General features: G+C 43.3%; 1 protein-coding gene across 2 annotated transcripts; it reads left to right on the forward strand.

The window, feature by feature from the left end:
• The first annotated feature begins 8,243 nt into the window (after positions 1-8,243).
• On the forward strand, positions 8,244-41,832 carry LOC137383054 (uncharacterized). Of its 2 annotated transcripts, none has more exons than XR_010977348.1 (2): positions 8,244-8,398; positions 39,837-41,832. XR_010977348.1 is itself a non-coding variant. In XM_068055649.1 (2 exons), exons 1-2 carry the CDS (start codon positions 8,321-8,323, stop codon positions 40,547-40,549), a joined length of 741 nt encoding a protein of 246 aa, XP_067911750.1. In that variant the 5' UTR covers positions 8,244-8,320; the 3' UTR covers positions 40,550-41,832. The 2 variants fall into 2 exon arrangements, 1 of the variants encoding a protein (XP_067911750.1); XM_068055649.1 differs by having other exon boundaries at positions 39,887-41,832.
• Positions 41,833-72,089: the final 30,257 nt, after the last annotated feature.

Below are 72,089 nucleotides of genomic sequence, written 5' to 3' on the forward strand. Positions count from 1 at the left end.
TCATTTAAAACCTCACCTATGTCCTCCGCACACAGATTGCCACTTTGGTCCCTAATGGGCCCTACTCTTTTCCTAGTTATCCTCTTGCCTTTAATATACGTCTAAAATGCCTTGGGTTTTTCCATTATCGTGCCCACCAGTGTTTTTTCATGCCCCCTCTTCGCTCTCCTAATTACTTTATTAAGTACCCCCCTATAGTTTCTATACTCCTCTAGTGCCTCCGCTGTTTTCAGCGCTTTGAAACTGCCATAAGCCCCTTTTTTTCCTTATCCAATCCTCCATATCCCTTGACATCCAGGGCTCCCTGGACTTTTTGGGCCTACCCTTCACTTTTACGGGAAAATAATGGCCCTGAACTTTCACTATTTCCTTTTTGAATGACTCCCACTGGTCTGATGTAGACTTTCCTACAAGTAGCTGCTCCCAGTCCACTTTGGCCAGTTCTAGATTCCCCCACGAGGGGAAACATCCTCTCAGAATTTACCCTATCAAGACCCCTCAGAAACTTATATGTTTCAATAACATCACCTCTCATTCTTCTAAACTCCAATGAGTATAGGCCCAACCTGCTCAACCTTTCCTCATAAGACAACCCCTTCTGCACAGGAATCAGCCTAGTGAACCGTCCCTGAACTGCTTCCAATGCAAGTATATCCCTTAAGTAAGGAGACCACATGGAGCTCCATACTAGGAGTGGACTGAAGGACGTGATGGAATACATAGTATCCTCTATTTACTCTTTTCTCTCCTGTAGATCAAAGAGAACTGCAGGCAGCTCAAGAGTCTGGGGACAGCCGTCCACCTCTGAGGAGGAGGAGGGAGCCTGAGAGCTTGCACCCTCACAACGTTTCCCCTCACCTTGCACCCAGTGTAGATACTCTTATGTCAGTGGGTACGCGTTGTGATTGGATTTGGGGTCATAATCTGTTGAGCACAGCACAGACACGCCCAAGCAGGTGATGGAGGCTGTGACACATAATCTGTTGAGCACAGCACAGACACGCCCAAGCAGGTGATGGAGGCTGTGACAACTGAGGCCACTGACACCCTGAGGACTGCTGGAGGGCCCGGCAATGCTGAATCTCAGGCTGATGACAATCCTCTGGAGTCATCAGTAAGGTGGCAGATGCTGGGGCTGCAGCATGAGCTGCGGGAACATCTGGCAGATGTCCAGAGGTTCTGCACAACCTGGCACGGATGATGGAGGAGTCCATCCAGGCCATGAATGAAGCCATGTCTCTGGCGTGTGTACGCTTGACTTCCTTCATTGAGAGATTCGTGACCCTCTTGGAGAGCCACATCCAGCATACCACCCAGTGGATTCTGGAGATGCATGCTGACCTGCATGCCATTGCTAACTCCATGAATGTCAAGCAGCAATGGCTGGGCAAGGGGACATGGTGGAGGGGGAGGGTGAAACTCTTGGAGTTACTGCCAGGTCCTCGCACTCCTCAGGTGATCAGCGAAGGACAAGTCATTCAAAGAGGAAATAGTGAGAGTTCAGAGCCAACATGTACCCGTTAAGGTGAAGGGTAGGACTAACAGGCCCAGGGAACCCTGGATGTCAAGGGATATCGAGGATTGGATCAAGAAAAAAAAGGAGGCTTACAGCAGATCCCAAGCGTTGAAAACAGCGGAGGCACGAGAGGAGTATAGAAAGTGTAGGGTGACACTTAAAAGAATAATTAGGAGAGCGAAGAGGGGACATGAAAAAACACTGGCGGGCAAGATAAAGGAAAATCCCAAGGCGTTTTATGAGTATATTAAGGGTAAGAGGATAACCAGGGAAAGAGTAGGGCCCATTAGGGACCAACGTGGCAATCTTTGTGTGGAGCCGGAGGACATAGGTGTGGTTTTAAATTAAATACTTTTCATCGGTGTTCACTATGGAGAAGGACGATGTAGGTGTAGAGATCAGGGAGGGGGATTGTGATATACTTGAACATATTAGCATTGAAAGGGAGGAAATATTAGCTGTTTTAGCGGGCTTGATAGTGGATAAATCCCCAGGCCCAGATGAGCCCAGGCTGTTATGTGAAGCAAGGGAGGAGATTGCAGGGGCTCTGACACAAATTTTCAAATCCTCTCTGGCCACAGGAGAAGTGCCAGAGGACTGGAGGACAGCGAATGTGGTACCATTATTCAAGAAGGGTAGTAGCGATAAACCAGGTAATTACAGGCCAATGAATCAAACATCAGTGGTAGGCAAATTATTGGAAAAAATTCTGAGGGACAGGATTAATCTCCACTTGGAGAGGCAGGGATTAATCAGGGAGAGTCAGCATGGCGTTGTCAGGGAGATATCGTGTTTAACTAACTTGATTGAATTTTTCGATGAGGTGACTAGATGTGTCGATGAGGGTAAAGCAGTTGATGTAGTCTACATGTATTTCAGTCAGGCTTTTGATAAGGTCCCGCATGGGAGATTGGTTAAGAAGGTAAGAGCCCATGGGATCTCGGGCAATTTGGCAACTTGGATCCAAAATTGGCTGAGTGGCAGGAGGCAGAGGGTAATGGTCGATGGCTATTTTTGCGATTGGAAGCATGTGACCAGTGGTGTACTGCAGGGATCGGTGCTGGGACCCTTGCTGTTTGTAGTGTACATTAATGATTTAGACATGAATATAGGCGGTATGATCAGTAAGTTCGCAGATGACACGAAAACTGGTGGGGTTGTAAATAGTGAGGAGGAAATCCATAGATTACAGGGAGATATAGATGGGCTGGTAAGATGGGCGGAGCAATGGCAAATGGAATTTAATCCTGAAAAGTGTGATGTAATGCATCTTGGGCGGACTAACGAGGCACGGGAATACACAATGGATGGTAGGACCCTAGGAAGTACAGAAAGCCAGAAGGACCTTGGTGTACTTGTCCATAGATCACTGAAGGCAGCAGCACAGGTAGATAAGGTGGTTAGGAAGGCATATGGGATACTTGTCTTTATTAGCCGTGGCATAGAATATAAGCAGGGAGGTTATGATGGAGCTGTATAAAATGCTAGTTAGGCCACAGCTGGAGTACTGTGTACAGTTCTGGTCACCACACTTTAGGAAGGATGTGATTGCACTGGAGAGGGTGCAGAGGAGATTCACCAGGATGTTGCCTGGGCTGGAGCATTTCAGCTATGAAGAGAGACTGAAAAGGCTAGGGTTGTTTTCCTTGGAGCAGAAAAGGTTGAGGGGGGACATGATTGAGGTGTACAAGATTTTGAGGGGCATTGATAAGTTAGATAGCAGGAAACTTTTTCCCTTAGCGGAGGGGTCAAGAACCAGGGGGTATAGATTTAGGGTAAAAGGGGCAGGAGTTTTAGGGGAGATTTGAGGAAACATTTTTTCACCCAGAGGGTGGTTGGAATCTGGAATGCACTGCCTGAAGAGGTGGTGGAGGCAGGTACCCTCATAACATTTAAGATGTATTTAGATGAGCACTTGAAACGGCATAGCATACAAGGCTACGGGCCAAGTGCAGGCATATGGGATTAGAATAGTTGGGTACTGTATGGCCGGCACAGACACAATGGGCCGAAGGGCCTGTTTCTGTTCTGTATAACTCTATGACTCTAAGTGTGCCTTGAAAGGGCAGATGAGTGGCTACCTAATACATCCGGGGGCTCCTCTTAGGGCACACCAGGCGTGCATAGCTGCCCCTTGGCCCCTCAGTCAGCAACACCAGCACATCATTTAGCCACAAAACCTGTGTTGGAGGCTTTCAATATGCCAGGACCCTCCAGGCCTCAGACAGCCAAAGGATGATGGCCAACATCATCTCAAGGCAATGGGGGAGCATGTTTAGCAGCCTGCCTCCACCTCAGCTGGCAGCATAGGGGGAGCACCATGTAGGAGCACACGCAAGAGATTTAAGAAGAGCACGGGTTACCTTTTTGGAACCATGGAGCTTTGCAAATATTTGCTCTGCCATTAAATTAATTATATGATTTTGCAAGGCTTGAGTTCACCTTGCAGTTCTTGGGAATCACTTGTACATCAGGAGACGGTGGCATAGTGGTAATGTTACTGAGCTAGTAATTCAGAGGCCTGGGTGAATACTCTGGGGACACAGCTTCAAATCCCCCCATAGCAGCTGGTGGAAATTAGTTAATAAATTAAAATCTGGAATTAAAAGGTAGTCTTAGTAATTGTATCAAAAACATATCATCAATTATTGTTAAAACCCATCTGGTCTACTAATGTCCTTTAGGGAAGGAAATCTGCTGCCCTTATCTGGTTTGGCCTGCATGTGACTCCAGACACACAGCAATGTGGTTGACATTTAACTGCCCTCTGAAATGGCCTAGCAAGTCACTCCGTTGTCAAAGGTAATTAGGGATGGGAAACAACTGCTGGCCTTGCCAGTGACACCCACATCGCATGAAAGAACAATAAAAAAAGGAGCACTCTGGCTCCATCAAAGTCTGTGATGGGTGAGACCACATCATGTGAGGTTGAGGCATTCCCCATGCTGCAGTGATCTGTCTAACTGGGGAGCAGGTGAATAGTAAGGTCAATGAAGGAGGCAGCACCAGGTCTGCAGAGTGCTGAAGTTTTATTGCATTGCATACATCTGTCAGGAAGGATCATACGTACCATGCCTGTATTAGCTCATCCTGAGCCTCCCGTGCGCGTATCTCAAAACATCTTGCCTGGGGTTCTTCAGCATCCTGCAACTAGTAATCATCTTCCTCCATCGCATTATCGTCAGAGGAGCCATTGTGCTCCATGATATCCTCACTGTTCAACTGCTGTCTCCGTTGTTGTGCCAGGTTGTTCAGAACACAGCACACCACACTACAATGATATGGGAGCCCCTTACTGGGGCATACTGTAGGGCTCCACCTGATCTGCCTAAGCATCTGAATTGCTTCATCAGATGCCCTTTGTTCTGCTCGATGGTCGCAGGTGTTGTATCTCTCCTTTGCAGCAGTGCTTGGGTTCCTCACAGGCATCAGTAGCGACTTCTTCAATGAGTAGTCCTTGTCAGACAGTATCCATTGTTGTAGGTGCATATGGGGTCTGAAAAGCTGTGGCACCTAGGACTGCCTTAATATGTAGGTGTCGTGGTTTCTTCATGGGAACCGTGCACACACCTGCATGTGCTGTTTGCAGTGGTCACAGGTTAGTTGTGCATTGAGCGAGTGGAAACCCTTCCTGTTGCTGAAAGCTGCAGGCTGGTTAATAGGAGCCTTGACAACCACATGCATGCAGTTTATCACACCCTGCACTTAGGGGAACATAAAAAATAGGAGCAGGAGTAGGCCATTCGGTTATGGTGGTATATTCTTTCCCTGCATATAGCTCTTTTTTATTCGTTTCATGGGATGTGGGCAACGCAGACCAGGCCAGCATTTATTGCCCCACCCTAATTCCCTAATAAGGTGGTGATGAGCTGCCTTCTTGAACCACTGCAGTCTATGTGGGGTAGGTACACCCACACTGCTATTAGGAAGGGAGTTCCAGGATTTTGACCCAGCGACAGTGAAGGAACGGCGATATAGTTCCAACTTGCAGATGGTGGTGTTTCCAAACACCTGCTGCCTTTGTCCATTTTGGTGGTAGAGGTCGCTGGTTTGGAAGTTGCTCCCTGAGTAGCCTTTGTGTGTTGCTGCAGTGCATCTTGTAGATGGTACACACTGCTGCCACTGTGCGTCGGTGGTGGAGGGAGTGAATGTTTGTGGACAGGGTGCTAATCAAGCGGGCTGCTTTGTCCTGGATGGTGTTGAGCTTCTTGAGTGTTGTTGGAGCTGCACCCATCCAGGCAAGTGGAGAATATTCCATCACACTCCAGACTTGTGTCTTGTAGATAGTGGGCAGGCTTTGGGGAGTCAGGAGGTGAGTTATTTGCTGCAGGATTCCTAGCCTCAGACTTTGTCTTGTAGCCATTGTATTTATATGGCTACTCCAGTTCAGTTTCTGGTCAATGGTAACCCCCAGTATGTTGAAAGTGGGGGATGCAGCGATCGTAATGCTGTTGAATGTCAAGGGGAGATGGTTAAATTCTCTCTTCTTGGAGATGGTCATTGCCTGGCACTTGTGTGGCGTGAATGTTACTTGCCACTTGTCAGCCCAAGCCTGCATATTGTCCAGGTCTTAATGCATTTCTACACGGACTGCTTCAGTATCTGAGGAGTCGCGAATGGTGCTGAACATTGTGCAATCACCAGCGAACATCCCCACTTCTGACCTTATGATTGAAGGAAGATCATTGATGAAGCAGCTGAAGATGGTTGGGCCTAGGACACTACCCTGAGGAACTCCTGCAGTGATGTCTTGGAGCTGAGATGATTGACCTCCAACAACCACAACCATCTTCCTTTACGCTAGGTATGACTTCAACCAGTGGAGAGTTTTCCCCTGATTCCCATTGACTCCAGTTTTGCTAGGGTTCCTTGACGTCATACTTGGTCAAATGCTGTCTTGATGTCAAGGCCAGTCACTCTTACCTCATCTCTTGAGTTCAGCTCTTTTGTCCATGGTTGAACCAAGGCTGTAATGAGGTCAGGAGCTGAGTGGCTCTGGTGGAACCCAAACTGAGGGTCACTGAGCAGGTTATTGCGAAGCAAGTGCTGCTTGATAGCACTGTCAATGACACCTTCCATCACTTTACTGATGATCGAGAATAGACTGATGGGGCGGTAATTGGCCGGGGTGAATTTGTCCTGCTTTTTGTGTACAGGACACACCTTAGCAATTATCCACATTGCCGGGTAGATGCCAGTGTTGTAGCTGTACTGGAACAGCTTGGCTAGGGGCACGGCAAGTTCTGGAGCACAGGTCTTCTGTACTATTGCTGGAATGTTGTCAGGGCCTATAGCCTTTGCAGCATCCAGTGCCTTCAGTCGTTTCTTGATATCATGTGCAGTAAATCAAATTGGTTGAAGTCTGGCATCTGCAATGCTGGGGACTTCAGGAGGAGGCCGAGATGGATCATCCACTCAGCACATCTGGCTGAAGATTGTTGCAAATGCTTCAGCCTTATCTTTTACACTAACGTGCTGAACTGGAGCCATTTTGTGGCTCAAAGTCAAAGTGTAGCTATGACACTAAGTTTCCAGTGAGAGTTGGGGTTGACCGAGCAAAGGACAAAAATACATCAAGGACATCTGCAGTTGCTGCTCTATATAATTTTCTCTCACACCAGCAACAGAAACCAATTTATATGTTCATGCTATTAAAGGAGGACAAAATATAACCTCTTGTTTTTTTCCCCTCTCATTTATAGGGCAGATGCTCATTCTCTTCAGTGCTTTCTCATTACTTCAATTATGTGTTTGAGTATCGATGGAATGATGCCTGAGGCCTGTGTTAGAGTCAACAGTATATTACAGGCTATATATAAGGGCTCATGTTTAGCAAGATAAAGTAATTAGCCTTCAACATTAATCACTGATTAACTCGATAACTTTCTAGCTTGCCTTGTTAAAAATAATCTGCTTGTATTGGTATGACTTGCTGCTGGGATATATTTTAGTTAATGAGTATAACATGCAATGAAATAAAGCTGCCAATTGTTTCTGTGTATGGCATTGGAAGTTGTGAGTTTTCAGCTTAGTAATCGAAACATTGACCTGGAAACTTCCCAGAATTACCCAGTACAACCTTTACTATCTGCAAAACATTGTTTTATTTGCTCATTTGCAACTATATTCACGCACATATTACAGTTTTAGTGAAACATGTTGCAGAAACATATTAATTATGGGGTAGGGAATTTAAAATAATACTTTTGCATAAATATACATTAATCATTAGTGTGACACTTCAGTGAAAATGCATAATACCATACTGGAAATATCTGCTGCAGCTCCCTAAAGGAGGCACTGTTTTACTTTTATCAATATCAGTGATAGATTATCTTTCTTTCTTGGTTACAGCTACTTGTTGATCTGTTTACCAAAGTATTATGCTATCCCCATTTGGATTCTAGGTTAGGGTAAGTGAATGGGTTCTGAGTGAGCTAAAATCAGGCCCTCTACACTTAGATTTCCAAAAGGAAGCTCTGGAGATTCAATGTAAATCAGGAAATGGATACAAAATTGTCTGAACAGTAGAAGGGTGTATTGGTTAGTGTAGTGTATTCCTATATTCCCATGTTGTGAACATGCTCAATGCGTGATGACTTCATTAAACATGTGATCTGGCCATCTATTTACTAGTTCCTCCAATATATAACAGATTTTGGTGACTAAATGGGATTAAAGTGCAGAAATTTTTGCAGCAAACAGCATTAGAGACCATGATGAACCAAATAAGCTAGCTCGCAGTGACCTGTCTGCTAGGATGGTTTTGATCATATTGTGTTGAGTCTCATTGTTTCTGAAAACATGAAACTGCACTCAGTTGAATGGGTTCTGCAGGGTCCTAGTGTTCGTCTGATTCAACTACCGACTACACTTGTTTTGGTGAGTTTGTTCTGATTAGGCTGGCTTAGATTTAGATTTTAGATTTAGAGATACAGCACTGAAACAGGCCCTTCGTCCCACCGAGTCTGTGCCGACCATTAACCACCCATTTATACTAATCCGACACTAATCCCATATTCCTACCACATCCTCACCTGTCCCTATATTCCCCTACCACCTACCTATACTAGGGGCAATCTATAGTGGCCAATTTACCTATCAACCTGCAAGTCTTTTGGCTGTGGGAGGAAACCGGAGCACCCGGAGGAAACCCACGCAGACACAGGGAGAACTTGCAAACTCCACACAGACAGTACCCAGAATTGAACCCGGGTCGCTGGAGCTGTGAGGCTGCGGTGCTAACCACTGCGCCACTGTGCCGCCCTAAGCTTCTGTATCACTATTAGATACAGCCACAGTAAAGTGTTTACTGGATCACTGTTACATTTGAAAATAGGACAAAATGGCTGCATGCACTGGGTACATCGAAAGGCTAGGAATATATGATAGAGCTTGAGAACCATTCAGCTCACACATTGAAAGAATGGACTTGTTCTTCAGAACTAATAGTATATTAGAATGCGAAGGTGAAAGTCGAGGCCCAGAATCAGAATAAGGCAATTCTTGAGCACAAGAAAGCAATGCTCTCGGGATATGGGTTCAAATCCCACCATGGCAGCTGGTAGAATTTAAAATTCAATTCATTAATAAATTCAATTAATTAATTTTAAAAATCTGGTATTGAAAGCTAGTCTCTGTAATGCTGCCATGAAACTATCATTGATTGTCGTAAAAACCCATCTGGTTCAGTTGTCCTTTAGGGAAGAAAATCTGCCGTCCTTACCTGGTCTGGCCTCCATGTGACTCCAGACCTACAGCAATGTAGTTGACTCTTAATTGCCCTCTGAAATGGCCTAGCTAGCCACTCAGTTGTCAAGGGCAATTAGGGCTGGGAAACAAATGGTGGCCTTGTTAATAACAGCCACATTCCATGAAAGAATAAAGAAAATTTTGCTAATGCAGTTTGACCTGGAAGTGTATGACATGCTAACAAACCTTTTTGCTCCCAACAAAGCAAAATATGTGCCATTCAAAATAATTCACACCAAGTTGAAGGAACCTTTTAATCCTAAGCCACAAGAGATAACAGAAAGCTACATATTTGCAACCAAAGAAGTAGCAAAACAGTTGGCGAGCACATTGCGGCACTGAAGAGTTTATCACTACATTGCAACTTTGGACTGTGCATTACGAGACAGATTCATGTTTGGATTGGTGGATTAAAGAATCCAGTCAAAGTTACTAAACACACAAAATCTTGTGTTTAAGCTAGTGTGTAAGATTGCTTCTACCTTGGAGATGGCATCAAAGAATGCTTGGGAATTTTGACCAGCTTCTGTCACTGTCAGAAGGCTTCTGCCAAGTCTAAAGTGGGGAGACCTGATCAGAAGAGTGCTGATGATAAAAGTTTAGTGTCTTGTTATCGCTGTAATGGAAACTACACGGCAAAGCCATGTCAGTACAGAAACTCCAAGTGCTTTAATTGCCAAAAGAAAGGTCGTATTGCAACTGCTTGCTGAACAAAGGCCAAAGCAGGAAAAGGAACTCATTCCAAAAACAACAGCATAACAAGGGTGGAGTTCACAATCTTGAAGTAAATCCAGCCTAAGTGTAGAGGAGTGAGGGTTGTACAAAATTTATGCACTAATAATCATTCAAATGACAGACGTTTATAAAAAGGTGTTGGTAAATCATCAACATGTGCATTGATATGGCTGCAGATTGCTCCATTATGAGTAAACCAGTATAACAGCAAATTCAGCAACATACCTCTAACAGTTCAGTTGAAAACCTCCTCTGGTGAGATGTTAGAAACGTGCAGACAAATGCAGTGCAATGTCCAACATAAAGGCAAATTCCTCAAGTTACCCATTGTTGTAGAAAGATATGTCAACAAACCAACGTTAATGGGCAAAGACTGGCTTTGTAAGCTGATGTTAGACTGGAAGCATGGTTTTCCAAGTTAAGATAACCAAGAAGCTTGATCAGCTATGGCATAATTATATTTTTGAGGTCAGCTATGAAGGTATAATTGATGTGAAAGTAGACATCCGAATTAGTCCTGATGCAAGTCTAGGCCTGTTCCTTACACTCTCAAAACCCAGGTTGAAGAGGACCTAATGAATCTAGAGAAGAATGGTGTGCTAGTGAAAACTGACCACAGTAACTGGGCAACCCAAATTGTAGTAGTGCCCAAGACAGACATGTGGGGACTACAAACTCACAATCAACCAGGATGATGAGCAGTATCCACTACCAACAGCTCAAGATTTGGATGCGGAGTTAGCGGGATCCAAGCTATTTACAAAGTTGGATTTGTCCCATGCTTATGCACAATTCAATGTGGATTGAGAGAGTCAGCAGTATTTCCTGATAAACATGGAATTATATTCCTACATGAAGCTGTGCTATGAAGGCTTCTCCAAAAATCTTCCAAGCTTCAATGATTTTGCAAGGAGTACCATATTGCTTGTGTAATTGGGATGATGTGTTGATCGCGACCGCAACATAGGAAGAGAATCTTCAAGTATTGGGATGAAGTGTTCAAAAGGCTCAATGATCACAATGTGAAGTTGAAAAGGAACAAATATGCTTTTGTGCAATCTGAGGTAGTGTACTTTGGCTTGAAAATCATTGAGAAAGGACTACAGCCACTGAAAGAGAAGACAGAGGCTATAATTCAATTCCCCAAAGCCAAAAGATGTGTCTGAGCTTAGATCTTTTCTAGGTATGATCCAACACTACTCGGATTTCTGTCTGAGTGTGCAATAGTGTCAGCTCCACTACATGAGTTGTTGAGGAAAGGTGTGAAAAGAGAATGGTCTAAAGCACAAGATTCTTATGATGCATGTAAAAGAAGTTTGACCAGTGATGCACCACTCATTCATTATGACACAAATCATGACATAAAGCTAGCATGTGAAACTTCAAACTATGGAGTTGGAGTAGTGATGAGTCATGTCATGGATGATGGTCAAGAGAAGCCCACAGCATTCAAATCAGTTAACCTGACTAAGAGTGAATGTAACTATGCATTGATAGAAAAGGAGGTGCTTGGAATCATCTTTGGAATCAAAAGGTTTCATCAGTTTTTGTTGGGTATAAACTTTATGCTAGTTATAGATCACAAACCACTAGTAGCTATACTGGGACCAAGGTCTGCAATACTGATGATGGCAGTGTCAAGGATGTAGCAGTATCGTGTTTGCAGCATGAAGATTCAAAGCAGGCTGTGAAGGTAAAATCTTCACAATAGAAGATGTGGATGGGGACTTTCCAATCACTGCAACTGAAATTGCAGCTGAAACTCAAAGACCGAGATTTAAAAAGAGTCTACGAGCAGAATTTGAATAGCTGAACAGAGTTTGACTGGTGCCCAGACTAATACAACCAAGGCGGGAGCAATGCACTGTCAATTCAGTCCCAATACTCCACAGGTCGCAGCATATACTTAAAGTTTTCCCACCTACCGGAAATTAGCCAAATTAAACACTTTAGTAACCCCAGAATAAAACAGACCAAACCAGGTATCTTTAAACAACTACAAATTAATTATTCATGAATAAACTAAATCTTACTACACTATTAAGATAAATTTATGTCTAAAGACTTTATAACTTCTTATTTTCTCTTAACCCTAATGCACACACACATACATTCAAAAGTCGGTTTTAAAAATAGTGTTTTAAAAATTAGCTGTTTCTTAAGAATAAAATAAATAACTGGGTTGTAAGTCTTTGTGAGTTACGTTCCTGGTTGATGAGGTGTCCAGATTAGAACAATCAAATGCCACTCGAAGTCTCCAGGTGAATTCAGTGAAACAGTCTTTTAATAGATAGGCATTCAAAGTACTTTGGTTGCAGCAGATGCCACATAGTTCTATCAACATGGAGTATAATGACAGGTATATATTTGGATTTTAAAATTGGTAGCCTTTCAGTCGAAACTTTACTGTGAATTCCAGAAAACACAATCTGTCAAGAGAGAGTCAATCTTGAAGCAAAGACTTCTTAGATTGGAAGTAAAGAAAAGGAATAAAAACAAGAAATGCTGGAAATACTCAGCAGGTCTGGCAGCATCTGTGGAGAGAGAAGCAGAGTTAATGTTTCAGGTCAGTGACCCTTCTTTGGAACTGTTCCGAAGAAGGGTCACTGACCCAAAACGTTAACTCTGCTTCTCTCTCCACAGATGCTGCCAGACCTGCTGAGTATTTCCAGCATTTCTTGTTTTTATTTCAGATTTCCAGCATCCGCAGTATTTTGCTTTTATTTTAGTAAAGAAAAGGAATTTTGCTACCTCCAGCTATACAAATGTTCCCTTCAAAGGGTTTATTTTTCTCCTTAGGCAATTAACACAGCCTGTAGCTCATTGTAGAATTTCTGCTGAGAGAAATAGACAGCTCCTTCCTCCAGTAAGCATGCTTTGCTGGTGTCTAGTTCAAACCAGTTCAAGCTGGTTTTTACACACAGTCAAAAGTTACAGTATACCATGTGACCTCCCTCTCCTGCTGTGGCCTAGCAAACAGGTGCAGCTGGCAGACTGTGTCTCTTAGTTTTTAAAAGCACACTGTTTTTAAACAGAGTCTTAAAGGCACACCATTTTAATCAGAGGAGGAAAAAAAAGTTCTGTGATACCTCTGCCCTTGGTGAAATGAAACACCCTTCTTAAAATGCATTTCATTACAATGCAAAAAACAGAAACTGGAAATAAAAATACTAAGATTTTTTCACATTCGTGCCCCCATTCACTCTTACTGATAATTTACACAATTTTTCTTTGTACCATCACCATCCATGTAACTTAACAAGGTTAAATTCGGGGCAACGCGTCAGTGATAACATTGTTTTTCTTCGAAATATGTACAATTTTCAAATGATAAGGCTGTAATGACGAACTCCATCTAAATATTCTAGCATTTTGGTTTTTAAGTTTTTCCACAAATGTTAAAGGGTTATGGTCAGTGTATATTAGTGTTCCTTTATAGTCTTGGCAGACATACACTTCGAAACGTTTGAGAGCCAGCAAAAGTCCTAATGTTTCTTTTTCTACAGTGGAATACCTTTTTTGAAGCCAATTTAGTTTTCTTGAAAAGTACCCTGCTGGCTTCTCTATGCCCATTTCGTCATCCTGTAATAGGACTGCACCAACCCTCAGGTTGCTAGCATCGATCATTATTTTAAAGGGTTTAGCAAAATTTGGAGCAGCCAACACTGGTTCATTAGTTATGATTGCCTTTAGCTTTTCAAAAGCTGCCTGGCATTCATCTGACCAGACTACTTTATTTTTATTTTTCTGTAGCAAATCAGTTAATGGAGCAGCCACAGTACCCTAAAGTTCCATATAAATTTCTGTAAAAACTGCACATCCCCAAAAACCTCATTATCTCATGTTTAGATTTAGGGATAGGGAACTCCATTAAGACTTGTGCCTTTGCCATTTTTGGCAATGCCTGCCCTTGCCCAACTACGTATCCGAGGTAAGTTACTCTTGCTTTTCCGAATTTGCTTTTTTCCAGATTTATCACCAAGTCCATAGCTTGTAGTTCTTTGAACAGAATTTTTAGCTGATTTAAGTGTTCTTGCCAAGTGTTACTGTATATTAGTATATCATCGAGATATACTACACAGTTGGGAACACTGGCTACCACCTGATTCATTAATCTTTGAAAAGTGGCTGGGGCATTTTTAGTCAAATGGCATCACCCGGCATTGATAAAGACCGTCAGGTGTTACAAAAGCTGATATCTCTTTGGCTCGAGGAGTCGAAGGAACTTTCCAGTATCCCTTTAACAAGTTGATCTTGGTAAGAAACCCCTAGCACTGCCCACTCTGTCGATACAGTCTTCAAAACATGGAATTGGGTAGGAGTCTGCCATCGTTACTTCATTGACTTTTCTGTAGTCTATACAAAATCGGGTTGACCTGTCACGTTTAAGTACTGGAACTATTGGTAAACTCCAGCTGCTTTGACTAGGTTTGATCAAGTTGTTTTCCAGGATTTCTGCTTTTACTTGGACCTGTTTGTCTGGACTTACGCGTTAAGGATGTTGGCTTTCAAGGAAAGGTTCCCCCTATATCCACATCATGTGTGGCTAAGGTTGTACATCCCGGCTTATCCCGACAGACTCTTTTAAATGTTTTGAAAAGCCTGGTTAGGTCTTCATGCTGTGTTGGCTCTAAGTGCAAAAACATGTTGTCCAATTTTCCTAACCATTCTGTATTCGCCAATCTGATAGTTGGAGGTTCAATCTGAGAATTTTCTAGGCCTCCTTCTGCCTCATCCTCACTATCCTTTTCCTTCTGAACAGTCCAGATTACCTGACATACCTGTACTAGCTTATCCTGCTCCCTGCGATAATATTGCTTTAACATATTGATGTGACACAACCGGTTCTTCTTCTGGCAATCAGGGGCATCAATCAAGTAATTTACCTTACCCACTCTTTTGATCACTCTATATAGGCCTCTGAACTGTGCTTTTAATGGTTCTCCCTGTAACGGTAACAACACCAATACTTCATCCTCTGGTTGAAAATTGCGGGTCTTTGCATTCTTGTCTGTCCATTTTTTCATATTGGCTTGGGGTGCTTTTAGGTGTTCCTGAGCCAAACCACAAACTTTCATGAGCCTTTCTCGGAAGACAGATACATAATCTAGTATTGAAGATTCATTCCTTTGTTCTAAGAATCTGTCTTTGACGAGTTTTAGAGGATCTCTTATTTCATGTCCGTAAACCAGTTCGAAAGGTCTGAAGCCTATAGACTCATTCGGTCTCTGGTGGCAAATAAAAGAAAGTCTAGTGCTTGATCCCAGTCATGCGGATATTCATGTTCTAATCATTGTTTTCAGAGTTTGGCGGTACCTCTCTAAAGCTCTCAGTGACTGTGGGTGATATGCTGAAGATTTCAACTGTCTGGTACCCAAATTGCCCATGATTTCTTGAAATATCTTAAACATGAAATTCGAACCTTGATCTGATTGAACTTCAAGTGGTAATCCATATCTCCTAAAGAATTGGGTTAACTTTTCTACAACCATTTTAGCAGTAATTGTCCTCAAAGGAATGGCCTCTAGAAATCGAGTAGCCATATCCATGATAGTATGAAATAAAAACAGAAAGTGTTGGAAAAACTCAGCAGGTCTGGCAGCATCTGTGGAGAGAGAAGCAGAGTTAACGTTTCAGGTCAGTGACCCTTCTTCAGAACTGGCAGAAATAAGAAATGTAAAAGATTTTAAGAAAGTAAAGCAGGGGTGGGGCAAGAGATAACAAAAGAGAAGGTATTGATAGGACAAAATTACAGAATAGCTGACCAGAAGGTCCATGATTGTAAGTATGTATTGATGTCCCGCTTTTGTTTTTGGAAAGGGTCCTACACAATCTAGCAATACCCTGCTAAATGGTTCCTCAATGGGAACAAGTGGTGCTGATTTAATGGTAGGTTGTGGTTTTCCTACCATTTGGCATGTATGGCATGTCCTACAACATTGTCTCACATCCTTTGTAAGACCTGGCTGGTAATAATGTTGGCTTATACGTGATTTCGTCTTCCAAATTCCCCTATGTCCTGCAAAAGGAATGTCATGTGCTAACCTTAATAATCCCTGGCGATATTTAGGTGGTCCCACTATCTGTTCAACAATTGTCCAATCTTCATCCGCAGGTCTATGAGGCTCTCTCCATTTCCTCCTCAAAACCCCGTTTGCCATATAATAGACTTCCGGAACTCTTTCGCCTCAGCTTCTGTCAGAGCCATCTGTGCTATTCTATATATCTCTGGATCAGCTTGCTACAATTATAGAAGATCCATTAAACATCTCATTTGGATTATCTAAATCCCCATATAAAGTTTCAGACACTTGACTTTCTGTTTGTGGTGCCACTTTTACCTCTGACAATGGAACCTGTTTAGCCATTGCTTAGGTGACTACACATTCAGGAAATATTCTTGGAACTTGTTCCTGTAATTGTTCCATTTCCCTAACTTCACTAGGTTCCTCTGTTTGATCCGGCCAAATCAATTGTAAATCAATTCCTTCGACTGGCAAACTGTGGACAACGCCTACAGTTACCATCCCAGATATTAAGTCATTCTCTAAGTACACTTTATATAAACGCACGGGTATATATGCCCTGCCAATTCCATTAACTTTAAAACTTTAGCATTCAAGGCGCCCTCTGATGGAAATGTTATATATCTTTCCCCAGCAAGAGTGTTTGGGTTGCTCATGTGTCCCTGAGTATAATGATAGGTTTTCCTGCCTCACTTAAAGGATATGGAGTTATTTTCCCCTTTAACAAAAATTCATTATAACTTTTGGGTATCTTATTCTTCACCTCTACAATCATTTTAGTTTTTGTATCTGGTTTTACAGTCGCCGTTAAAGCTATAGCTTGGTCTGTTGTACTTTCAGTCAGAGCTACTTTCTCTGCATTAGCTTTGTGTACCCCAACAAGTCCTATGGGTTTACCTTGTAATTTCCAGTATTCTGAACGAAGATGACCCATTCTGTGGCAATGATAACACTTCGCTTGTGAACCTCACTCCTACCCTCAGCACCTTCCTTTCTGGCCTGAGGAGGGGATCCTGGGGCATTCCCAGCTGCTCCTTGTTGTCCCCGGCTACTTGATTTCCTTTCACTCTCCCACTTTCTATCTTTCTCGGGTTTATGGGGTGATGGACAAAAGGTTTTGGCTTATTCACAAGCTTGAAATCATCAGCAATTTCACTGCTTGCCTAGCTTTCAAAATTTTTCAGGTTATCTACATGAGTTCTCACTACTGAAGGAATGGAATTTTTAAACTCTTCCAAGAGAATCAATTCTCAATGCTTTTCTTATGTTGTTTCCATCTTTAATGCTCGTATCCAACAGTCAAAATTAATTTTTTTCACCCTCTCAAATTCTACGTCTGTCTGTCCAGCCAATTTCCGTAAGTTCTGAAACTTCTGACAGTAAGCTTTAGGGACTAACTCATGCGCAATGAGAATAGCCTTTTTTGCCATCTCATAATCTGCAGAAGCCTCTTCAGGAAGCATGGCATAAACTTCATGAGCTCTACCTATCAACCTGCTTTGCATAAGCAGTGTCCAAATTTCCTTCGGCCATTTCATTAGTTTGGTTATTTTTTCAAAAGATACGAAAAATGCTTCTAAGTCCCTTTCCTCAAACTTAGGAAGAGCTTGTAAGAATTTAAACAGCTTTTCGCTGGATCCTGGGCTAAATTAAGATTCTTCCTGACCAGAACTTTCCCTGGATTCAAGACTTCCCCTTTGTCTTAGTTCCATCTCTTTTAACCTAAATTCCCTCTCTTCTCTATCTTACTGGAATTCAAGCATAAGTCTTTCCATTGCCAAAGCTGTTACTTTTTCTTGTTGAAGTTTTCTTAATGCTTTTTCAGTCTCAACATTTTTTGTTTCTAACTGAATCTGAGCCAATACCACTGTATCACTTTCTGACTTACTACCTTATTGTTCCTCGTCTTCTTCTTCTAATTTTAAATGTTGGGTTATTATGTCAATTATCTCTGCTTTTTTAGCACCGGATTTCAATTCTAACCCCAGTTGTGCTGCAGATCTTTTAGTTTATTCTTAGTTAAAGTTATTAAGCCATTGAGAAACACTTTCTCCTTTCCTGGAAAAAACTGCTGCAACTGCTAATGCCATTTGGATGATGTAGCCTTTACCCTTATATACAGGAAACCTGGTTCCTTTTATTTTTCTCTTTCAAATTATTACTCCTCTTATAAATACTGTAATTGGCATTAGATTTGGATCCTGACAATTGCATCGCCAATGATCCCAGACACGAGAGCAATTAGTATGATCCCAGAGACAAGAGCAATCAATGTGATCCCCAACGCAAGACTCCAATTTATATATTATCCCAGCGATGACCCCCCAATTAATATGTTATGACCAAGGTAGGAGCAATGCACTGTCAATTCAGTCCCAATACTTCACAGGTCGCAGATTATTATTACAGTTTTCCCACCTACCGGAAATTAGCCAAATTAAACACTTCAGTAACCCCCAGAATAAAACAGACCAAACCAGGTATCTTTAAACAACTACAAATTAACTATTTATGAATAAATTAAATCTTAAACACTATTAAGATAAATTTATGTCCAAAGACTTTATAACTTCTTATTTTCTCTTAACCCGAATGCACACACACATACATTCAAAAATCGGTTTTAAAAAGTGTTTTAAAAATTAGCTGTTTCTTAAGAATAAAATAAATAACTGGGTTGTAAGTCTTTGTGAGTTATGTTCCTGGCTGATGAGGTGCCCAGATTAGAACAATCAAATGCCACTCGAAGTCTCCAGACGAACGCGATGAAACAGTCTTTTAATAGATAGGCATTCAAAGCACTTTGGTTGCAGCAAGCATCACACAGTTCTTTCAACGTGGAGTATAACGACATGTATGTATTTGGATTTTAAAATTGGTAGTCTTTCAGTCGAAACTTTACTGTGAATTCCAGAGAACACAATCAGTCAAGAGAGAGTCAATCTTGAAGCAAAGACTTCTTAGATTGGAAGTAAAGAAAAGGAATTTTGCTACCTGCAGCTATACAAATGTCCTCTTCAAAGCATTTTTGTTCTCCTTAGGCAATTAACACAGCCTGTAGCTCATTGTAGAATTTCTGCTGAGAGAAATAGACAGCTCCTTCCTCCAGTAAGCATGCTTTGCTGGTGTTTAGTTCAAACCAGTTCAAGCTGGTTTTTACACACAGTCAAAAGTTACAGTACACCATGTGACCCCCCCCCTCTCCTGCTGTGGTCTAGCAAACAGGTGCACCTGGCACACTGTGCCTCTTAGTTTTTGAAGGCATACTGTTTTAATCAGAGGAGGAAAAAAAATAGTTCCATGACAAGATGAGGTACTGAAACTGTTCCACAATTGATATAACATGGGATGCTTTAAGTGGGGTTACCGAGTGGTAAAACCGTGTTCTTTAAGAGACAAAACTCTAGCAGAACACATGGGTATAGTTAGCATGAACTCCAAAGATAGAAGTTTTGTTTATTGGCCTGATCTAGACGGTGATCTAGAATCATTGGTTAGCAAATGTACCATTTGCCAAAACTGCAGGAATAAGCCGCCAATACCGCTTTACAACTGCGATCATGGGCAACCCTACCATTTCAAAATGTCCATGTGGATTACATGATCCTAGCGAGGGATGATCCAAAACTTGAGCATGACCTACTGTAGTGAGCTTTTGCCATATTGTGAACCATGAGTCCAGATTCGGTGTCTGAAGTACCAGTTTCAGAAAAAGAAACAAGACTTTCTGAAAGTCCTGAACTGAAACAAGACAATCCAAAATCTGACTCTACACCAAAACCTGTGAGAAGATCAGGAAGACTTAGTAAACCAGTTGTTAGACTTGATTTATAAATATTGTTTCAAGAAAAAGAGCTGTTATTTTGTCAAGTGTGCATATTCTCAAAGATCTGTTTGTTTTTGAAGTTGTATAGTTAGTGTACCTGTAAATAGTTTATTAAATTATTTTAATAGGGGGAAGCAGTCTAGTTATGAACATGCCCAATATGTGATTATGTCATTAAACATGTGATCTGGCTGTCTTTGTGTCTGTCTTTCTTTACAAGTTCCTCCCAATATATAAGCACTGAGTGGGGTGGTCATAATCAGTGTTCGGGCTTTTAGGGTTTATCCCGCCACCGGGAGCAGTGGTGGTTGTGCTGGTGACATCAGCAGCAGGCAGCCATTTAGCATAATGGAGACGGCCATCACCACCGCCCCCCCCCCCCCCCCCCCCACAATCACGTGGCGGGGGCAGCAGTGGAGAAGCTATTCATGGCGTCACCTGATTTTGGAGCAGGTTCTGTCACTATATTTAAAGGGCTGACAGCCTTGCGCATGCCATCTCTATTTTCCTTGGACCTTTGGCTTCCTTCAAAAGCTAAAGTCAACCTGTCTGGGCAAAGAAGTATGTAGATTTTGGTTCTGCGGGATTCGTGCAGTAGCTCTATAGTATAGATTAATGTTGGTCTGACAACTTTTCAATAAGTGTGCGCCATCATTACCATACCAATACCATTTAAACTATCCTGTAATGCCCCCCACCCTGACAAACATAATCTATACATTCTCAGAATTCCCCCCTTCAAACACAATACACTTGCAGAGTACCCCCACCACTTTAACAAACAATCCCCTTGCAGAGTCAGCATAGTGGCAATGTCTGCTGCAAACCCCACTTCTCCTACATAATTCCAATGAACTTACTTTCCCTCTCGAGGCACTGAGGATTCTCGCCTCAGTGGCGCCAGCTGTTGAAAGGTGCAAAACTGAAAGCATGTGAGTGCCACATGTCAAAAATTGAGAATGCCTCATTAAATCGCAGTGAATGACATTCAAATGCATGTAAAACAGTATGTAAAACATTTAAATGATGATGCTGTCACGTCAGGGCAGCAGTGCTGTCACAGTACATCACCACCTCTGACAAAATCAGAAACAAGGATTACAGCGGAGGGTTCTGTGGTGTACGCTCTGCAGGGATTCTCCAGCCCCCCCTCCCCACCAAGGATCCCATCTTCAACAACAGCATAAAATCCGGCCCTTACTGTTTTCAGAAACTCACTTTGAAGTGGTCAAAAGTGATAAAAAGTTCTAATAATACAAAATTAATAGGGGTTGTAGAATCAAAGGATGCAGCTCAGGAGTTGCAAAAGGAGTCAAACAAAACAAGTGAATTTGCAGGACAGCAACAGATGAAATGTAATACAGGTTAAGTGTATATTGCTGCACATAGGAAGAAAATAATAGGTGACATACATGCTCCATGAATGGTGTTAAAGTTGAAATACATCACTTGACTCAATGCTTAAGCTGTCCAATCAGTGTACAGCAGCAATCAACAAAACTAATAGAATGTTGAATAATATTGTCAGAATAGAATACATGTCAGAGAACTTACTGATCAAACTGTATCATGTAATGGTCAGAATAATGTGTGCCAATCAGGTTGCAAAGCAAGAAGGGAAATATTCAGGTGCAGGTACTAGTGCAAAGAAGAGCTATGAGGCTGATCCCTAGTTCAGGGGTCTTGTGGAAAAGACTGTCCCACTTGGGGTTTTCAGTCTAGAAAGATGGCATCTCTAAGAAAGGATCCGAGAGGTATGCAGAATTGTTAATAGAATTGTAAAGGAACATCTAGATTGAAATTATACTGTGAGAGTCGAACAAGAGGACAAGTGGTCAAACTAATAAAAGGCAAATCTTGGACTGGTATTAGGAAGTTGGTTATCTGATTAACACTTGGAAGGGACTTCCTGATAAGGGTAGTGGAGGAAGGCACACGGGAACTATTGAAGAAACAAATTGATGCAGTAGTGAGGACACTAGGATTGTTCTGGATGAATGGCTTAAGATCGGAGCGCCTTGTCATTCACATCTTGTGATCTTGTGATATGTGATGAGGCACAGAGTTATAGAGTCGAACAGCATAGAAACAGGCCTTGCTAATTCAAGTACCTGTCCAGATGCCTGTTAAATGTTGCTATTGTTCCTGCCTCCACCACCTCCTCAGGCAGCTCATTCCAGATACCCACTATTCTTTGTGTGAAAAATTTACCCCTTTGATCCCCTTTAAACCTCCTCCCTCTCACCTTAAATCTATGCCCTCTAGTTTCAGTCACCCCTACCATGGGAAACAGACTCTGGCTATCTACGCTATCTATGCCTCTCATAATTTTATATACCTCTATCATGTCCCCTCTCAGCCTCCTTCGCTCCAGGGAAAACAGACCCAGCCTATCCAATCTCTCTTTATAACTCAAGCCCTCCAAACCAGGCAACATCCTTGTGAATCTTTTCTGCACCCTCTCCAGCTTAATCACAGTACTCCAAATGTGGCCTAACCAATGTTATGTACAACTGTAACATGACGTACCAACTCTTGTACTCAATGCCTCGGCCGATGAAGGCAAGCATGTCATACGCCTTCTTCACCACCCTGTCTACCTGCGTTGCCACTTTCAGGAAACTATGTACTTGCACCCCAAGGTCTCTCTGCTCAACAACAGTCGCCAGGGCCCTGCCATTCACTGTATATGTCCTGCCCTGGTTTAACTTCCCAAAATGCATCACTTCACTCTTGTCTGTGTTAAATTCCATTTGCCACTCCCTTTCCCACTTTCCCAGTTGATCTATATCCTGTTGTAACCTTAGACAACCTTCTTCATTGTCCACTATACCACCAATTTTGGTGTCATCTGCAAACTTACTAATCATGCCCCTTACATTCACATCCAAGTCATTAATATATATGACAAACAACAGAGGGCCCAGCACAATTCCCTGCGGCACACCACTGGTCACCGGCCTCCAATCTGAAAAACAACCCTCCACTACCACCCTCTGCCTCTTATCACCAAGCCAATTTTGTATCCAATCACCAAGCCAATTTTGTATCCTGCAAGACCATCTGCAATCTCCCCCAGTGAAAGTCAGCAGCCTTCCACCAGCCATGCTGCAGCACTGGGGTAACACTGCGTAGGAGCACTAGGCCTGGCAAAGGCACCCACAAGACAGGCACTAAAGAGAAAGTCCAAGGATGGATGGTTCAGTTTTGTCTGCATTATTGGAAATGTTGTTTGATAATGTTGTTTTGGTGGTGTATTTTTATTTCAGGATCATGGCCAAGAGGATGTTGTGATGGCTGGTAACAGAGAGATGGATAGGTGGGAAATGGTGGAGCAACGTGATGTGGGGTTGAGATTTCAGAGGAGTCAGAGTCAGAGTAGCTGGTCACGGACAGCCCGTCCAGAACAAAGGTGCCTGAGACACCTTCTCCCTTCGTCCTCCTTCTCCCGAGGTGTCCTCTGACGGCCAGGTGGCAAAGTCTGTGCCCTCATCAGAGTGAGGTTGTGGAGGATGTAACAGACTATCATGACTTTGGATACACACTCCGCAAGTGCTGGAGTACTCCGCCCGAGCAGTCCAGGCTATGGAGCCGTTGTTTCAGACATTAATAGTTTGCTGGAAAATATTCCTGGTGGCTACATGGCTCTCATTGTAGGTGCACTGTCCATGCATGGTAGGGTGGCAGAGGGGAGTCATGAGTGAAGTATGACTCTCTCATACTCCGGGTAGTCCTTGTCACTGAGCAGCAAGCATCTGGTTTGTCCTGGTGGGCCAAATATGGTAGGCACAGCTGATGAGCAAGATGGTTACTACCAGTACAGCAGGCATTCACCACATATTGCACTGTGCATGCCAACAACACATTCATGGAGTGGTGGCCCCTGTGGTTCCTCTACCTCTCCTTGTTAAAATATCGGTCCCACGGAGCCACATGTGTGCGATCAATGGCTCCCTGCACCATTGGGAATCCTTTTAGCCTGCAAAAGCCATGTGGTCATTCCTTCTGCTTCTGTCTGAAAGGACAGAAGATTATGAAGTCTCGTCTTTTGGCCTACAGGGTCTCTGTTAAATCCATGGTGCAGCAGTAGATGGCGAACTGTGAAATGTTAGCAATGTCACCTGCTTCTGCCTGGAGGAATTTGCTGGCATAAAAATCAAGGGCGACAGTGATTTCATGATCACTGGCAGCACTGTCCTCGCCCTGCTGTGCGGTTGTAGGTCAGTTTGTAGGAGGTGGCACAGTTCAGTCACCCCCTGCTTGGTGACATGTAGGACCCTCAGATACCGCTAATGTGGTGTGTCACGCACATTGGAAGTACAATGAGACAACATTCAAGGAATCACTCTGAAGAGTTAGGAAAAACTGACATTGTCTTTAAAAATCGAACCTTTATTTTAAAAGATGAGCGATGTTTCAAAATGGCCGCTGAAGAAATGAAGGCAATTGGCCTTTTGTGTATCTAAACAGTCTGACAAAGACAAAGGACAAAACTTCAAAGCCAAAAGGTGTTAATGAAACCCATCTTACACCTATCCCAAAAACATTCCAGAATTGAATGTCTTCATCTAAAATAAAGGAGGTGTGAAGTAACCACATCCTGCGCCATTGTGCAATCGCCATGGGGAAGAAACCAGAATATCTCCTAACAGAAGGTAAGAAGTGACACAGTTTTACCTTAACAAAAGACAGCCAGAGAGAGAGAGAGAGAGAGAGAGACTGACCCAGAAGCTGAAGCTACTTGTAACAGATGGCATTCCAGCAAGCCAGAAAGCACATGCCCTACTGAAAAAATCCGACATCTACATTATTCAGCAAAGAGAGCAGGAAGTGACCCACCATCTTCAACAGAACCTTCAATTAAGAGAGTTATCTACAGTCACACCAGGCCTGCAACCTTCTAGAACTCGAGTCTCAAGAGAATTCAACAGGTTTATCGTTACCTTTCTCTCCACTCTTCCTTTTTCCCTTCTCTATCTGTTTCTTGTGTATGTTTGTGTGAGCGAATGTGTGAGTGGATGTGGTTGTGACAATTTTGGGGTAAGGCATATTGATCCACAAACAATTGACTTTTTGCTTCAAAGACCTACAAGAAAACCTATCGCTGTCTGGTTATGTGAAAAATAAAATACCAAGGGGCTAAACTCTAATACAAATACACTTGCTGCGGTCAGATGAGGAGTTGAACAGTGGGAACCACCAATGTCACACCACGTGGTCATAACTGGAGGTAGGAGAAATGGTCGCTCAAGACCTGAGGTGGATATGGCCTTCTATTCATAGCCCTCCTCCTCCTACCTCTGTGCACAGCTTCACCTCTCAGCTGCCTCTGCTCCAGGTTTCTGACTTGTTGCAGCCCAAGAGGGGCTTCAACTATAGCTCCATTAGTGAAAGCAGGTTTTCTGCTAATAGGCTTTCAAATTCCTCTGACCTCCTTGTCAAAATCCAACCCCATTCCATGTGAATCCAAAAGCTTTCCCAAACTACTCCAATAAAATCAAACTACTCCAATAAAATCAACTTCCACTTACTTTGTAGTAGATAAAGAAAGTCAACAACACCTCGCCTGGAAGTCCCATGGTGAACCCTTTAAATTGTACTCATGAGGGTTCTGCTTGCAACTGAACAAAGAGAGGGAATTAATAGGACTTGTGAGGTCCAAAATGGCAGTTCGTGTGTCAAATCAACATCAGACACTGTTTGATATCTCATAGAAAACCTGCAAACATAGAAAATTTACAGCATAGAAGGAGGTCATTCGGCCTATCGTGTCCGTGCCGGCTGAAAAAGAGTTATCCAACCTAATTCCACTTTCCAGCTCTTGGTCCATAGCTTTGTAGGTTGTGGCACATCAAGTGCATATGCAAATATTTTTTAATTTCCATGAGATTTTCTGCCCTCGATTTAAGGATCTCGATCTGTCCACTCTGCAAGGTTCTGCACACACATGGCATGACAATGCTCATGCCCTTACGATCATGGCGTGCTGTGTAGGCTATGCTGGCAGTGGTGCAGCATACAGTTTTACAGTTCTGAGCTTCCATAGTGCCGGCACCAGAGGTGCTATGGAGCTGAATTTTATGGCCATTGTGAGAAATGACCTTTCTTTTTGCATACTCCTAAACTTAAAGACACAATGAGAACTGGCAGCACATTAAATTAGGTGATTTTCTCAGTTTAAAATATATGCTGTTCTAAATTCACTTGGAGTTAGGTGGGAAAATTAAATTCAAAGATTTAATAACTACTTGACTATTTTGGATATAACGGAAACATTTTCCTTGCTACATTGATATATCATTATGGTAGTGAAAGTGTTTGGAATTCACCATGATACAGACAAGAGAAAATCTACAGCTTATTTCATGCTGAAGAATATTTTATTTGATTTGCCATATCCCTGCCTACAACTCTTAACATGTCCTACTACCTGGTTGAACTTTCATTATATTGATCTCTCCAATAAATGCTCAAAGTCTTTTGTCTCAGGAGAGCTCGAGTTGGAGCAGGCCCATAGCATTTACAGAAAGCTGTCATCAAGTCACTTATTATGCACTTGAGGCATTGATCTCCTATTACAGTCACTCTGTTAGTGATGGACTTATATTATTCATATAGGTGTGAGTCATAGAAAAAGCTGAACAAATTCATGACCTGTAAGTGATATGCATCTAATGGCAAGACAAGATCAGCACAGGAATTCTTCATCAAGTTAGTACAACCCCTGTCAAAGCAGAGCTTTGTTGTTTAACACGTCACGTTAAATACTGGCTTCTAAGGTGTTCTACTGCTTGCTGGTGTCTCTCACTTTGTAAATGGATGCTTGTGTGAGTTGAGTAGAAGGGAAAGTTGCAAAGTCACTCAGCAGCTGCCGGAAGAACCTGACCTGACCATTCCATAGTATGAACCATGTGAGAAGACGTCACAGCATTGATTTCCTTTGACTTTAAAGAAAGTTGCTGTATTAGAGTAATGAGGTTTGCTTTCCAGCTGATCACACACCCAGGATTCTGCAGAGTCAATTTTTAGTTGAAAATTCAGGGAAGATATCAACCAATATTAGTATGGTCGGGACAGGAAGGTGTGAGTACTAGCAAGTGTTAAAAGAGTTCAGGGAAAATATGGAATCAAATAATTATTAGATTTTAAAAAGGCAGAAAGTATTTTAAATGCATGTTTCATGCTTCTTGAATGGCTGGCTTTCTGTGCCTGTCTTTTAAAGAGCTATTTTTAAAGAAAAAATCTCATAAGGCTTGGTTTCACTCAGATGACCATTTTTGCTCTCCCCTAGTGTGTTCATATAATTTCTTTGAACATGTGGCCATTGTGACACAATGGGGTTTGAATGTGTCTTATCTGGATAAAGTGGTGTTCTGTTCCACCTATTATCTTGGCTTTGAATGCGGAGTCTCCCTATCTGTGAAGGCCTTTGTCAACCCAATTCTTGTAGATAGGAGCCATTTAGCATTGAATAGGCTATTTAGCATTTTAATGTGCCTTCCCCAGGACTAGTCCAGACATGATGATGGGTTTCGTCTCCGACAATCACTCCTTATATATTTGCTGTAGCAGAGAGGTCACCTGACCTGCTACCCATCTTGTCTGCAGCAAACATGTGCCCATTCTTTGGAGTTTAATTCATCAGTTCATTTTTACAGTTCATAATTGTTCCAGTTCACTTTAGTTCATAACTGGTCCTTGTGTGAGCATGAGAGGACATTAAGGAGGGCTCCCTCGGCCCCTTCAGACCCCTGGTAGGCTACTAGGGTGGGGGCGGGAAGTGCCCCTTAATTGGGCACTTAAGTGGCCTGATTGGTTGCCCGGTGGTTGGCTGCGCTTCTGAGGTTCTGACTGTCAGTAATATGGTGGGCTCCCTCCCGATGCCTTCCCCTGCCATATTACCAGCCCTCCTGCCTCCCAGCTCATCTCCAAAAAGCTGGTAAAAGGCAGCCGGTATTTTTACACCACTACTCTTCTCTCTCTCTCTCGAGCGTCTCCAGGTTGTCCATCTAAACTTCAATATAGATTCAGCCAAACCCCATGAAAATTTAAGGTCCAGGTCTTCTCGCATGTTTCATACTGTTGGATGGTCTGGTCAGGTTCTTCCTACAGCTGCTGAGTGGTTTTACAATTCTTTCCCTTCTGCTCAACTCACATAACTTTCAGCTTCTTCAGATGAGAACGAAAAGGTAGAAATTGCCAGTGGGAAGTGAGCAAGCAGTGACCAGAAATTTTCAAATCCATCCTGAATCCATTGGCCCCCTCCACTTACTGCAATATTTCTTTTTCACACAAAATGACAAATACTAACCAAATCCTGGGTATAATGAACCAGCCTGACTCTCCTCTTTCTCTGGCCAGCACCAGGCTCACCCATTTGTAATGGAATTAAAAGGCACTGGTGTAGTGAAAGCTGAACCATGGTCACTATTGAAACATGGATCTATCAAAGATGTGTATTCCAGCTTCAAGATCTTTGTAAGAAAAAAATAGGAGACACCATGAACCTCTAAAGACAAGTGAGAGAAGCAGGTCCATAGCCATCCATTCAATTTGATGCTTTCATTAATAATGTGCTGGATGGCATATAAAGGGGGGCTTTCAGAGAAGATGGTCTAGTCACTGCTGAAAGAATAGTGGTACTTGCTTTTACACTTTTTTGGGTATTGTGTTGTTTGCAGACTTGCTTCAGGATCTGGTGTGTTAAGAACATATTTAAGAGTGCAGTGACAGTAAGGGCAATTGAAAGAATATTCTGGAAACTGTCTGAGGCTGAAGCAATCCATTCCCATCCTTGATGTCGTATTTGACCCCGAGATGAGCTGCTAACCACATATCTGTTCCATCATCGAGATCTGTACTTTCACCTCCATAACCTTGCCCGAAACTGCCCCTGCCTCAGTTCATCTGCTGCAGAAACCCTTATCCATGCATTTGTTATCACTGGACTTGGCAATTCCTATGTTTTTCCTGGCCAGCCTCCCAACCTCCATCCTCCATTAGCGTGAACTGATCCAGACTCTGCTGCCCGTATCCTAACTCACGCCAAGCCCTATCCACCTGTGCTCTCTGCTCCTGGTTAAGCAATGGCTCGATTGTAAAATTCTCAACCTTTTTTTCAAACTGCTCCATGGGTTCGGCCCTCCCAATCTCTGTAACCTCCTTCAGCTCCACAACCCTCATAGCAGTGCCCTGAAGATAAATCTTTAGTTGTTGGAGACTTCAGGGCAATCTTGGAGAGTTGACAACCTTAAATATATTGAAAGTGTACAAAGTAAAGTTGTACAACATAGAAAGTATGATAACTAACTTTGTGGTTTTAGTGCTATTCCAAATTTTGCATCCCTTTGAAACAGAATTTACGAGCATGAACATTTTACATTATTTTAAAGGTCACAGTTTAGTAATGGTATTTATGGGTTTGTTGATAAGTTTTAAAGCTGTTTGGTTTAAGCGTTTTGTACTGTTATTCACTGCAGGTTATTATATGCAATTGATATTTCCACGATTGGTTCTCCTGTTAAGTTACAGTATCTTTGGCAGCAGATCAGAGAGATCCTATTTACGAGACTCTCCAGGGTTTCCATCAATCTTCCACCAAAGTTACAGCAGTCAACTAGGAGAACCCCTCAGGATATTTCTGCCAGTATCTTGGACAGATAACATGTTGGTGAGAATTCCATGTTCATATTGCAACAGAGCAGCACTAAGTCCCTTCATAGAATACTTAAAACACATACTAATTATTCCCAGAACCATATGTGCAGGACAAGGAGCAGCTACTTGACTAAAGGAGAGGTAAAGCCTGTAGAGGTCCATCTAGGTGTGTACTGTCTGAATAACCTTCTGAACTACAGTTGAGTCAATCCTCAGTCAGTGCTGAGCTCTCTGGTCAGTCAAGGTCAGAACTACTCTCAATTTCTACATCACTGACACAAAGAAAGATTTATGACTCAGAAGGAGGCCATTTGGCCCATTGTGTTTACCAGCTGAAGAAGAGCTAACTAGCTGAATACCACTTTCCAGCACTTGTTTTTTTTTAAAAATATACTTTATTCATAAAATTTGTAAAACTATATTTCATAACAGTTCAAATTTGACATTACATAAAGTGCAATACAGTTCAATTTCTTTCATTACAGTATGTGGCATTCTCTAACTGTTGTGAGGCACCTCAATAACAGGTTATATTTATAATGTACATTTCAGGTCAAGCATACAGTCTGAGGAGTTTTATACGGGCTCCAACCTCTCAGTGTACGACAGCAGGAGGGCCTTAAACAGTGGGCTTTCTGCATTGAGCCTTTGCTTCGGCTACCCCAAGCTTTAGTGCTTCCCCTCAACATATAGTCCAGTTCCTTGGAATAGGCCAGTCTGCAACATTAGGTCATGGACAACTCTTTGCACTGGAAGACCAACAGTTTTGAGCAAACCAAAGAGTGGTCTTTCACTGAGTTGATGGTCCTCCAGCAGCAGTTGATGTTTGTCTTAATGTGCATTCCTGGGAACAGCCCGTAGAGCTCACCAGAGCTGCTTGGGATGAACCTTGACAAAAATCCCTGCATCTCTTTCCAGACCTTTTTTGCAAAGGCACATTTCAGCAGGAGGTGAGCGGCGGTCTCTTCCCCACCACAGCTTCCGCAAGGACAACGTGCAGTGGTGCTGAGACCCCAGGTGTGAATGAAGGATCTGACTGGGAGGGCCATTCTCACCACCAGCCAAGCTATGGCTTGATCTTAACCCTGTAGGTTGCAGCACTTCAAGAGCATATTCAAGAATGTTTAAATGTGATGAGAGTTTCAGCCTCTACCAACCTTTAAGGCAGTGAGTTCCAGACCCCACCACTCTCTGGGCCCAACATTTCTCCTCAACCCCGTCTAATCCCTCTGCCAATTACTTTGAATCTAGTTCCCCTGATTATTGTCCTCTCTGCTAAGGGAAAAATAGATCCTTCCTATCCACTCTATCTAGGCCCCTCATAATTTTATACACCTCAATTATATCTCCCCTCAGCCTCCACTGTTCCAAAGAAAATAATCCCAGCCTATTCAATCTTGCCTCATAGCTAAAATTCTTCTTTCCTGGCAGCATCCTTGTAAATCTGTCCTGTACCCTCTCTAGTGCAATCATATCCTTCCAGTAATGAGGTAAGCAGAACTGTATGCAGTACTCTAACTGTTGCCTAATTTGCATTTTATGCAGGTCTAACATGACCTACCTACTCTTATTTTCTATATCTTGGCTAATAAGGGAAAGCATTCAATATGCCTTCTTAACCACCTTATCTGCCTGTCCAGCCACCTTCAGGGATGTGTGAACATGCACTCCAAGTTCCCTGTGTTCCTCCACACTTCTCAGTATCCTATCAATTTATTATGTATTCCCTTGCTTTGTTTTCCTTTTCAAATGCGTTACCTCATACTTCTCTAGATGGAATTCCATTTGTCACTTTTCTACCCACCTGTCCAGATAATTGATATCTTCCTGTAGTCTACAGCTTTCTTCCTCACTATCAACCATCCAACCAATTTTGTATCATCTGAAAACTTCTTCATCATGCCCCCTTCATTTAAATCTAAATCATTGGGACAAACCACAAAAAGCAGTGCGGAACCCCACTGGAAACCGCCTTCTGGTCACAAAAAGTACCTGCCAACCATTATCCTTTGCTTCCTGTCACTGAACCAATAATGGGTCCATCTTTTCACTTTCCCTTTGATCCCATATGCTTTTAATTTGCTGGCCCGTCTGCCATTGGGACCTTGCCAAAAGCCTTGCTAAAATCCATGTTGACTACATCAAACACGCTACTCTCATCGATCCTCCTTCTTAACCCTTCAAAATATTCTATCACAGCCACAACCTTTCCTTAACAAATCCATGCTGACTATCCTTGATTAATCTGTGCCTTACTAAATGACAATTTATACTGTCCCTCAGAATTGTTTCCAGTAATTTGCTCACCATCGAGGTTAGGCTTTTAGTTACTTGGATCTTCCCTTCCTCCCTTTTTCAACAATAGTAGTCCTCCAGGCATCCATCATCATGCCTGCAGCCAGAGAGGATTGGAAAATTGTGATCAGAGTCTCCATTATTTTCTCTCTTTTTTTCACTTAGCAGCCTGGGATAATTTTCATTCAGGCCTGGTGATTTATTCACTTTTAAAGATGCTAAACCCTTTAACACTTCCTCTCTGACTATGGTTATCCCATCCAATATTTTACATTCCTCCTCCTTAACTACAATGTCTTCATCATCCCACTCTTTTGTGAAAACAAACCCAAAGCATTGATTACGAACAATGTCCATGTCTTCTGCCTCCTCTTTAGTTATTTTTTTTTTAGAGATACAGCACTGAAACAGGCCCTTCGGCCCACCGAGTCTGTGCCGAACATCAACCACCCATTTATACTAATCCTACACTAATCCCATATTCCTACCAAACATCCCCACCTGTCCCTATATTTCCCTACCACCTACCTATACTAGTGACAATTTATAATGGCCAATTTACCTATCAACCTGCAAGTCTTTTGGCTTGTGGGAGGAAACCGGAGCACCCGGAGAAAACCCACGCAGACACAGGGAGAACTTGCAAACTCCACACAGGCAGTACCCGGAATCGAACCCGGGTCCCTGGAGCTGTGAGGCTGCGGTGCTAACCACTGCACCACTGTGCCGCCCTACTCTTGCTCTTTATGCATTTATATAACATCTTTGAGTTTTCCTTGATTTTACTTGTCAATATTTTTTCATGCTGTCTCTTTGCTTTCCTAATTTCTTTTTTAAGTTCATCCCTGCACTTTCTATACTCCTCTTAGCTTTCTGCAGTATTGAGCTCTCGGTATCTGACATAAAGCTTCCCTTTTTCACCTTCTCCTACTCTGTATGCTCTTTGAGGAAGTTTTCAGCAAGATGAGGTGGAAGGAATGACTGAGTGAACAAGAATAGAGAGGGAAATTTTAATAGTAAAGAGGGCATGGGTTTGTAGTCGGGGTGGTTGTTAAAATTGGTGAAAATGTAAGTGCGTCAAGAAGCCGGATCCAACATGCTGACTTGCAGGTTTAGCTCAGAAGCATTTCAATGCATGTACACAACCCCCTCCACAGGGGCAAATTACTTATTATATTTCAATGAGGCAATTTGAACAAGATTTTCATTGGGATTTACTTTTAACATAACATGCATGGGTTTCCCGGGCTTCCTAAAACTTGTCACTAAAATGAAGGAAATTCATGGGGCTCATCAAAAGTTAGACACACGACCATCAATAAATACTCAGCGCTCACATGCTGCTTTCTTACATCCCACTGGTAAAGGGTTTGTTGAGAATATTTATGGTGAGAGAATGTTTTGTGCACTTTGGAGGTATTGAGACTCAAGATCAGGATGGGTGGTGCCATGGCTACCTTAGACTGAACCTCAGACCAGGAGCAAGATGACTTTCAGAAGCACTACAGGACTGGTGTAGCGGGACCAATCTATCCATGGAAGAAGACATCCTCACAAAGGCTTGTCTCATCAATCCACTTATGTTAGAACTGGACTCCTCCAATCTCTCTGCTCTTGTGAACAGTGTGTGTGGCAGGACTGCTATTACCTTGCAGATTTGCTGCTGTCCCTCTACTTTTCACTGATGGCCCCCAGGGTTCAGTATCTGCGTCCAACTGAGCAGAACTTGGAGAGGACTGTGCCCTCCGACAGAGACTCTCCACAGCTGTCCCTACCAACAGTGTCTACATGAGCTTACTTATTAATTGTGATTAACCACGTGAGATCCCATTTAACACCAACCTAGGTGTGCATATCTGCACTGACGCATGTCTAACATGTGTCCTGTGATGGTGCACCTGCAGAAGAAATCAACTGCTCTAAGGAATGCTGTTTTATGCGTGAAAGTCCTGGACAAGACGTGGATATAGGTTAGTACTGGCAATGTAAAAATGTTACTGAGCATAATTAAGATGATCATATTTCACTTGTTGCTGAAATCAAATCAAATTTTAATGAGATGTGGGTAGCAGATATTTAATTCTATCACCAGGCAGCTGTAAAGTCCCAGTGTTGTAATCTCTGATGGTCAGGAATGCAGAGATGCAACTGATCTCCATTGTCTGTTCCTCTGATGATGTCAGCTGCACCTCTGGTCCTTTCCCACTCCCTTGTATTTTGTGCTCATTTCTCCCGCAAAGGGGAATGACAGACCCATGAGTGTATGTAAGGCATGTGTTCACCCAATGGAAGCAGTGAGGGTGACTATCTTGCAGATACATCACATAAGGATTGCGCTGTGTCAGTGGTAGATGGAGATATGGGGAGGTGAAGAATTGCATAGAAAGTATGCAATGGGTGTTCTTTAAACTTAACTGGATGCAAGGAATGATATGATGGAGTATGCTTGTCAAGATACAGTGGGATCGGGGGTGGGGGTGGTGGGGGTATTATGCACTATAGGATGCAGCGAATCTGCAACTGTACTCCCCTTTACTGACATGGTTAGGTCATGAAATCACTTCCAGCAATGGATCCAGGTATGGGGCATGATACTCCTGCTGCTGACCTCCTCAGCCACCTCAATCACACTTTCTTTGTGACAGCAACAGGAGACTATCTCCTTCCTACTCCTTACTGAAGCCAGCAGTACATCAAACAAGGTGTTGTTAAAGCAGCTCGCAGCCTTTGAGCATCCTGAGTCCATTTTTACAATTCCATCTCTAAGCAAAACCTCCAACTCCTCCAAATTTGAATGATCTCTTTCAATAGTCGAGTTAAGATTGTATCATGTGGGTGAGCATCACGCCTGCAGATGCTCATTGAGGATGAGCAATCCGGAAGTAAAATGCTAATTATGTATTGATATTGAAATTGGGCATTCCACCGCGTCAAAACTTTTTCCGGGTTTTGCACCTGCTATCAAATTGCAGTTGTGAAATCAAAGTGTACTAGGCTTTATTTAGTAAATTAAGAAACGTTGTTGCTCTTTTCAGAAATGGAGGGATTACATTTATTAAACCATGCTTTTGGTGTGGAACTTCTCCAACGGAGGCACAGGTCAGGAATTGGGACGCAAATTTACCACAATTTTCCACCTATTAAAAGAACATAATTATACCATGGGACTTTCAGCAATTTTGATGATATTAGTATTTTATCTAAGCCTTGCAGTATTTTAGTTTTCCATGTTAAATTTTAGATTTTCAGCTCAAGTGTTTACAAAAGGTATTTGCTCGGCCTTGAAGCAAATGTTTGGTTCTTTTCCTCAAGTAAATAGTTTGTGTTTTGCTCTTGTTGCTGGAGCACCAGCTTTTATGTTTTACTGTCAATTTACATGAAGTGCGTTGGTGTGATTATATTCTCCACAATCTTTTGATTGTATCAAACTGATGGTGTCAGGTTGACACTATTGAAGAACCTTATATGAGTTCATGTTTTTCATGATTTTCATTTCTAAAGAAATAATAAATATACAGCACAGATTTGGAATAATTTCTCAAATGTATCACATTCGCCTGACTGGGCGAACAACTTTTGAATTTTTCAAAATACTCTCAGTAGGTTTATCGTAGTAATGTTGCATCTCTGCCGCATGCTATGTTTTCATGAATGTTATTGAATCACAAAATATGAATTTCCATTATAGGATGTGCATTTTATAATAAGTGCTTTAGGAGTAAAATACATTATAATGCCCTGTATTAGATCAACAGAAAAATGTAAAAAGATTAGGAAAAAAGGAAGGATTACAAAGCTTATAGGATGGGTTGATTAAAGTGCCAAGACAGAACTGGAAAATAGCAGAACATGCAAAATATAATGCAAGAAAACTCTTCCAGTAATATAACAGCAAGAGAATGGTCAGGAAGAAGTCACAATAATTTATTACTTCTTGGAGGTTTACCATCCAACATCAAACACACTGCACTGCATACATTTTGGTAGCCCCCAGGATACCGGTTGGATGCAGCCAACACATATTACAATCAATGGCTGCAAGCTTGTGGATAGTGTGCCAGTAATCTTCTGTTATGTTCTGGCCTGTGCGAGGCCTGCTAATAGCATGGGTCTCATAAAATGTACCCTCATATGTGCTTCAGGACTTTGATGTTAATGAAGCTGAGGTTTGAAATAGATGCAAAGGATTTGAAGCAAAAAAATAGTACTGGGATGGATGAATTTTACTCCATGGTACTTAGAGCGACAAGGGAGATTTATGAAACACTGATGGTGATGTTAAAGCAGTCAATAACACTTGAGCAGATTGGAAAAAGGGCAAATGTAGCTCAATAAGATTTTTTTGAGAAGGCATTATCACAAATTGATGCTTGAAAGGTATGTGACATGTATGCCTAGACTTCCAAAAGTTTTTGATAGAGTATTGCATAAGAGTCCTTTTGCAACTTAACAATGACTATAAATATTAGGAATTAGAATTAGAATTAGAACATTACAGCGCAGTACAGGCCCTTCAGCCCTCGATGTTGCGCCGACCTGTGAAACCATCTGACCTACACTATTCCATTTTCATCCATATGTCTATCCAATGACCACTTAAATGCTGCAGGCAGGGCGTTCCACGCCCTTACTACTCTCTGAGTAAAGAAACTACCTCTCACATCTGTCCTATATCTATCACCCCTCAACTTGAAGCTATGTCACCTCGTGTTTGCCATCACCATCCGAGGAAAAAGACTCTCACTATCCACCCTGTCCAACCCTCTGATTATCTTATATGTCTCTATTAAGTCACCTCTCCTCCTCCTTCTCTCCAACGAAAACAACCTCAAGTCCCTCAGCCTTTCCTCGTAAGACCTTCCCTCCATACCAGGCAACATCCTAGTAAATCTCCTCTGCACCCTTTCCATAGCTTCCACATCCTTCCTATAATGCGGTGACCAGAACTGCACGCAATACTCCAGGTGCGGTCTCACCAGAGTTTTGTACAGCTGCAGCATGACCTCGTGGCTCCGAAACTCGACCCCCCTACTAATAAAAGCTAACACACCATATGCCTTCTTAACAGCCCTATTAACCTGGTTAGCAACCTTCAGGGATTTATGCACCTGGACACCAAGATCTCTCTGTTCATCTACACTACCAAGAATCTTCCCATTAGCCCAGTACTCTGCATTCCTGTTACTCCTTCCAAAGTGAATCACCTCACACTTTTCCGCATTAAACTCCATTTGCCATCTCTCAGCCCAGCTCTGCAGCCTATCTATGTCCCTCTGTACCCTACAACATCCTTCGGCACTATCCACAACTCCACCGACCTTAGTGTCATCTGCAAATTTACTAACCCACCCTTCTACACCCTCTTCCAGGTCATTTATAAAAATGACAAACGGCAGTGGCCCCAAAACAGATCCTTGCGGTACACCACTAGTAACTAAACTCCAGGATGAACATTTGCCATCAACCACCACCCTCTGTCTTCTTTCAGCTAGCCAATTTCTGATCCAAAGCTCTAAATCACCTTCAACCCCATACTTCCGTATTTTCTGCAATAGCCTACCGTGGGGAACCTTATCAAACGCCTTACTGAAATCCATATACACCACATCCACTGCTTTACCCTCATCCACCTGTTTGGTCACCTTCTCGAAAAACTCAATAAGGTTTGTGAGGCACGACCTACCCGTCACAAAACCGTGCTGACTATCTCTAATGAACTTATTCTTTTCAAGATGATTATAAATCCTGTCTCTTATAACCTTTTCCAACATTTTACCCACAACCGAAGTAAGGCTCACAGGTCTATAATTACCAGGGCTGTCTCTACTCCCCTTCTTGAACAAGGGGACAACATTTGCTATCCTCCAGTCTTCCGGCACTATTCCTGTCGACAATGACGACATAAAGATCAAGGACAAAGGCTGTGCAATCTCCTCCCTAGCTTCCCAGAGAATCCTAGGATAAATCCCATCTGGCCCAGGGGACTTATCTATTTTCACACTTTCCAAAATTGCTAACACCTCCTCCTTGTGAACCTCAATCCCATCTAGCCTCGTAGCCTGAATCTCAGTATTCTCAACAACATTTTCTTTCTCTACTGTAAATACTGACGCAAAATATTCATTTAACACTTCCCCTATCTCCTCTGATTCCACACACAACTTCCCACTACTATCCTTGTGTGGATTGTGTGGATTGATGTGGATTATTAAACAACAAAAGGAGGAGCAGAAATTTTAGGAACAGCTTGGTTGAAATAGGAGAAACTATTGAGCAGGCTACTCCTGGCATCCGTCTGGGACTTCTCCTGTTCCTGGTATATATATATATAGATGACCTGGCTTTGCAGGCCAGTGGAAAGTAGTTAAACTAATAAGTATGAGCCTAGGTGCCGCAGTTTTATCATTTTATCCAACTTGCTTTAGTTTTTTTCTTATAAGGACTCATTTGGTTCAATTAGGGTGGCATGTTAAACAAAAATATTCGAACTGATTGTTTGTCGTGTTTGAAAAACACTTGAACTTATGAATGTACAAATATTAATTATGGAAACCTATTTGATCAGGATCCAAGCCCTTTTTCCCATTGTCATAGTTGTTTCATGTACTGCGAATATGAACTTGTAGATAATGTCCTCCTTTTTTTATCAGTTCTATAGCCAATTATACAAAATTGAGGCCATAGAATTGGAGCCTTGTCTGGCCTTGAAATGAAGCTGTGGGATAATAAACACAAACACTTAACTTATTCTTCCTCATTCATTTTAGAGGGCAAGTTAACTTATTTAAAATAAATGAATTAACGCCTCTGTTAATATAGCAAGAGAAGAATTTTAAGTAAAGTCATTAGCTTTCACATCTTGTATCCATCGGTGTGACTTCAAGACCTATGCCAATTGAAATAATTGAAGAGGGTCACTTTAGTTTTGTTGCATCCTATCCAAATTCAATTTTTTTAAACACAGAATGCTGTTATGCTTCACAGATCAAGTGGTTATAGAACCAGAGATGCAAGCTGTAAAAATACTGATAGCAGTTGGAAATGAGGGGTTACACAGAATCAATACCTCTGGCACAACTGAAGAGGACCAGAAAGATCCCGCAAAGATATGGAAAGTGCCAGAAGGTCAACTCCGATTAAGAGTAAATTTTAGAATTCACCACCTGGAATTGATATCCTACAGGCAACAGCCACAGGAATCAATAGATCAGTTTGTCAGTAGGTGCCATAGTAAGGACAAAAAATGCGATTTTTCAGAAACTGAGCTGTTGGAGCAACTATATGGAGCTAGTGAGGTGGGGGTGGGGCAAGAGATAACAAAGGAGAAGGTGTAGATTGGACCAGGCCACATAGCTGACCAAAAGGTCACGGAGCAAAGGCAAACAATATGTTAATGGTGTGTTGAAAGACAAAGCATTAGTAGAGATTAGGTGTAAATACACTGAATATTGAACAGCAGCAAGTGCAAACCTGAAGAAAAACAGTGGGTAAGCAAACTGAACAAACTAAGATGAAATGAAATAAATGCAAAAAAAAGAATGTAAAAAAGAATGTAAAAAAAGGAAGAAAAAATAACTAAAAATGAAAGTAAAATGGGGGGCTGTCATGCTCTGAAATTATTGAACTCAATGTTCAGTCCGGCAGGCTGTAGTGTGCTTCCTTTTTTTACATTCTTTTTTACATTTTTTACCATCTTTTTTTTGCATTTATTTCATTTCATCTTAGTTTGTTCAGTTCGCTTACCCATTGTTTTTCTTCAGGTTTGCACTTGCTGCTGTTCAATATTCAGTGTATTAACACCTAATCTCTACTAATGCTTTGTCTTTCAACACACCATTAACATATTGTTTGCCTTTGCTCCGTGACCTTTTGGTCAGCTATGTGGCCTGGTCCAATCTACACCTTCTCCTTTGTTATCTCTTGCCCCACCCCCACCTCACTTGCTTATAATCTGTGACTTTTCTAATATTTGTCAGTTCCGAAGAAGGGTCACTGACCCGAAACGTTAACTCTGCTTCTCTTTCCACAGATGCTGCCAGACCTGCTGAGTGATTCCAGCATTTCTTGTTTTTATTTCAGATTTCCAGCATCCGCAGTATTTTGCTTTTATTATACGGAGCTAGTGATTGTCTCAACACCCATTTAAGCATTTCAGAAAGACCTCTTGGGGAAAAGAAAGGTCAAAGCATTGATGTGCTGCTAGAAGATGGCAGGAAATACAAAACCATTGTAGAAGGACAACAACATCTGCAAGCACTAGGAGCAGCCAATAGTATCAGCATGATAATCAAGTCTCAAAAGGCAAGCAAGCCATGTGGTAAGTGTGGTTTGTCCAACTCACGGTGTATGTGCAAGGCATGTAGTGCAAAAGGACACTGGGTCTGCCTATGCAAGAAATCTGGCTCCAAAGACGCAGCTAGAACTCACAGTAGGACACAAACAAACAGAAGACAGGCACAGCGACAGGGCAGCCGCAGCAAGGAGTTCACCAGAGTCCTGCATAAGCCGATACACGAAGTCTACAGTGAAACAGACCTGAGACAAGAATCAGAGTGGAGTGATTCTCAGCCAGAAGATGAGCAGGCGTTTCACATAGTGAACTTGACACATTGTGTTGAGTCAAACAACTGGAAGCTGTCGCTACTGTTAACATCATGTGCCCAAAGAAAGCTGGCAAACGCACACTCAGGGTTAAGATTGACACCAGGACTAGTGCAAATATCCTACCGGTCCGAATCTTGAAGGATACGTACCAGAGTCATCAGAAATCAATGATACAACCGACAACTGCAAAGTTATCTGCATACAATGGGTCACCCATCCCTTCCAGTGGCACACTAACAATGCAATGCAGCTATGGCAAGTTGGTATGGAAACCACAAATATTTTACCTGTTAGACATGTTAGCAGTGGAAAGACTACCAGCGTGTAAGGACCTCAACATCATCACTATTCACGAGATCACCAAGGTACCCATTAATAGCAGAAGAGACCAAGCATTCCCGCATTGAGTCACAGGTCCTCCAGGATCTCAATAGTTCTGGTTTGGAGAGTATCAGCCGCTTCTCAGAGATGCCACACCCAAGAGAATGATGACCCAAACTCAGATGGTGAAAGTTCTTTGTCAACAGGCAGTATTTCCTTACTCTCCAGCAACTCAGAAGTAGAGATTGACGTTGTCACTACTGAGAAGCAAAAACTGGCAGTGGAGAGCATTGCCAAGGGGAAATCTCCAAGGACCGGAACCCACTCGCAGACTCTGGTCAGCATCAAACGGTGCAGCCTGGAAACCCAGCAACAGCACAACAATGTGGGACCTCACCTCTGCTCTCTAGAGAACCACCAGCATCACAAGAAGCCAGAATGGACAGGTACCTCCACGAGGCCAAGTACCCCTCCCCCAACAAGTCTTCAACCTTGAGCCCCAGGCCTTCAGATGCGGAGGATGAAGAGAGGGGAAGGACACACAATGTCCTGAAGAGGCAGAGGAGGAATGAGTTGAAGCATTGTCTATTGGCTCTTTGAGGTGAGATGTCGGAACTTTCCAAGAATGACAAGGCCTCAAAAGTTGTCAACTTGAGAAAAGCAACAGAGTGTATTGGCAGGCTGAAGGCAGAGTAACAGAAACTGAATGGAGAAAGGGAGAAACTTCAGAAAGAACAGCAACAGATGAAACACAAATACCCTGAGCAAGAGTTGTCAAACCACCAAGACGATATATGGACTTATAAGCCTCTATACTTGTAAATTTCACAATTCCTATCCTTATACCTGTAAAGTTTATAATCTAGATCCCCTATAACTAATTCTGATGTTATCTAATTTTATGTGTTTTTACTTGTAGCATACGGGACTTACCTTTGGAAAGAAAGGGGATGTTGCATGATTGCCTTAAGAGTGATGTCCTTTTAAGATCTCCGTATGCTAATGTGTTAAGCACCAGGATGTAGTCATGTGACTCCAAGCCAGAGTCATTTTGTAACTGTAAGACCTAGAGGAAAGTTTTTTAAATAGTTTGCTCTGTACTGTATATAATAGTTTAGCTGTTAATAAACCTGTTAGAGATCTTCAATGAACTGGACTCCATGCATCTCAGTTAATCTTGCATAAGACAACATAAAGAACTCATTACACCCAGCTGAGGTTATATGACATTATAGCTTTTGAAGGATTTGTTTCCCTTTCTCAGGTATTCAATTTTAGATATTGTTGTTGACTGTTAAATTGCTTATTCCTGTTGTTATCCATGTTTAAACTCCCTATCAAAGAGCTTTCAAAACTAATGTTCTAGAATTCAAGAAATGTTTATGAAGCTATCTGGTGTATACATAAGTAAAGAGGATTAGAATTTAGAGATCAAAATAAAGGAAAGAGATTCCACAGGAACTTTTAAATAGCAATTGGATATGTACTTGAAGAAGAATAATTTGAAGGGTTATTGGGAAAAGGCTGGGTTGTGGGAGTAAACTGGGCAGCCCTTTCAAAGAGCCAGTCTGCTGGGCTGAATAGCCTCCTTCTGTGTTGTTACATTCTATGATTCGAATGCTGCCACATCATTTTTAGACTACCTGGGCCTGATATTCCAATGCTTGCACTGCATTGCTGGAACTGCTGCATGGTAGGACTGCTATTAGCCTTCCAACACTATTGCTAGGCTAGCTTAATTAGCTATTGCTGGGTAGGGCACCAGCAATTGGTGCCTTATGCCAAGGAAGTCCAGAAATTTTGTGGCAGATAGATGGAGGAAAGCATAACTGGGACACAACTTCAGGATTTAAAGCTACACTTCCATGTCAACAAATGTCAGAGAGTGATGGATATCACCTCCATCATAAATTAGGAAAAGGAGGGATATTATTGTGGGTATATGATTAACTAAGAAAGTTAAGAATGGTATCAAATGGTGTACAAATTGTGAAAATTTTAGAAACCAGCAAAGGATGACTTAAAAAAGAGGGAGACATTACAGAATGAGTAAATTAGCAAGTAATATAAAAACAGACAGTAAAAGCTTCTACAAATATATATAATGGAAGAGAGTAGCTAAAGTAAGTGTTGGGCCTTTAGAGAATGAGACTGGGGAATTAGCAATGGGAAACAAGGAAATGGCAGAGACATTGAACAAGTATTCTGTATCTGTCTTCAGGGTATAAGACACAAAAAGCATCCGAAGAATAGCAGAAAATCAAGAGGCAAAATGGAGGGAGGAAGTTAAAACAATCACGAACACAAGAGAAAAAGTACAAGGAAAACTAATGGGACTAAAGGCTGTCAAGTCCCCTGGACCTGATGACCTGCATCCTAGGGTCTTAAAAGAAGTGGCTGCAGAGATAATGGATGCATTGATTATAATCTTCCAAAATTCCCTAGATTCTGGAAAGATCCCAGCGCATTGGAAAACCACAAATGTAACAGTACTATTCAAGAAAGTGGGGTGGGGGCGTGGCAAAAAGCAGGAAGCTATAGGTGAGTTAGCCTAACATCTATCATTGGGAAAATGTTAGAATCCATTATTAGGGAAGCAGCAGCAGGATAATTAGAAAATTATAATGTAATCAAGCAGAGAAAACTTGGCTTTATGAAAGGGAAATCGTGTTTGACGAATTATTAGAGTTCTTTGAGGATGTAACAAGCAGGGTGGATAAAGCAGAACCAGTAGATATAGTTTATTTGGATTTCCAAAAGGCATTCGATAAGGTGCCACATAAAAGGTTATTACACAAGATAACAGCTCATGGTGTTGGGAGTAATATATTAACATGGATAGAGGATTGGCTAACTAACAGGAAATAGAGTTGGGATAAATGGATCATTTTCATGTTGGCAAACTGTAACTAGTGGAGTTCCAGAGGGATTAGTGTGGGGGCCTCAACTATTACAATCTATATTAATGACTTGGACAAAGGGACTGCCTGTATTGTAGCCAAATTTTCTGATGATGCTAAGGTAGGTAGGAAAACAAGTTGTGAGGAGGACACAAAGGGTGGAATTTTATGGGCTGTGCAGGTGATATAATTAGGTGGGAAGTGTTTTTTTTGGATTCCCAACGGTGGGCTATTTTGGAGCAATTAAATTGGCGGTGGGTTTGTCGCATTCCGGGGCTCTTCCAGCGCGGTGGTGGTTTGCAGCTTTGCATTCATTTAAATAACATGAATCTTATTACCCTATGCATAGTTAGAATTCAGTCCTACCTTCCATATTAAGTGAACAGCAACGTTTTTCCCATTCCACTCGGTTCATGATCATTTTACCGAGGTGTGCAGCGGTCAGATTTGTGCAGTTGAATCTTAGGTCTGTGCTGTTCACTCTTTAATTCATCCACAAAACACCAGCACTGGAGTGGATGTTTGCCTCCAGGCCCGACACCAGCAAGGGAGTCTTCTCGGGATGGTAGCAAAGGCATGGGGATGGGGCGAGAGGCTACATGGAGGCGCAAGGCAGGGTACTCAGCAAGGGAAGGGTAGGGTTGATCGGGTGCATGGAGGAACAGGACAAGGTGGAGTGGAGCATCCAGTGTGTTGAATGGTTGATGTTGATGGTGAAGATGCAAGTTGTCGGTTGCGGGGGTGGTGGGTGGATTAGATTAGCACAGTGTGAAGCTATTTGGCAAGGACCTAAAGGGAGGAATGAGTGCTGTCAACATCAGGTAGCTGTGGAGCAAAATGAGGGTACTGGTTAGCAGAGGGAATGGTCATAATCAATGGGGGCAAATGGATTCTGTAGTGGGGGGGGGTAGGTCAAGATTAGCTTCAGATGGAGGGGAATAGAACTCGGCAAAAATGGTCAGTTCGATGTGAGGAGGTTCAACGGTAATAGTCGGCATGCAGGTAGTAATGGGAGTAGGAACAAGGGGGAGGGATAGCATAAATACATTGATGATTACACTATGAAAGGTAATGGAGGGAAGAGTAACGGTAACATTGGGTGGGTCAAGGGTGATGGGCTCAAGCTAGAAGGTTGCAGGAGGAGGTTGGAAGGTGGGGAGACTTGTGCTGAATTCCACACGCACCATCATCTTCAACGATAATGGAAACCATATGGACATTTAAGGATTGCAAAGAGAGTGGAATGATACAAATGATAGTGGATGTATCTTCTATATAGCTGCAATTTGAAGTCAGACATAAGGGAGCTGTTCATTGCCTTGATGTTTCAGCTTACTGGCAACATAAGGCTGAATCATCAAGCTCTATTTATTTATTGTTCAGAAAAGTCGCAGAGATATGGGTCTCATACACCCAATTTGCCTAGAACCACGGGAAGAAGAGCAAACAGAGAGACTAAGGAAGGTTTTTCTCCCTCAACTCATGATGCCCGAGTGTCAGCAACGGGCAGAACAGGAAGGTGAGGATTCTCCGAATGATAACATCCAGGAATGGCCTTATTGAAGACAGGCACTGGCACGTCATCACGTCCTCAGGACAAGGACAAATTACCTGCAAAGGTCAGAGAGGCAATGCCAGAGATGCCTAAGGATATGACATGAAATGGTCACAGCAATTTTAGGATCCTGCGGCATGACCTGCAGCCACTTGGCTTTGGTGGGAATCCCGCGCCAGTTGCACTTTTCTTCTTGCTAGCGGCTCCTACCAGGGATCCACGGGTGACATGTGGCATCTCGTAGTCTGACCCATAGGTGCAAAGAAGTGACCAAGGCCCTTTTTCAAAATGCCAATGATTTAAGCTACTTACCTGTTGACGAGGACAGCCAGGCAGCAAGGTCCGCGGCCTTCAGCACCATCACTGGCTTCCCTAGAGCACAAGGGGTGATCGACTGTACTCATGTGGCCATTAGAGCTCTCTGGAACCAGCCTTCTGTGTTTGTGAATTGGAAAGGCTTCCACTCTTTAAACGTACAACTGGTTCGCAACCTCAGGAGAAGAATCATGGATGCTTGTGCATGTTTCCCAGGGAGCTGTCATACATTGAGGAACTCACAGCTGCCAGCAGTTTGAGGAATTAGTCAAAGTGGACGACTGGATCCTGGGTGACCAGGGTTACCCACTTTGTACATGATTGATGACACCACTAAGTCATCCCCAAAGTGCTACTGAAGAGAGCTACAATACTTCTCACACATCCACAAGAGCCATTGTTGAACATGCTATTGGCATGCTGAAAATGCGATTCCACTGTCTTGACCAATCTGGAGTGGCTCTTCAGTGTATGCCACAGAGGGAGGTCACGAATAATAGTCATCTGCTGTACATTGCACAACCTTGCAATTAGATGTGGCAACATTCTGCAGGCAGGGAAACGGGAGGAACAACAAGCCTTCTCAGATGAAGAGGACCATGAAGAGGTGAGGAGGAGGAGGACAACAATGCCATCATCGATATGAGGGCCATGGAGAGACATCAGGGAGAATCTAATTTATGCTAGTTTCAGCCAACAATAAGCCACGTCAAGGAGCCTTGGGAGGAGAAACATAACAATTCCCCACAGAAATTCACATATCCCAGAGGTTTTATTCACCGCTGCAATCTTAACAAAGCATTGCTGCACTTTCATGTGACTGGCAGTTGAAATCTTCTATGGGCTACGATGGATGCAAATATACACAACTGCAAGCTGCATTAAGTTATAACTACAGAAATACAAAAGTAAGGCATGACAGCAGTGGAAAAAGTGAATAATCGTCAATAGGAAAACAGCGGTCATTGAAGACTGAAATCACAAATATCGATGAGAAATGGACACTGGACATTTTCTGAGATGCTTTGCAGCATCAATACATTCCTGCCATAGGCTTCCAATGAACATTTTTGTTTTAATGTGAAACCAAGCAAAAGATTTATGAGAGTGGATCAAATGTTAAATTAAATAAAACTGTATTGAAAATGATTTACCAGTTGTGCAACATGTACATCACCCATGCCACCTTGGAACATATAGAACATAGAACATAGCACAGTACAGCACAGTACAGGCCCTTCGGCCCATGATGTTGTGCCGACCCTTTAACCTACCCTAAGATCAAATTACCTACATACCCTTCATTCTAGTATCATCCATGTACCTATCCAAGAGTCACTTAAATGTCCCTAATGTATCTGCTTCTACTACCACCGTTGGCAGCACATTCCACGCACCCACCACTCTCTGTGTAAAGAACCTACCTCTGACATCTCCCCGAAACCTTCCTCCAATCACCTTAAAATTATGCCCCCTGGTGATAGCCCATTCCGCCCTGGGAAAAAGTCTCTGGCTATCCACTCTATCTATGCCTCTCATCATCTTGTACCCCTCTATCAAGTCACCGCTCATCCTTCCTCACTCCAATGAGAAAAGCCCAGCTCCCTCAATCTTTCTTCGTAAGACACACCCTCCAGTCCAGGCAGCATCCTGGTAAATCTCCTCTGCACCCTCTCTAAAGCTTCCACATCCTTCCTATAATGAGGCGACCAGAACTGAACACAATATTCCAAGTGTGGTCTAACCAGGGCTTTATAGAGCTGCAACATAACCTCGTGGCTCTTAAACTCAATCCCCCTGTTAATGAAAGCCAACACCCCATACGCTTTCTTAACAACCCTATCAACTTGGGTGGCACTTTGAGCGATCTATGGACATGGAACCCAAGATCCCTCTGTTCCTCCACACTACCAAGAATCCTGTCTTTAAGCCTGTATTCTGCATTCAAATTCGACCTTCCAAAATGAATCACTTCACACTTTTCCAGGTTGAACTCCATCTGCCACTTCTCAGCCCAGCTCTGCATCCTGTCAATGTCCCGTTGCAACCTACAACAGCCTTCCACATTATCCACAACTCCAGCAATCTTCGTGTCATCGGCAAACTTGCTAACCCAGCCTCCCACTTCCTCATCCAAGTCATTTATAAAAATCACAAAGAGCAGAGGTCCCAGAACAGATCCCTGCGGAACACCACTGGTCACCGAGCTCCATGCTGAATACTTTCCATCTACTACCACCCTCTGTCTTCTATGGGCCAGCCAATTTTGTATCCAGACAGCCAACTTTCCCTGTATCCCATGCCTCCTTACTTTCTGAATGAGCCTACCATGGGGAACCTTATCAAACGCCTTGCTAAAATCCATATATACCACATCCACTGCTCTTCCTTCATCAATGTGTTTTGTCACATTTTCAAATAATTCAATAAGGCTTGTGAGGCATAACCTGCCCCTCACAAAGCCATGCTGACTGTCTCTAATCAAACCATGCTTTTCCAAATAATCATAAATCCTGTCAGAATCCTCTCCAATAATTTGCCCACTACCGACGTAAGACTGACTGGTCTGTAATTCCCAAGATTATCCCTATTCCCTTTCTTGAACAAGGGAATAACATTTGCCACCCTCCAATCATCCGGTACTACTCCAGTGGACAGTGAGGACGCAAAGATATCGCCAAAGGCGCGGCAATCTTTTCCCTCGCTTCCCGTAATATCCTTGGGTATATCCCGTCTGGCCCCCCGGGACTTATCTGTCCTCATTTCATTCAAAATTTCCAGCACATCCTCCCTCTTAACATCAACTTGTTCGAGCATATCAGCCTGTTTCACGCTGTCCTCACAAACGACCAGGTCCCTCTCACTAGTGAATACTGAAGCAAAGTATTCATTTAGGACCTTCCCTACCTCTTCCGACTCCAGGCACAAGTTTCATCCACTATCCCTGATCGGCCCTACCCTCACTCTGACCATCCTCTTGTTCCTCACATAAGTGTAGAACGCCTTGGGATTTTCCTTAATCCTATCCGCCAAGACTTTTTCATGTCCCCTTCTAGCTCTCCTGTCCATTTTTCAGTTCCTTCCTGGCTACCTTGTAACCCTCTAGAGCCCTGTCTGATCCTTGCTTCCTCAACCTTAAGTAAGCTTCCTTCTTCCTCTTGACTAGCTGTTCCACATTTCTTGTCATCCAAGGTTCCTTCACCCTACCATCCCTTCCTTGCCTCATCGGGACAAACCTATCCAGCAGTCGCAGCAAGTGCTCCCTAAACAACCTCCACATTTCTGTCGTGCATTTCCCTGAGAACATCTGTTCCCAATTTATGCTCTCCAGTTCCTGCCTAATAGCATTGTAATTCCCCCTCCCCCAATTAAATATTTTCCCATCCTGTCTGCTCCTGTCCCTCTCCATGACTATAGTAAAGGTCAGGGAGTTGTAATCACTATCACCGAAATGCTCTCCCACCGAGAGATCTGCCACCTGGCCTGGTTCGTTGCCAAGCACCAAGTCCAACATAGCCTCCCCTCTAGTCGGCCTATCTACATATTGAGTCAGGAAACCTTCCTGGACACACCTGACAAAAACTGCTCCATCCAAACTATTTGCACTAAGGAGGTTCCAATCAATATTAGGGAAGTTGAAGTCACCCATGACAACAACCCTGTTACTTCTGCACCTTTCCAAAATCTGCCTCCCAATCTGTTCCTCCGTGTCTCTGTTGCTATTGGGGGGTCTATAGAAAACTCCCAATAAAATGACTGCTCCTTTCCTGTTTCTGACTTCCACCCAGAATGACTCAGTAGACAAACCCTCCTCGACGACCTCCCTTTCTGCAGCTGTGATACTATCCCTGATTAGCAATGCCACTCCCCCACCTCTTTTACCTCCCTCCCTATTCCTTTTGAAACATCTAAACCCCGGAATATCCAACATCCATTCCTGCCCCTGTGATATCCAAGTCTCCGTAATGGCCACAACATCGTAGCTCCAAGTACTGATCCATGCTCTAAGTTCATCACCCTTATTCCTGACACTTCTTGCATTAAAATAGACACACTTCAACCCATCATACTGGCTGCAACTTTGCCCTGTCAACTGTCTAACCTTCCTCACAGACTCTCTGCACTCTGTATCTGCCTGTTCAACAGCTACCCCATCCACTGATCCATAGCTCCGGTTCCCATCCCCCTGCCAAACTAGTTTAAACCCTCCCGAAGAGCTCTAACAAACCTCCCGCCCAGGATATTGGTGCCCCTCCAGTTCAGTTGCAACCCGTCCTTCTTGTACAGGTCCCACCTTCCCCAGAAGGTATCCCAATGATCCACATATCTGAAGCCCTCCCTCCTACACCAGCTCTGTAGCCACGTGTTCAGCTGCACTCGCTCCCTGTTTCTAGCCTCACTAGCACGTGGCACCGGTATCAATCCTGAGATTACTACTCTGCTCGTCCTGCCTTTTAGCTTCCAACCTAACTCCCTATATTCGCTTTTCAGGTCCTCATCCCTTTTCCTAGCTATGTCATTGGTACCGATATGTACCACGACCTCTGGCTGCTCCCCCTCCCCCTTAAGAATCCTGTAGATTCGATCCGAGACATCCCAGACCCTGGCACCCGGGAGGCAACATACCATCCGGGAGTCTCGTTCGCGACCACAGAATCTCCTGTCTGTTCCTCTAACCATTGAATCTCCTATCACTATTGCTCTCCGATTCTCCCCCCTTCCCTTCTGAGCCACAGAGCCAGGCTCAGTGCCAGAGACCTGGCCGCTGTGGCTTTCCCCTGGTAGGTCCCCCCCCCAACCGTATCCAAAACGGTATACTTATTATTGAGGGGAACGGCCACTGGGGATCCCTGCACTGTGCGCCTATTCCCTTTCCCTCCCCTGACGGTCACCCAGCTACCTTTATCCTGTAACTTAGGTGTCACTACTTCCCTATAACTGCTTTCTATCACCCCCTCAGCCTCCTGAATGATCCGAAGTTCATCCAGCTCCAGCTCCAGTTCCCTAACGCGGTCTGTGAGGAGCTGGAGTTGGGTGCACTTCTCACAGGTGAAGTCAGCAGGGACACAAGTGGTGACCCTTACCTCCCACATCCTGCAAGAGGAGCATGCAACTGCCCTAGCTTCCATCCCCTCTGCTCTAAATTGACAACAGAGATTTAAAAAAATAAATAAATATAGGAAAACCTTACCTTACCAAACCTTCCTCACAAGAGTCCTTTTTTTTTGGTTAGAGGAGGAGGATGGGTGGGAGACACTACACGTGTAGTGTTTCGGGTTTAGCCACTGCCGAAATATATAAGTTTACTTACCCAGCAGTCCCCGTGTCCGCCGAATCGCGAGGTAAGTACTTTATACTGAAACTTACCTTCCCAGCTGCCCTCTTGGTGATCAAAACTCTTCCATTTTTCTCTTTTTGCCATTATGTCTAGGTGCTACCCTGACATTAGCAGCTGAGGTGGAGGCAGTCTGCTCAGTGTGCTGCCCTGTTGCTGTGGATGACCGTGGCAGGTGTCCTCTGGAGGAACGGGACCTTGATGGCTCCATCCTACTAGAAGTCTGCAGCAATGGTGCTTGAGTATCCTTTGTGTGCTCGCCTGCTTGTGGTAAGGAAGAAGTCAATGTCTGGCAAGGGGGTGGGGAAGGACATTGGCACGCACTCATCCTCCATCTGTGTTCATGATGGCACCTGCCTGTCTCCGAGGGGAAGGGTCACCTGGAGGGAGGTCCAGATTCCTTGTCCCCCTCTCGCTTAGACTTTGCTGCATGGAGCCCATGGCATCATATACAATGATGGAGTACAGGTCAGATCGCACATGGCTCAAGTCCTCAACCAGGCTCACCACTGAGCTCGCCAGACTCTTGGCTGAGAAAGCCATATGCTCAAATGCCTGGGACTTAACTGATGTCATGGCTTGCATGAACTCCTCCATGGCATGCTCAAGGCCATGCATGACCTCGGGCATCTCCGACTTATGTTCCACATGGCTTTGCTGCACATCCCGCAGACTTCTCATGGCAACAAACAGAGGATCATCATGATTATGGAGCTGAGCAGGGGCCTGGTCCCCAGCTGTCCTCTGATTGTCAGGGGACCCGCCTGACATGTTCCCTCAGCTGCTGGGATGTGTCTGTGTCTTGGTCTTTATCATCAGATTGTGACCCAGATGTTAATCTTAAACCCCCTGCTGACCATGTGGATGTATCTTTGCTGGCGGAGATGGAAGAAGAGGCAGGTGACCGTGCACCCTCTGGGGCATTGTCTTCCTCTCCCTCCCAGAGGAGGAGTCTTGGACCTCGCTGCTTTCTAGGACTCACGTGTGGGCACCAGCAGTGGAGACAGAAATAGAGGCACATTAAGCATAAGCTTCGCTTGAGTTCAGACACTTTCAGCGGGTGTGCATGCCTGTCTGCAAGACTGAAGATGACACTTCATCCTTAGGCCTTGAGGATCCTGCCTTGCCATCTGATATGGTCCTACCTCCCACCTCTCAACTAATTGTGCAGCCTTCTCTTCAGCTGGTGTCAATGTAGTATAAGGAGGTAATTAAATAATACTGAAGACAGTGAGAGCAACCCCTCCCACTGTAAGAATGATGATGTAACAGTCACATGGATATGAGCTTGAGGAGAAGAGATAGCATCACAGAGGATGCTAGCTTAGGAGGCTTGTGGAGGGTTTATATAGTAAAAGTAAATAATAGAGTTGCCAGTTGACTTTATCCAGAATGCCCCAGCAACGCTACAAATACAACAACACACAACATGGTGACAATGGTAAAGCAGCAGTAAAACAACAGTAAAACTGTGGTGAACAACAGAGAAATTTAAGAATAAATATTAGGCCAATACAGTAAGAAAGCTACTTATCTGTTGAAGAGGCTGTGAAGAGCTTCGAAGCTGCGGTGAGTCAGAGCACAGAAATACATGCTGCACCACAGAAGCGTGGTGGTCTGCAAGTAAAATCCAGCGATTGGGTGAGTCACAACACCAACGGTCTTGGATTGGCTTAAAAGCCCTTTGAAAAGCTTGAAGTAATTCTTTCAAGGCATTATGCTCTGGAAGTTTAAAAAAAAGGTGATTAAACCCAATCCTCTACTCTGGCTGAATGTGAGGGTGAAAAGCGGGAAACCCCTGAAAAGCATAAGCAACCCTTGAAAACAGCATAGAAATTCAGCGCCACAGACACTGAGTGGCCACCACTTCCCATAGGGCTCAGTTTGTCCTCCATCATGGCACACAGCTCTGTGATCACCTCCCTGCAGAGGCAGAGATTGCGGGGACACTGCTGTTCAGACAATTGCAGGGAGTTGAGCCTCTGGTAGTAGGCCCTCTCTGGTGGGTAACCTCTTCTGCACGCAAAAGGCTGGTTGTGTGCCCCTCTGTACCCTCCTCCTGTATTCCTCCTCTGAGGTTGAAGCTCCTGTTGGCCCTCAGGTTGTTGCTGCTCTCTCCCTCTGTGATGCTCCTCCTCACTGGAGGTCTCAAAGCCCAAGTGAATGAGGCCCATGGCAGATAGCTCCACTCAGTTTCCAGGGCCTCGCACCATCCGTCTGTCCCCCCGCCCCCTCCACTCTATTCACACTACTGCCACTTCTGAGATAGGACTCAAGCTGTATGCCCCCACCATGCTGGCACATATGTCCCTGCTCCTGACTGTTCATGCTGTTCCACCCTCCCTGCCAAATCATGCTAGCATTCCCAATGGCTGCTGTCTGCAGCTATCACTGACCTCTGCTAATCAACCTGTCGAGGCTTTGAACTCCTGTAGTTCCTGTGCACTCTTTGTAAAAGTTAGAAATCCTTGATAAAATCGCAGTTAATTTCCTGTTTACCAGGCTTAATTACCTTACCACCACGTTTAAGCGTGAGGTCCTCCCGCTATGTTGGTTGCCCTTCGGGATATCTGGTTGCGACATAAAGACATCAGGCTTCCCTCGCGATGCCTGTCGCCACAATATTCTGACTCCGCCTGCCTTCCAGCCCATCACCGTAGGGCTGGTAAAGGGCACAAATTTAAGATGATCACAAAAAGAATTTAAAAGAAGTTAGATAAACTCTACATAGAAGATGGTTAGAATGTGAGATTCTTTTCCATGTGCTGGTGTTGAAACAGATTTATGTGAAAGGTAATTAGCTGCATTAAAGAGAATATTAAAGGTTATGAGAAGTGTGCAGGATTAGATTAAGTAGCTCTTGTGGACAAAAACACAGACACCTGTTTATGTGCTGTAATAATTTTATGATATGAAAAGACAACAAAAATTGATTTAAGCAACCTTTCAACAATTTTCCACATTTCTTCAATGGAGAGAAAAAAGTTACACTTCCTTTGGCTTTGCTGTTCCATGTTTTATTTCACAGCGCATGCACATTCCTTACAGTTCGTTGTCAGAACTGAATTGCAATTGAAATGATCAAAGTATAACCCAGTGCCATACTGTGCAGTCCTCTCCACAGTTCTTGCTGTAAACTACAGTGAACCACAATCCATTCTGTCCAACCTTTTTAACATAACTGCAATATCTGTGCATAAGTCATAATATAAAAGCCTCGTTAAGTATTCATTGCAAGAGTTTCTCTGGTTCCGTTCATCACAGTAAATGAATGTGCTCCATATAGTAAATGTCTCAACAAACGAATTTAGGTGAAAATGTTCATATTTTATTATAAGGGTAAAACTAGTTTGTAAATATCATTAAAACAAGATGCTTTCTACCCCATATTGGAGATTCATCAGGCATCTCCAAACAAAAAGAAAATTCACACGAAGAGACTCTTATAACTGTACAGTTGTGCATAAACGATTTTCTTCATATTCTTTCATGGGATGCGAGCGTCGCTGGCAAAGCTAGCACTTGTCCATTCCTAGTTGCCCTTGAGAAGGTATTTTACATTTACTTGCTAAACCATTACCCACCACAAGAGGGAGATAGAAAACCTGTGTGTCTGAGCATATACATATTTATAATACTTCTGTACTGAACATCATTTTTGCTTTCCACATCTGAAGATGGTAACTCTTAGATGGGTAACAGAACCAGTGGTCCTTCTTGCTCTCCTGTGCCTTTTGCAATGGCCAATATTAATGCATGAGCCTCTACCACAATGCTAATAATGATTCCATTGCTTGGACCATTCACCCATTTGCTTTTCTGCGGCTCAGCTAAGGTGTAAAAAGACATCACAACCTGCTATACATTTCATGACTTTGAAATGCAAACAGAAGCAAGTATACAGCAAGATTTCCTAACTCTTCTTAGTAACTGGACAAATGTTCTCCCCGTAGCTGCTTCCGGACAGTTTTTCCTTCACTGTTCTGTCAAGTTTTTCAGTTGCTAGTTAAGTATTCTTCCACCGGAAGTGGAACTGGTTAAAATTTCAATCCCCAGGCAATTTCACTGCTAGCCAGGTTCCCCATACATAATTTCTTTGTGTAGGGAGCCTATTGGATTGAGGAGAAGGAGCAGACTTGACAAACTCCCACCATGGACAGGTTATTGTGTATTAATTGTGGAGTATTAATCCGCAGTATTTTGCTTTTATAATGACAATAATGATTATCCTCCACCAAGTATCTCTAGTGCTCCCACTCAAACCAACATCAATCTTACCCATTCACTGCCCACCTCTCTGTCCCATGCACAAGCTCAGACTGTCACCTGGAGACATCAATAATTGGGATTAGAATAGTTCTTCTGAGTAAGTCACAGAGTAGAGGAAGCTGGAAGTGTGGGGAATAGATGAGGACCTGCTCATTCCCCAACAGTGACTGTGAAAACATCTCCTTTGACTGAGGAAACTGTAGTTCTCATGGGTCTTACTATGAAAATAAGGATGTTCAAGAAATACCAAACCGACATGTGCAACAGGTGAAAAGGTCATGGGAGAGTCCACTGTCCTCGGCATTTATGAACCAAATGAACCAACCACATAAATGCCTTGGCAGGTCAGAGGCTGGATATTCTGCTGTGAATGGCTCACCTCCTGACTCCTCAAGTCCTTACCATCCCCTACAAGGCAGAAATCAGGAATGCGATCTTCACTTGCCTGGTTGGGTACAGATACAACAGCATTCAAGATGCTCGACACTATCCAGGACAAAGCAGTTCACTTGACCACTAGCTTAAACATCCAGTCTCTCCACCAATGGCATTGTGCGCTAGGTACAGGATGCAATGCAGCAAATCCCAAAGATTTCTTTGATAGCACTTCCTAAACCCATGACCTCCACCAACTAGAAGGATAAGGCAGCAGGTGCATGAGAACACCATCACTTCCAAGTTCCCCTCCAAGTCATATTTCAGCCTAACCTGGACACACATCGCTGTTCCTTCATTATTACTGAGTTGAAATCCTGGAACCTCCCGACCTAACAACCTTCACAGATTTCAGCAGTTCAAGAAGAAGGCTCATAACCACCACTTCAATTGCAAATAGTAATGGGCAGCAATGTCCACATCCCAACAATGAATATAAGAAAAAAAATGCCCCACACCTTCCACTTGTATAGGAAATTTTATCAGAATCAAAACTGGGTGTAAACCCAACAGAAATGGATCTAGTCCAAAAATCCATCCCTGAAATTTTGCTGTGTGCTCTTTACACCAAAATAGCATGGATTTGCTGGGCCGTTGTGCATTTGCCCAAATTATTCTATTAGATCAATTATAAAACTAAGAGGAAAAGATTTTTTCTTCATCTCATAAATTGAACTAGGACCATAGATCCATAGAAAAATTACAGCACAGAAGGAGGCTATTCAGCCTGTCCTGTCCCTGCCGGCCAAAAAAAAGTAGCCGCCCAATCTAATCCCACTTTCCAGCACCTGATCCATAGCCTTGCTGGTTACAGCACATCAGGTACATGTCCAGGTACCTTTTCAAAGAATTGAGGGTTTCTGCCTCCACCACCACTCCTGGCAGTGAATTCCAAACACCCACCACCCTTTAGGTGAAAAGGTTTTTCCTCATGTCCCCTCTTATTCTTCTACTAATCACCTTAAATCTGTGACTGCCGGTAATTGACCTCTCCACTAGGGGAAACAGGTCCTTCCTGTCTACTCTATCTAGGCCCCACATAATTTTGTAGACCTCTATTAAGTCATCCCCTCAGCCTCTCTGTTCTAAGGAAAATAACCCTAGCCTATCCAATCTTTCCTCATAGCTGCAACTTTCGAGCTCTGGCAGCATTCTTGTAAATCTCCTCTCTACTCTTTTCAGAGCAGTTATGTCCTTCCTGTAATGTGTAACGTAATGTGTTTTTACTGTTGCAGTTATCTATTCTTGACAAGATGTTCATAAAGTTTTGGATTGCTGTTAATATGTAGCAGAGCAGAATAACTCTTTCTGACCTCAAGGATGGCTGAGCAACTCAAACTCTGACCAATGAACTGTAAAGGACAATTGCTGTAAAGCTGAAGCTACCCGTAATATGCAATTCCCATGCTTGGCAGCTGTAATGAACAAATGTTTCTGTATCAGACTTATACATTAATTACTTCTGGAGATGTGGCTCCAGTATGAAAGTAAACATTTCAGCTGCTGAAAAGTTGCCTACAATTTATTTGAATCATAAAAGGAAATCATTTTAATTTTCTGTTGAATCATTTTGTTGCATGCTTCAACTCAATGGCAGATAGTCTCGACTTGACTAAAATTATGAAGTTTACCACTTCTGAAGATGCTGGTCCTGAAATTCCTGCATTTGAGGGAGGGTGTAAGTCAGCAATAATGCTGTTGAGGGGCCAGAAATTTCTGACGAGATCGATTTACATTTGAGTTCTGCTAGATAAAAGTCCCAGCCTAAATTCCGTTTGCTACCAGGGACTGCTGAAGAAATGCCCAATCCCTGCAGCTGCATGCAAACAATAGAATTAGAATAGGATGGCATCACCCACTTTAAATTCTATTACTGCCACTTTTCCATCTGCCCTTGAAATGTGGCACCATTTAAAAGAGTCAGATGATGAGTTTAATTGCCTCTGGACAGCATAAAGGGGTGGCAGTAATCTGAAAATGGCATTTGGTCACTTATCACCCCATTTACACTGGCTATCCAGCCACAGCCATCTTGGGTAGAGTCCTGAGAAGAGCAGCCAGAGTGTCTGCCTCTTTCAGATAGAAGGTCACTTTTAATATGCAAATTGAGGATTTCAATTGCAGTTTTGAGGTACAAATGGACAGAGCATACACTAACTGGAAGTCGCAGAAAGAAATTGACTTGAAGATTGTTTTAACTTTTATTTTTGTGGTTCCCTTTTGGAAGATTGCCTTCCCCCAGTCCGATTTCCTGTCATCTCCAACACATGTGCTGCTCAGAGGAAAGATTTGGTGCACACAACTCAGTAGCTGGATGTAAATGAGGCCCAGGCATCAAAATGTCTTGGACTTTATGGGCAGTTACAATGGTTGGGTGGCAGGTTATGCTCTACTCACTAACCGCTTGTTGCCAAAGGTTAAAATTGGCCCTGCTATTGCCAAGATCCATTCACCACGCAAAAGTGCTTGGCTAAAGGGACACTGTTTAATTGAGGTTGCTTGTGGAGTCTATTGACCATTCCTTGGGACTCATTGCAAGGTAAAAAGTAAATCACTTTAATACTCAGGAAGCTTTTCCTTTAAAATCTGCACCATTCTTTGAAAGCATTCTTATTCATAGAGGTGTCCAATGTTATGAGATGTTTTGTTGGATTAGATATGGAGAAGCTGTTTCCACTGCCAGAAGGGTCGGTAACCAAAAGAAACTGATTTTAAGATAGTTGGCAAAAGAACCAAAGGGGAGAAGACATTTTTTTTCACAGCGAGTTGTTGTGATCTGGAATACACTACCTGAAAGGGTGGTGGAAACAGACTCAACTGGAACTTTCATTAGGGAACTTCCCTTGATTAAAAAAATAATTGTAGGGGTGTGGGGAAAGTGCAGGTTCGTAGGGCTAATTGGAATTGTTCTTCAAAGAATTGGCACAGGTACAATGGGCCAAAAGATCTGCTGTGCTGTAAGATTCTCCAATTCTTAGAAAACTATTAAACTATGATCTGATAGCTGCACACTCAACTTCATAGTCAGAATTCCACTTTACATGATCTATACGCTGGAGAAAAAGGAGAAACAGGAGATTGTAAGGGAAGCCAGATTAATCAGGCATCACCACAATAGATCCAATCCATCCCAGAATTACTGATTCACCAAGATGCAAAGAGACAAATGCATGTTCCAAAACCTTTTCCAGGAGCTCTGTCGCAGGAGGCTGTGCTTAAGGGATGAAATCTTTGGAGCAGACCTGTCCTCTGCTGCAGCCAAGGCCCAGGGCACACATATTCTAACTATGGGACAGAAAATTACCACAGCTCATTTCTTTACACCACAGGCTTATGGCAGAGAGCCATGGGTGGGTGGGGGGGGGGGGGGTGGGGGGGGGGGGGGGAGCTTTGCCAGGTCATTCCATTTGTTGTGCACTCATCTACAAGGCAAGTCAACAACTACCTATTTGCCAAAGCAGCTCAATTTATACAATTTGACAATGCTCACACACAGGTGACTGTGAGGGCCATCATATTTTTCAGAATTGCTGGATCCTTGGGGGTTGTTGGATATATTAACTACACCCATGTGGCATTGTGTGACCCAAATGTAAACCCTCATATTGACATGAATTACGAAGGTTTCAATCCCCTTTTGTAACTTATTTGTAATGACAGGAACAGCTTCTTTCATGTGAATTTACTACATGCTGTAAGCTGTCATGATGCTTTTATAGTTTTCAGTCAAGTGTATCAACTCTATTTCAACAGCAGAAGCACAAAGCAGGTTGGTTACTGAATGACGAGATAATTGCTTTTCCCATGGGTTAAGATGTCTCTTCATAAGAGCACCAGTGCTGGAGTACACTTGAAGGCAAGGATAAGAATTGAGCAAGTCATTATGATACTCAAAGGAAAATGCAAGTTCTAGTGCCTAGATAGATCCAGGGGGTGCCTTGCTATATGTGCCAAGCATTGAGTTGTGAATTCTGGGACAATTTTGTAATCAGTAAAGGACTGATGGTAGATGTTCCAGAAGATGGCAGAGTGCCTGATAATGACGTTACTGCTGCTCAAGACCTGGCTTATGGTAAACAAGAAGTAGGAGTTAGACAAAGGCTGCTAGTCAGACAAATTCAGCATACTTACATAGATGAGCAAAGCACTCTATTTTGGAAGCATCCGCGCATAAAAGATCAGCCTCCTCACATCAGATTTTCAAAGGTTTATGTAAAATCCTGGTTCCTTGCAGCTAGCCATCACATCCTAATCCTGAGTCTCAACATCAGTGTAATTAGCTGTTCCTCATTATCATATAAGACAACAAAATACCAAATAATCCTTCCATCAAATTTGGATTTATCGTAATTATTTAAAAAAGTAACACTTGCTTTTGTTATCATGTACGCTTCTTGCCACCATGTGCGATTTTCTTTTTTCTATCCTAACGCCTCTATGTGCCAACTGAGGGTTCGGGATCTGAGATGCAGACAGCTGCTGTCAAATATTATAATCCTCCTGAGACGAATAGTGCCCTTTGTCTCATGGTCCCCAAGTCCTGGGATGAATGTGGGACAGGCTGACTCATTGTCACGGACTTCTTGGTAAAAGATGAAGGCTACTGTGGAGAACTGATTGAGTGATCTTTTGGGCTGCATCTTAAACAGTTATTTTGTGGATTTCTTATGAGGAAAGTGGTAGTTTCTGAAAAGATTGAAGAATACATAGAAATATTAAATAAGAATTGGTATACGTTCTCAAAAGCCATAGAGACACCAACATCTCCAGCCCCAAGTGCCATGCCAAAATTAAAGTTAATTATTATTATTGCTCCTTGTCATTTGGGGTCAAGTGCCAGATGCTGGCACATCCTCCCCCACGGCCTGGTGCTCCCTGGCATTGACTGCTGTCTTCTGCAGGATGATTGCTTTGTGTTAGTTAGCTGCTGCAGGCTCTAGATACTCTAGTCAGTCGGACAGGATTCATGAAATGGATGATAGTAATGTTGTGTAATGGAGCAAAGACCTAAGGTGTGTTAGCATGCATTACAAAATGTGAGACATTGATGGGAGTGCTGGCAAGTGGCTTTGCTTCTGGGACAATGAGCAAGAGACTAAAAACTGCTCACGTAGCACTGCTTGTAGTGGTGCTGTAGAGGCCTTGTGCTGCTTCTCTTGGCAGGCCGGCTTCTTCCTGCATGGTATGGGGGCAGATGTTGCAATGCCCCTTGGTCTGCAACATGACCAGGAAATGGAATGGAGGAGACAGAGAGAGGAGCTCTGCGAGGAAGGAGGAGGAGGAACAGGAGAAGGTGGGGATGAGGCAATCCAGCCCTGTGCAGATGGATGGACTGTGCATGAGCAAATTGTGAAGCTCCACTTCCAATTCAACAACTTTCTCATTCCAAAATGGACCCACCATCACATCCATTCCACACGACCCATCACAACGTCCCTTTGGCTAACATTGAACAATAAAAGTCACTAACAAAAACTTACACGAAATACCTTTATACAGCAACACATCCAATTATATAAACAAGAATGAACTATTCAGTTTTATACATTCCTTTAATGCTAGTCTTGCGGGTGTCTTTGCCTGTCCTGGTGCTCCTACGCAGTGTTACCCCAGTGAGGTTGGAATGACTGTTGGAAGGCTGCTGGCTTTCAATGGGGGAGACTGCAGATGACCTTGCAGGATGCTTTCTAGCGTGAGGGTCCAGCTTCGGATTGCACCATCTCAGCAGTCTGAGCTGGCTGAGAGGCAACAGCAAGGACACTGGACGAGAGGTAGTGGTGGGAGCACAAATGTTGCCATCCTGAGAGAGGGCAGCAGGTTTTTCAATGCCATGGGGTGACACCTCAGCAATCCTAATAATCTGCAGGAGCACAATTTGCTGGACTGCTGTGGGAGGCTGCATGCCCTTTTGAGCAATGATGGCAGTAGTTGTGATGTTCTTCGGACTAAGAATCAGCCAGAGTTAGTAAGAGACACTGAACTGCTGCATGCTGTTAAAAACATAGATTCATTTATTGTGTTTTCTTTTCCCAACTCCCTCTGCTGGTATCTGTGTGTCCTGTTACAGTCAGGTGAAGAGAGATTGAAGGGCTTCCCTCTTTTCCCTCTCCTTGTTTGATGATAACAGGTTTAATTCTTTTTTTAAATGGATGTACTGGCCAATTCAGTAAGTGTTTGACTTGCTATGATCATAACAAGAACAAATCAGACAGGTTTTCTTGAGTTTAACAAAGAAAGAGGTTAACTTTATTGTAAGGATAGATTGGTCGAGTTAGAGTCCATAGAAAAAAAGGGGTATACAGTCTGTGGTGATTGAGTTGGCTTCTAGCTGAATTAGGTGGTCCTAAGGCTTCTGTTTCGAAAAGATAGATGACTGATTCAGTGGCTCTCTTAGGGACAGTATTACGGATGATTTCCTCCAAAGGGTTTCTGGTGTAGCCGGAGTGTGCAAAGGTAGTTAGTCAGCAGGGTTTGAAACTTGCAAGCTGGAATGGAGAAAGAGAGAGAGCGAGGAGAGACCTCCACTTGCATCTTCATTTGTCAGAGTCTAGATTCTTCTCAGCCTGCTGCAGAGAAACACCAGCTTAAAACACAAAGATTTGGGGGGGGGGGGGGGAGGGGGGAGCGGGGGAGTGCGGGACTTGCCATGACAGTAACCCAGTGATTTAAGCATGGTAGTTAACAGTATATTTCTTCTTGCAACTAAAGCAGCCCATGCCTGAGAATTTTTTCTCACAACCAGGGTCCCATTGTTCAAATAGTAGTCCTGATCCCTTGCTCTTGAGAACAGGCAGTTCCATTAAATTTCCCAGGTCTTGGTTCTTGCTGGGATGGGGCAGACTCTTTGTCTCCAACCTCACAGGCCTTGCAATGTCGGGTACAGTGTTGCAAATTAGATGGCCATATTAAGCTGCTAGCAAAGTCACCTTTTTATCTGTTCCTTTTTTAATTTCTTTAAACAATATAAATTCAGGTCTCCAGCCAGTGGATTAAAAAAAATCATTCAACATAACATGTTGGCGTGGTTGTATGGTAGCGTCAAGTGGACAAAATGCACAATGCAATTTTCAAAACAGTACATCCCTCCCCTTCTTAGTAAATGAGAAACATAGCATGTTTCAATGGTTTGTTTCCAAACGTGTAAACAATAAACTTAAACATAAATAGTTCATTTTGTAGCATAATCACTTAAGTATGGTGGACGTTTTCTCTCACGAGTAGAATATCGTTTCACATCAGGTGACTCTAATTTGACTCATGTTCTTCATCTGAGGTGTCGATGTCAGAATCTGATTCAATGCTTACGAGTGGTGTTTTCAGTGCTTTGAAGAATGATGCATTTCATGTGATGATTTGTGAACTGTACTTAGCAGTGATCATTGATCCTTTTGTGTTGGTCACAACAGATGTTTGGATGTCAGAAGGGGTCGTTTGCTTTCCAACATGATCATCACATTTCACAAGGACTTTATCTCCTGGCTTTAGTGGTGTAGCTCTAAATTTCATGTTTCGCCTTGCATTTACCTTCAGTTGATTCTTCTGTTCTCGATCTCGTTTGCGTACATGTTGATCATTAGCTCTGTGGGGTAGCTCGGGAAGACGTGTACACACAGGATGTGCAAAATGAATGTAGTGAAGGTTATCCAATAGTCGAGTGAGGAGTCACTCTGTAATTGCGAAGAAAATAATATAACTCTTGCTTTCAGCTGTAGCTGTACGTATCACTTTTTCAAGGTACGGATAAATCTTTCGACTTCTCCATTAGCTCTTGGTCAACGAGGTGTGATTTTATTTGATGAGTGAAGCCCAGGTAATTTGCAAATTTGCTGAACTCACCGCTGTTGAATGGGGGTCCACTGTCACTTCTTATCATTTGAGGGATTCCAAACAAGGCAAAGATCTGGTCAAGCTTTGGGATAACTGCTTTTGTTGAAGTTGACATATCTAATTCCACGATTGGGAATCTATTGTAGTCATCAGTGACAACAAGTCGGTGTTCACCTGTGGGCAAATCTGTGAAATCAATGCTGACTTCAATCCATGGTCCTGGAGGTAGTTCAGACATCTTGAGAGGATCTTGAGGATTTGACATTGTGCGTGCTTGACATGGCAAACTCTGATTTTATGCTTTACCATGTGATCAATTCCTGGGAACCATACCCTTTCCCTAAGGAGTTGCTTGGTTTTGACAATTCCCTGGTGACCTTCATGTGCTTAAATAGACAATCAAATTCCCTCAATGAGTGTGGAATGACAATACAGTTGTTACGTAATGCGAGATCAGATGTGGTTGTAACGGTGAGCTCATTTTGAACATTGTGAAGCCCTTGTACATAAGCAATTTCGCTTACAGACGCTCTCTTGATCGTCTTTCCAGTTTCGTGATTCCATAGCCATCATACATAATTCTAAAGCCTCATCTTGTTTTATTGCTGCTTTGATATCAGCTAGTTTTAGCAACTTTGGTACTGCATTTAGGCTTACATAGTTAATATATCGTTGGGCAACCTTTTCCTTGTGACTAGTAGGACTTGACTGTTGGCAACTGTTGTGAAAGGTAGACCACTAGGTTGAGCTCACTTGGCTGATACTCAACTTGGAACTCGTACTCTTGTAGTTTGAGTATCCAACATTACATTTGAGTGGGTGGTTTGCTATGTGGATTGTTAAACAAGCTCACTAGTGGTCTATGATTGGTTACAACTTTAAACTCGCTTCCATGTAAGTAGAGATGAAAGTGTAAGATACCCTGTGTGATTGAGTGCACTTCTCTCTCTGTTTGCAAATATCATTGCTCTACAGGTATTAATGAACTGCATGCCATTGCAATGATTGATGGGTCACCTGTCTTGTCTTTCTGCACGAGAACTGCACCGAAGCTTGCATCCATGACTAGCTGGGTGGTTTTCTCAGGGTCAAAATAGGCATTTGTGCAACTTGCTGACACCTGTCATTTGATCTGGTGTAGTGTCTGTTGGTTTGATTTAGTCTATTCCCAATTGGTGGTCCCTTTTGTCAGATCATGTAGAGGGGGAAGATAGCGTAGCGAGGTCAGGAATGAAGTAACTACAGTATATGATGAGCCCTAGCAGACTGTGCACTTCCTGCATGTTTATAGGATCTGCAGCATTTGCAATGGCTTCAATTTTCCATTGGTCTGGTGATACTCCTTCACCACTGAACACATGACTGAAGAATTCAATTTTGCTTTCATTGCACAAGCACTTCTCTTTGTTCAGGGTGAGGTTACATTCTCTCAGACTTTGTAGGCATGCATGTATGTGTGTCTCGAGTTCACTTTCAGTGTGACCGTAGATGAGAATGTCATCATACTGATGTTCAGCGTGCCTTCATGTCTTTGAAGTGCAGATTAAATCAAGTGCTGAAATACCTCAGCTGTTGAGTTGACTTCAAAGTTGAGCCTCTTGTATTGAAAAAGAGTGGTGAGTAGAGAATATAGTAAGATCTCTTGATTCTTCTTCAAGCCTGATTTGATGGTAGCCTGCATTGAGGTCAAGTTTAGCCCTTGCTGAGAGGAGGCTCCCATGGTGTGGGAAGTGATCAACATTGTCCAGTGGTTCGCCGTGGATCTTGATAGTTGGGGGGGCAGTGTTGCACTGTGGGAGCAGGCTGGTAGACGACCTTTGTCTTCTGGATGTTTAGCGTAAGGCCCATTCTTTCATATGCTTCACTGAATGCACCAACGAGGGTTTGAAGCTCGACCTCTGAGTGTGTGCATACGCAAGCGTCGTCAGCATACTGCAGCTCGATGACAGAGGTTGGAGTAGCTTTGGTCCTGGACTGGAGGTGACGTAGGTTAAATAGTTTTCCGCTTGTCCTGTAGAGTAGGTCTATTCCTGCAGGGAGCTTCAAGGAGATGAAACTCAGCATCGCCTCCAGTATGTCAGTGCAGCCTTCAGTCGTCTGAGGAAAAGAGTGTTTGATGACAAGGACCTCAAACCTGGCACCAAGATCATGCTCTACAGGGCCACAGTGTTAACTGCCCCCCTGTATGTGTCAAAAATATGGACACTGTACAGCAGAGATCTCAAAGCCCTGGAGAGATGTCTCCAGCGGTGCGTCCGCAAGATCCTGCAAATTCAGTGCCAGACAGGCACTCCAATATTGCTGTCCTCTCTCAGGCCAACATCCCCAGTATTGAGACATTGGTCATGTCTAGTCAGTTACATTGGACGGGCTACATCGTCCGCATGCCTGACACACGACTCCCATATCAAGCTTTCTACTCCGACATCTGTCATGGCAAGAGGCTACCAGGAGGGCAAAGGAAATCTACAAGGATATCCTTTAAAGCCTCCCTGAAAAATGTGACCCACTGATTCATGGGAATCTCTTGCCCGAGACCGACTAAAATGGAGAAGCAGCATTCGCGAAGGTACCAGCCAGTTCGAACAACATCGACATGCCCAGGCAGTGACCAAGTGCAAACAGCGGACGGAGCATTCGGAAATTCGAGCATCCCATTCACTTGCCTCACCAAACGCCACCTGCCGCACCTGTGGCAGAGTGTGCGATCCAGAATTGGACTATTCAGTCACCTTAAGACCCACAACCCTGGAGTGGAAGAAAGTCATCCTCATTCCCGAGGGACTGCCCAAGAAGAAGACAAATTTAGTGAAGTGTTTAGCACTACTCACTTTCTGTATGATATCATTAATTGTCGGTGTCAAGTGTCTTTCTCGTTGTATGGCTTGGTTTGATAATTGAGAACCAGATTCTAATCTGGTCCTCATTCTTGGGTTTCTTGATGACTTGTATGGGTGAGAAACACGGGTAGGCTCATCCCCTAACTTTCTTAAGAACTTTTCAAGATCAAGTAACTGTTGAAGTTCCTTCTCTAAAATAAAAGCAAAATGCTGCAGATGCTGGAACTCTGAAATAAAGAAAGAAAGTGCTGAAAATACTCAGCAGGTCTGGCAGCATCTGTGGAGAAAGAAACAGAGTTAATGTTTCAGCTCGATGACCTTTCATCAGAACTGGTAAAGGCTAGACATGTAATAGGTTTTGAGCAAGTGAAAGGGGGAAGTGGGAGAAGAAGAATATAAGGGAAGGTCTGTGATAGGGCGGAAGGCAGGAGAGATTAAATGACAAAGTTGTCATGGAACAGAAGGCAAAAGGAGAAGTAATAGTTACAGTAAAAGACAAAGCATTTGTCCAGAGAGAGTGTCAATGGCAGAATAATCAACAGCTATATCTGAAAGCAAAAACATGAAAACAAGTTTGGTCAGGGTCTGAAATTGTTAAACTTCATGTTGAGTCCAGAGGGTTATAAAGTGCCTAATCAGAAATAAGGTGCTGTTTCTTGAGCTTGTGTTGAGCTTCACTGGAACACTGCAGCAGGCCGAGGACAGAAATGCGGGTGTGAGTGAATTAAAATGGCAAGCAACCGGAAGCTCGGGGTCATGCTTGCGGACTGAGTGGAGGTGTTCTGCAAAGCGGTCGCCCAATCTGCATTTGGTCTCCCCACTGTAGAGGAGACCACATTGTGAGCAGCGAATACAGTATACTAAATTGAAAAAGGTATAAGTAAATTGCTGCTTCACCTGGAAGAAGTGGTTGGGGCCTTGGATAGTGAAGAGAGAGGAGATAAAAGGGCACGTATTACACCTTCTGAGATTGCATGGGAAGGGGACAAGGTGTCAGGGGTGATGGAGGAGTGGACTAGGGTGTCACAGAGGGAATGATCCTTTTGGCATGCTGACAGGGGAGGGGAAGGTGTGTTTGATGGTGGCATCCCGCTGGAGGTGGTGGAAATGGCGGAGGATGTGGAGGCTGGTGGGGTGGAAAGTGAGGACAGGGGGAGCCCTGTCACAGTTCTCGGAGGGAGGGGGAAGGCGTTGGGGCAGAAGTGCAGGAAATGGGTTGGACATGGTCGAGGGCCCTGTCAACCACAATGGCGGGGAATATTTGGTTGAGAAAAAAGGAAGACATTTCAGAAACGCTGCTGTGGAAGGTTGCATCATCAGAACGGATACATTGGAAACAGAGAAACTGGGAGAATGGAATGGGATCCTTACAGGAGGCAGAGTGTGAGGAAGTGATCTATTTCTCTATCCCCAGAGATGGAGATAGAGAAATAGAGGAAGGGAAGTGTCAGAGATGGACCATGTGAAGGTGAGAGAAGGGTGGAAATTAGAAGCAAAGATGATGAAGTTTTCCAGTTCGGGCAAGAGCAGGAAACAGCACCAAGTAACTGAGCTTGTGACTGAGATTGTATCACTGCCAAGGGGTGGCTGCTGTTCTTCCTCCTGGCTCTGCTGAGGCTGTCCAGCTGGCAGGTTTTGGGTATCTGAAAGTACACAAGCGTAAGGGGACGTTTGGGGTGAGGGAAGGGCTGGTGAGAAAGAAAGCAGGAGTTCCATGGGCAGCTTCCACATGATGTCCCATTTCAGGATGAGAGTGAGGAGGGAGTTGAAAAGGGGCATAAGGTAGTCACTTACCATCATCCTGACAGCCACCACGGCACCAGAGCCACGGGCTATGTTGCTTTCAGACCCATGATCGAAGTCCCATCTCAAAGGGGCTCAGGAATGGAGCTGTGCAGGCCCCCCTCTGGTTTTCTGGGTCTCCCTGATGTGTGTGATCTTCTGCTCCAAGAGAGAGGGCAGAGTGCCATTGATTGTGTGGTACTGTGTTTGGGTGATATGCTCACTATAGCTGAATAGTTGGAGGTGTGTGGAGACATCGAAAGGTGGTGTGAGGCTGGCAGCATTGGTAGGTGTGTGTACGTGAAGTGCAGTTTGTGAATGTGAGATGGGAGCGCTGCTGGGTGGGTGATGGGGGTGGTTTGCATTGAGAAGAGTAAGAGGTTTTTGGTATGGTGGGCATGAGATGTAGGGCTGGATACTATGAGCCCGCCACCAATCTCACCGGCGAGCTCCAATAATGGCGACCCGCCTGTGCGGGCCACATGCCAAAGAGACGCCGCGATCTTAAGAGCGGCGGCTCATTTAAATAGTCAAGGTGGCCCGCACCCACACCTCCCAACCCCCCAATCACATGGAGAGGGCTGGCTGTCTGTCCCCAGCAATGGTGTCAGCTGCCTGTGCGCAGGCCCTAGTGCCATTTTTAAAGGGCAGGCAGCCCTGCCAGCTTATTTAAATGTTTAAAGAAATAAACACAAAAATTAAATAAGTACATTTTGCCCCTTTCCCACCCCTCCAATAGCAATAACAATAACTATTACCCCTTTCCCCCAAAACACTGACCTTTTACAGGTGACCTTCCCCCCTCTCCCCCCACAATCTGCCCAAAGTTTAAGGTTCAACCCTTCCCACCATCCCCTACATCCATTATGTGATTTTGACCCTGTCTCCCCCACCTCCCCCCCCTCGCACTGATAAACTGATGTCCTCCCCCCCACCCCAACCACCAGTGTTGCAACTAGTTTCCCCGGATGGGGATCTTAAGGTGCAGCAGTGCCGCCTGCCACGCCGAAGGTCATGGTGGGCCCTCAAGATATACTGTAAGTATTTGTAAATTCATTAATTTTATTGATTAGGATATATAAATTGTGGTCCCATCGCCCAGCAGCGCTGGGGAAGGTGGGGGGGGGGGCCACCACAGAGCCTCGCTGTCAACGGGAGGATTGGGTTAGGGACCTTGCTAGTGTCAAGATCTGTGTTAGGCCTCATCTGGAGCCTTCTTCAGGCCCTGCCCTGTCACGGAACCCAATGTGGAGGCCTCTTAAAATCCAGCCCCTAATGTGAGGATGCATTTATTCACCTTGATCACCTATATGAGGTTATTGTACTTTTTCTAGCACTGCTGCCATGTCCTTGGCATCAGAATCCGAACATTGACTACTCTGGCAATTTACTCCAACTCCCTCTTCAGGTTGCTGTGTGGGGGTTCCATGCCCACTCAGAGAAACATAGCCTCCCTCCTGGACTCCACGCCGGTCGCCATAGCCTTCAAGACAGTGTTGCTAAACCTGGGAGCACGCTCCCTTGTGTGCTGTGCAATTCTGCTTCCTGCAATCTTCCCAGCTGATTGACCAGCAGCCTTCACTTCAGCAGTGCAGCTTCCCTTTAATAGGGAGTCTGCCTTTAACAGCGAAAGGCTAGCTGAATCACATGGCTTGTTAACAATGCTGTCTGGCACCCCTGCAGAGCAAAGAAGCTGCAGGCAGTGTTTCGGAGAGAAGAGCAGCGTGGGAGATGCTCAGCCCAATGCTGCCAATATTCAGATGAGGTGGGTACACCGAGATCGCGTGTTCCCCACCTTAAACTGAATGGGCACAAGAAAGGCATGAATCGCAACCCCTGCGCCTGCAAAAATGGGGCTATCCAATTTCTTAACCCGTTGGCATCATATTGCACTGAGGGACAATACTTGACTATTGTGCCAGGGTATGTGCTTCCCTGTGATTCAGTTATCTGCCCTGTTATTCATCGGAAAACACTCTTCCCTTTGTTGACCTAATGAGGTCATTAAACATCTTCTGATATTGCATGAGGGTTCTTGGGGTTCAGGAGATCACGCTCACAACCAGATGCTGCTGCGTCTAATGGTTTCTTCACTGCTACTCGAACCATTACATTCCTTTCACTCTCACTGGTGACCGCAATCCTTCCACATCAGCCTCTGAGAAGTTAGACACTTACCTTTTCCCTTTTGTAGCTTCTGCCATTTCAGTAACTCTTCCATAATCCTGCTTAGTTTGCTAACTGCAAGCAGCCCTTAGATATGAAGGTTGTGCCTGTTCCCTGCCTCCTTTCTGAACATTCTGTTACCCACCCCTGCCTCCCCCACCATCAGGATATCTGGCAGAGGGCTGGTAGGATCTCACCATTGTCCCGCTGCCATTATTTAAATAAGTTGATGCTGGGAGTTCCAATGGTATCAGCCTCGGTAGGGATCAAGGAATTTCCAGGTCTCTGACTTCTGCTGTGTGTAGATGCAGTGATTCTTGTATATGTTGCCTAAATAGCCATTCTCCATATGTAAGCCCAGATAATGAGTGTTGGAAAGGTATTCAATTGAGAATGGCATCACAGAAAGTGAGATCCAGTGTCACCTGGCATTCACATGAGCACAATATCCAGATAGGGTTACTGGAATTAACAGCATGAATGCAGACAGATTTTTTTTTTTGCCCCTCCATAACCCAGAACAGCCCTATTGTAATGCCCCATTTGGGAACAATTAACTCAAAACAAACATGGAAAGCAAACCTGTGAACTTCTGTTCTGTTTGGCTTAGCTCAACACCAATAACAATGCCTTTACTTGCTCCCCATCAGATTTCTGGCTCATTCTATGTATACGGTGTGGAATTTGAAAGGCTTGAATGTCTCTCTGTCAATACATCTGAGGCTGCCTTCCAGTTCTGCACTTCTTATCATTCATTGGAGAGAATATTAAATGACACAAATGTACAAGTCCAAGGATTCTTCATTCTACTTGGAAGGTTTTAGCTCAGCTGAATTTAAGAAACGAGGAATTAATTACTTTGTTCTCTCAGCTTGCTTGTTCTTAATCACCTCCCAATGGTTTCAGTTCTAACAAAATGAGGATTTCATGAACACGTGCAGAAGACCAGAAATGTTTATTTAGACAATGAGTTTGATTTGCATGAGATAAGACCTTGCCATCGAACGACAATCATGCAATGTACCAGGCCACACAGTATGGCACTTCTGCATTCATTCATCTGCATTTAAATTCCAGGAAAAACCAAAAAAGAAAATAAGTATTCAAAGAAAATTTAATTTATGAAAATAGCACCAAAGGTCCACAAAAAAAATTAAAAAATAAATTTAAAAAGCTTGCATTTAAAAAGTACCATTAATAGAAATTAAAATCCCAAGGCATTTTATAGATGTGAGGGAAAGTAGAATACTGAGCTAAAGAAGGAACAAAGAACAGGGGTGTTCAAAAGCTTGGTCAACGAACCGGCTGAACAGGCAGTCATCAGCATAGAGCAAGGAAGATTGGAGAACAAAGTAGAACAAGAGTACAGCTGGGTGAGTCAATTCGAGACAGGAATGGGGAGAGGGTGGTGTGTGCTTTTGTTCAGCAGTCTGACATCGGAAACAAGTGTTGGGGCCTCAAATGTTCATCATATATGTTCATGACTTGGATGAAGATATAGAATGGGAGAAATTCATTTGCATTGTGCCCACAGTGCTGCTTGCTCCCAGGGAATCTAAGTCTGTGTGGTGTTACTACATGAATGAATTTCTCCCTTAAAGAGTTGTACATCTATGCTTGCAGATGTAGCCTAGTTCTGTCACCTGAATGACATAGTTTAATTTAGTCATGGAGTCATATTCATTTACAGCACAGAACAAGGTCATTCGGCCCATTGCTATTGTGAAAGAACCTTAGTTGGACTTCTCTATATTTTATGTAGACTTATCAGTTTTGTAATCTTTGGTTTATGTTTCTTAATAATAAAAATTAAATAATTAATTTATTGATTAGGTTGTTTTTATTTATTCATGTCCATATAGATCATATGGAAAGTAACAGCTTCTCATAATGATGTGTCCCTCAATGGCAAATCTATAAATCCTTCAGCTAG

This window comes from Heterodontus francisci, chromosome 1 (assembly GCF_036365525.1).
Source record: "Heterodontus francisci isolate sHetFra1 chromosome 1, sHetFra1.hap1, whole genome shotgun sequence".
Taxonomy (NCBI): Eukaryota; Metazoa; Chordata; class Chondrichthyes; order Heterodontiformes; family Heterodontidae; genus Heterodontus; species Heterodontus francisci.

Coding starts and splice junctions, on each gene's coding strand:
- LOC137383054 (XM_068055649.1), top strand. CDS start 8,321: ATGAAACTGCACTCAGTTGAATGGGTTCTGCAGGGTCCTAGTGTTCGT. Junction 8,399..39,886: donor TACCGACTACACTTGTTTTG/GTGAGTTTGTTC, acceptor TTTTTATTTCAG/ATTTCCAGCATCCGCAGTAT.